The sequence below is a fragment of the Chenopodium album genome, chromosome 25 (genome assembly GCF_948465745.1).
Source record: "Chenopodium album chromosome 25, dcCheAlbu1.1, whole genome shotgun sequence".
NCBI classification, from domain to species: Eukaryota; Viridiplantae; Streptophyta; class Magnoliopsida; order Caryophyllales; family Amaranthaceae; genus Chenopodium; species Chenopodium album.
In genome coordinates, this window is record NC_137858.1 from 28,263,018 (window position 1) to 28,335,106 (window position 72,089).

General features: G+C 36.1%; 3 protein-coding genes across 3 annotated transcripts; 1 reads left to right on the plus strand and 2 right to left on the minus strand.

Annotated features, from left to right (window-relative positions):
* The first annotated feature begins 25,367 nt into the window (after positions 1 to 25,367).
* LOC145615289 (uncharacterized) lies at positions 25,368 to 27,594 on the plus strand. The gene is made up of 3 exons (XM_081670353.1): positions 25,368 to 26,278; positions 26,350 to 26,461; positions 26,668 to 27,594. Exons 1-3 carry the CDS (start codon positions 25,811 to 25,813, stop codon positions 27,162 to 27,164), a joined length of 1,077 nt encoding a protein of 358 aa, XP_081526479.1. The 5' UTR covers positions 25,368 to 25,810; the 3' UTR covers positions 27,165 to 27,594.
* A 1,551-nt stretch (positions 27,595 to 29,145) lies between these two features.
* Positions 29,146 to 30,361, minus strand: LOC145613922 (uncharacterized). The gene is made up of 2 exons (XM_081668957.1): positions 29,698 to 30,361; positions 29,146 to 29,207 (listed from the first exon to the last, which is right to left on the minus strand). The coding sequence occupies exons 1-2, from the start codon at positions 30,359 to 30,361 to the stop codon at positions 29,146 to 29,148; spliced, it is 726 nt and encodes a 241-aa protein (XP_081525083.1).
* Positions 30,362 to 31,537: 1,176 nt separating this feature from the next.
* LOC145614840 (kinesin-like protein KIN-7N) lies at positions 31,538 to 38,000 on the minus strand. The gene is made up of 18 exons (XM_081669901.1): positions 37,658 to 38,000; positions 37,471 to 37,560; positions 37,049 to 37,167; positions 36,745 to 36,858; positions 36,588 to 36,669; positions 36,427 to 36,494; positions 36,279 to 36,344; positions 36,036 to 36,178; positions 35,863 to 35,965; positions 35,694 to 35,774; positions 35,096 to 35,164; positions 34,957 to 35,016; positions 34,707 to 34,862; positions 34,308 to 34,607; positions 33,554 to 33,640; positions 33,151 to 33,309; positions 32,787 to 33,056; positions 31,538 to 32,274 (listed from the first exon to the last, which is right to left on the minus strand). The coding sequence occupies exons 1-18, from the start codon at positions 37,800 to 37,802 to the stop codon at positions 31,837 to 31,839; spliced, it is 2,550 nt and encodes an 849-aa protein (XP_081526027.1). The 5' UTR covers positions 37,803 to 38,000; the 3' UTR covers positions 31,538 to 31,836.
* Positions 38,001 to 72,089: the final 34,089 nt, after the last annotated feature.

The following is a 72,089-nucleotide window of genomic DNA, read 5'->3' on the forward strand; positions in this document are numbered from 1 at the left end:
GTTTCCTCAAGAGTGAAGAACAACCTTGTGTATACAAGAAGTCTAGTGAGAGTAGCTTGGTTTTCTTAGTCTTATATGTAGATGACATGCATACTACTCATAACAAATGATATACTAATGCTTGAGTCAGTCAAGGAATGGTTAAAGAGTTGTTTCTCTATGAAAGAGTTAGGAGATGCCGAGTACATATTGGGAATTAAGATCGATCCATCGAGATAGCTCTCGAAGGATGATTGGACTAAGTCACGAGACTTGTATTGATAAGATCCATAATATGCTCGAAATACAAGACTCTAAGAGAGGATTCCTTCCCATGTCTCATGGTATTACGCTTAGTAAAACTCAGTGCCCTCAAAAGCCAGAAGAGTTACAACATATGGCTAATGTACCTTACGCTTTGGCAAAAGGGCCCATTATGTATGCCATGATACGTACAAGGCTAGATGTTTCATATGCCTTGAGCATGTTTAGCAGTCTCAATCAAGGCACATTTTCTGTTCGAATGCAGAAGAAGTGAGCTAGAAGAGATCAAAGCAAAGCACTGTTGCAGACTCTACGACAGAATCTAAGTATTTGGTTACGTTGGAAGCAGCTAAGGAAAAAGTTTTGATTAAGAAATTCCTCACTAAGCTAGACATTGTACCAAGTGCTGAGGAGGGAATTTAGTTATTTTATGACAGCAATGGTGCCATTACTCAATCAAAGGAGCCAAGGTCACATTACAAGTCCAAACATGTAAAGAGAAAGTATCATCTCATTCGAGAGATCGTTGGCAAGCGGGATGTCAAGACTTGCAAAGTTCATATGGATGAGAATATCACTTATCCGCTTACTAAACCTCTCCCACATCCTAAGCATAAGAGTCACACTAGGTAGGGCTACTAGATTGAAGCAAGCTATATAATTTAAGTTGTATTTGTTTTGAGAAAACTTATTATATTTGTAATACATTAACTTGCAAAATTATAATTAATTAGAATTTTTTATTTCTCATATTTAATTATGGTTTGATATTATATAAATTGTCCAAAATAATTATGAATTGTTAGGATCGTTGAATACGTTAATTATTTGGTGAATGAAACCCCATAGGTGAACTAAATACATAATTTTTTTTAAGTTCCTAGTTTGAAATCATTTTATTGGACAAAAATGTTTTCAATCAATGGAATAACATGTAAGGTTGATTGATAGCGTATTTTTAGAGGCTAAAGGGGCATAGAGATGGTTAGTCAATCACATGGATATGCATGTGTAGGGAATTTTTTAATGACCCAACTTTGAGCCCGATTGTGATCATGCACCCAAGCATGGTGGGGTCTAAATGGAGGAAGCTAGAGCAAAAGAATTGCCAACAAGTTTTAGAAACTTGTAAACCGTTCACATGATGAATGTTACACCCTTTCACGATCACAGAGATCGCTAACTCTATAGTGGTATGGAACCATGATTGGATATTCGGGGATAAAGGTACGAATCTAACCTAAAATAGATTGAACTCGCCCTAAAGTAGGCCTCTACTTTATTCTTCTCATATTCATGTGCGCTTTCCGGTCAACATACAATCATTAAGTTAGCCCTTAACCTGTTTAATCTATGTTGGTTGATTATTAATGCACAAATAAATCTATTATTAGCGATCATTTGAATTAAAATCATATTAACCTAAATCAAATTATTAATTATCTTATTAAGCGTGATTTCAAGTACAAATTCCCTTTAAACCTGCAGAAAAGGCATGATCACGCAATAACAATAATATATATTAAGCAACATAATAATAATATATTGACACAACAAATCATCATCATAATAATAATCTCATCAAAGAATAATAATAATATTAGCAAGACTCTAGGCATGATACTAACATGGTTAAAAACAAATTCTAGCATGTCACTAAATGATAAAAATCAAAGCTTTAGCCCTAACATGATACTAACATGATATAAGAAATAGGAGGCAATTTAGACATGATACTAGAAAGCAATAATGAACATCCTAAACATGATACTAGGAATTAACAAAATGTAAACATGCTTTTTAAAGAAATAGAGCAATTAATTTACTTACTTTGTTGCCTTGTACCTCTTTCTAATAATATAATACTCACGTTAGTAAACTTCAATGAAATATTAATTCCAACAATTAATTTAAATAATTGAAACATGAATTTGGGACCAAACCCTCAGAAATTATCAACCTTTCACGTCGAGGGCAAAGGCAATTAACTTCAAGCTTTGCTAGGTGTGTCTAAGTCTCGTGATGGACGAATTGTATATATGGAAAAGGATAGGCTATGAAATCAAGAGAGATAAAGCAAGAATAAGCTTTAGCTTAGAGAGAGAAGAGAGAGATGATGATTGTTGGTTAATTGAAAACAAGGAATATCGACCCTAATTATAGAGAAAAATCGTCCGTAAACCATAAAAAAAGATTCAGAATTTGACTTATAGTAAGACTCGGTCCATCGCGACGCGATTGCTCTATCGCACAGCGACAAGCCTATCGCAACGCGATGGACCTGTCGCAAGGCGATAGTAGTTGTACGATAGAAATCTTACAGAGTCCTTCTAATTGAATTTGGCTAAGTAGAGTTCGTACTTATCTTTTATTAAATCAGATTTAATCCTTTAAAAACACTTGTTTTATTCCAAATAAAATTCTTTATCTTTTCAAAATCAATTATAATTATAATTATCAATCCTAATCCCTTTAGAACATAAAATAACCTTCTAGGTAATTCTAGAAGATTAAGACAAATTCAAATGACATTAGGAATATTTACTAAAATTAATGGCCCTCCACGTAATCATTGGGCCGTACATAAAATCCGTTTTGGGCCCACTTTAGTGTTCAAGCCGCATCCAACTACATAGTTATTGGACCCATACTATGGACCAAACTAAACTGGGATGGACGTTTTTCATAAATAGGGTACAAAAATAAAGATTTCAAAATGCAAAAAGAACTATTTTTTATTAAAAAAATTTAGAAAGTAGAAGAATTCACGAGACTCTTTCACATTTCACCTTGTTCGATAATGAATTAAGCGAAAGGTATTCATCACTAGGTTTGGTTTTTGGGGAGACACAATCAGATGTCTACATCATAGATGATGCATGATCGAACTATTGACCTACTTTGAAGTTCAAGTATAGAACTTCCGGATATATTAGCGGGCTCCTTTGACATGAGTGGAACACTATTTTCATTCAATGATTGTTTTAACTATGGGACATCAAAACGTCATCCCGTAAAAGGGGACTATAAAGGGTGTTTGCTTGTCACTTCAAAAGTTGAGTATGAGCTTTGGTTGCCACAAGATTGGATTAAGTCTTCCTATATATATATAGGTAATGTGTTATGGTCTCTTCAAGAGAGAGATAATTGAGAAAATGCATGGTCGTGCTTAAATAAATTACATAATAATCATTTGGTTTACAATTCTTACTCAGATTTTCAGAAATGATTTGTAGATTAATATGATCTCAGTAAGTGATGTAATCATATTATCAAATCAACACATATTGACTTAAGGAATTTGAATATTGCACACTTGTCTCAGGCAAGTGGGAGGATTGAGCGTTTTATGTCTTCGTCAAGTAAAATTACTAGATATATAATGGATCAAATTATAAAGATAAGTTCATTCTTTTGGGTCGTCGTTATATCATAACTAGAGGTACTAGGGATGATAATGAGACTGAGCTATTCGTGAACTATTCGAGCTCGATTCGGTCAAAGATCGATTCGTGGTGGCTCGAATTCGGTTTGAGTTCGGCTCAAGACCTTAATGAGCCAAGCTGAGTTGTGCCAAGCTCGGCTTGAAAAGTTCATGAAAAAGCTCGATTATTTTTTTCCATATAAAAAATCCATGTATATAAGTATAAATATATTATCAATAGATATTACACAATGATAAGTTAGTATTTTAATTATTACAAAAAATAACTCGTTGTAAAATGAAAAATTTAATAATGAACAATAAAGAAGACAAGTACACAAGGGATAAGGATAAATCGAGTTGTTCGTGAACAGTTTGAGTTTGACTCGGTCAACTCTTAGTCAATGCTCGGCACGGTAAAAGCGCAACTCATATAGGTTTGAACTCGGTTCTAGTTCGAACAAATTTAAACGATCACGAGCCGAGCAAACCATAATTTGGGCTTGGTTTGCCCGATTAGCACCCGTAAGAGGTACTAACAATCTTTGGGCTAGTAAAATAGACCAAACCCAATTGCACAAATAGTATAAGGCCACACAAAGGGCCTAGATTGAACATAAGAGGAAGAGGCCCATGATGGGCCTCATTCCTCTAGGTGGTCAACCATGAGGAGACTTTTTAGTGGGTTTCGGCTTTGAGTCCGATTCTCATTATGATATGATTAAAAATAGAATAGGTGATGATGAGTGTCATTTATGGCACTCATTTAGCTTCTTTTAGGATGAAATTTATGCCATTTTATAGCTATTTTCTTTAGTTTTCCTTAGTTTTGTTCTTTATTTCTTTAGTTTGTGCTTTCCTTAGTTAGTTTTCTTTTATTGTGCATTTCTTTGTTTATTTGGTCTTTTTCTCTTTTATTTGTTTGTTTTCGTGTATTTTTAGGTTATGATCATGTTCCAAGTATTCCCGAGCCCTCCTCTCATTATTCTCATCAATTTGGATGCCTCATGATCGTCTTTTGGAGCTCAAGTTTGAAGGAATGCAAGGGTCAAGTATTTGAGATCGGTGCTCGCATGCGGTGGGGGCATCATCTTTGGGATGAACCCACCAAAAGTACCATTTCAAGACAGCCTACCTTAGTGTTCATCATCATCACCAAGACGAGCGCACGAGGATAAGCTAGGACGAAGAAGAGAGAGGGTGCCCTGCTACCTGGTGCGTGCACGCACCAGGGAGGTGCGGCCGCGCACCTGGGTGACGCGGGCGCGCCTAGTGCGGGTGCGGGCGCGCCTTCCAAGGCCCCTCCTCCGTAGCCATTTTCCCGCGGCCGCACTCCTTTCTAGCTTGTTGCGACCACGCAATCTGGGGTTTCTTTTGTTAGAGAGAGAAACTTGAGATTTGATGATTGAAGATAGCTACATTTGGTTTGATTTTGATCAAGTTTTTAAGAATTCCTTTCACTTTAATTCAATCTTTTGTTTAATTTCAGTTGTTTTTTTTATAGTTCAAGTTTATTGATTGTTTGATTTGTTTGGTTTGACTTCAATTTATGAATATGAATTTGTTGGTTAGATTAGCTTTAGTTTTGATGTTCTTAATGGATTGTGAGTAGTTGAATTGCTAGGGTAATGGTGAAGCATGTAAGAGTAATGGATTTAAGTTAATTTGGGAAAATTGATTGTGTTGATGATGTGATTAAATTGGTTAATCGATTTTGTGCATGTGTGTGCTTGATTTAGGCTTGATCACCCTAGTTATTCACACTAGATTGCATTGCAAGTTCGCATTGATACGGACAATTGATTTGTGGCTTGCATTTACACGATTCAGGTGTCTTGTGATTTTTCCTAGCTAGAGTTTATCGTAAATGACGCTAGTTAGACCTCTAGGAGAATAGCTTGATATGCTCTTTTTGTTGCAAAATTGATCTTCCCTCACATTGCTTGACTTAGTCAATTGACCTCCCAATTAATTGAATCCGTTATGACTACATGTGGATCCCGAACCCTAGTACCTTATACATTTGATTTCATCTCATTTATTAGTAGTTTTTGTCCTAGTATTCACACCCCATCACTAGATTTTAGAATAGCTTGACCTTTGACAATAGATAGTCTCCCACTATTCCTTTGGGTTCGACCCTCAACTTACCATTATACTTGTGTAGGGGTGTGTTGAGTGTTTACAAATTTTGTTTGGCCTTGAGTAGGTGTTAGCCTCAACGACCTAGCTTCGACCCACGTCAGGTGCCTAGGGTTGAACACACAATATTTAGTGATCTTTTATCAAACCCTAATTAGCAAACACAAACCCTAACCTCTCTCTCCCCTTGCGACAATTTGCGTGCACGGTGGTGGCGGTGGTGGTGTTCGTTGTGGTGGCTGGTTGTCCATAAAGATAGTGATCATGGTGCATTCCTCTATCATCCGATCAATATGGCATTGGTGGACGACTCATTCCAATCTTGTGGACTAAGTAGAGGACCAACGTTTGAGGCTCTATTCTCTCCCTAATTGTCAGTCGTCAATCACAATGTGGAAATCACACTTCAAAGGTATAATTATGTGCTTCTTGTGTGTTATGCATGTGATCCTGTTTTAGGTGCGTGTAAATAACATTCATGATATGCCTCTTAGAGTACGTAAATCCGATCCCTGCACTTTGGAGTATCCCAGTGAATGTCCTAACCATTATTTGGTTATAGACAGTGACGATGGAAAAACTAGGTCGTTGGATTAATCCTCCCTAAGCCAAACAAAATTTATAAACACTCAACTAACCTAAATACAAGTATAGAGGTATGTCAAGGGTCGAACCGAAAAGAACTGTAATGTCTAAGTGCTTTCAATTATATGCCTAAGCTAGGTCGAAAACGAAGCGTAAAAGGTGACACTAACAACTACTAAGACGAAGAAACCAAACATATAAAGTGCTAGGGATTAGGTTCCGCAAATAATAGCAATGAATATAGCAAATTGGAATAGGCTAGTAGACTAAGTCAAGCAATGTAAGGGAAAATCAATCATGCAACCAAAAGAGCATATCAAGCTATTCTCCTAGAGGTCTAACTAGCGTCAACTACGATACACCTCAATCGTGTAAATGCAAGCCACAAATCAATGGTCCGTATCAATGTGAACTTACAATGCAATCTAGTGCAACAATCAAAGTTAGCTACTCTTTAATCAATCACACACATGCACATGATCAATTAACCAAGTTTAATCACATCATCCACTCCATCAATTATCCCCAAATTATATCAATCCATTACATCATATAAGTTTCACCATATCCCTAACCAAACAACTACTCTAACAACATCATCAATTCAACAAACAACTAAAGAAATCAACAATCTAAGAAGAACAATTACACTAATCAAATATCAATCATCAAATTCCAATCAAAATCAAACAATCCAAACATGAATATTAAACAAAGCAATAAAATGAGATTGAGTTAGAAATCCTCATTGATTGATTTGATGATCTTCAATACAATTGTCACCTTGAATCTTCAATCACTCAAATCAACATTGAAATTCCTCACTTTCTCTCTCTAAAATCTACTCCTAAAACTAACCCTAAAACTTGAGAGAGAAGCTCTCAATTAATCTTGGAAAAATATGATCTAAAATTGGATTCTAATCTAATTGTTTCTCTCTCTACCCAAAAATGGGTATTTATCAATACAAGGTTAAATTAAAATAAAATAAAAGAGAAAAGAAAAATAAAAGGAAAGGAAAGGAAAAGAAAATAAAATAAAATAAAATAAAACAATAAAAGAAAGGTAAAATTGGTAAAAACCACCTTTTATGTTCAACTTTTTTGAAAAAACCACCTTTTATGTTTTTTTTTAATTAAACCACCCTTTAAGTATCTAAATTTTTAATTGCACCACCCTTATTTCAAATTATGACGAAAAAATTAACTAAAACGTCAAAGGTGCCCACAACTTGTGATTTTCGCTTCTAAATCATGTATTTTTTTTCACCTCCAAAAACATTTGACCCTCCCCTTTATATATATGCATGACTAAATTGAGTAAAGCTCTAAAAAACCAAACTTAATTTTGCTACAAAAATTAAATTGTAGTATTTGTTTATTCTCAAAACCTAAATTGAGCTAATTGAAGTGGATGGTTGAGATGGAAGGGAAAGATTTGCTATGGTTGATGATTTGGAAGTGGATGGTTGAGATACAATATGTTAGATTTGAAATTGGGGTGGTGCAATAAAAAATTTAGGTACTTAAAAGGTGGTTTAGTTAAAAAAAAAAAAAAAAAAAACTTAAAAGGTGGTTTTTTCAAAAAAAAAAGTCGGACAAAAAAGGTGGTTTATACCAATTTTACCTGAAAGAAAAGGAAAGGAAAAAGAAAACTAAAATTAAAAAGAAAATAAAATAAAAGAAATAAAAAAGAAAACAGAGTCAGCACGAATTTGCTGCTCTTTGAGGAAGGGAAATATCCCCTGCTTCGCACATCAAACTCCAAATCGCATCATCACTTGATTAACGGCCAAGACTTGAACTTCCTTGCCACGCACCTCCTTGCCGCGATTAAAGGATGCGCGCCCGCGTCTGGTAAGGTTCGAATTGAGTGCATTTGCGGTGGCCGAAACAGGAAAGATGCTGCCGTGGTTGCGCGCTGCGAGGGTGGCTGCAAGTGTTGCGGGGCTGGAAACGGAGGTAGCAGGTGGCGCAATTGGTGAGTAATGGCTGATTTGTGTGGTTGTTGGTGGAGGAAATTGGTGGCTGGTTTAATTTGGTGATTATTGCGGGAGCAGGGAAGCTTCGATTGCGGTTGTTAGGTGGTGCTAATTAGTGGCGGAATTAGAGAGCTGCAGTGGCAGTTATGGCGGGCTGAAATTGGGTGATGCCGAGGCTGCTAGGAGTTGTAGTTGTTGTTGTTGGCGAATTGGGGAAATAAGGGAGGTTGCGTGAATGGTGGCTGAGTAGGGGCAGCAGTTACGGTGGTGGTTTGCTGGAGGAGGTCTGGTCAGGGGGGCAGCAGCTATGTGTGAGGTGGAGGTCGGTGTTTGCTGGCAGAAATGGTGGTGTGATGGTGACTGTTTGGTGGCAGGCTTGGTGTTGTGAGAGTTGTTGCTGCTGTTGTGTGGATTGGGGAAGCTAGGGAGGTTGTTTGAGGTTAAGTAGTCGGTGGGCGCGAGCATCCCCATCGTAGCATGACCTTGATGAACACTAAAGGGTGCAGTAGCAAAGCACCAAATTGGTGGGTTCAAGGCAATCCGGCTTGCGAGAGCAACTTGAGGGTGCAAGGACTTGAATTTGGAACAACTACCTACAAAACACAAATGAACCGAGGAGCAAATAAAGCAAAATAAAACTAAAACCAACAAATAAAAGTAAAAGAAATAAAATGAAAATGAAAATAATAAAAGAAGGAAAATATAATAAAATGAAAATAAAATAAAGGAAAGAAAATGAAATGAAAATGAAAATGAAATAAAATAAAGTAAAATAAAATAAAATAAAACTAAATCTATAAAATCTAAAATAAAGAGAAAGCAACTAAAATAACAAAAATAGAAGAAATAAAGGAGAAAATACTAGAAAACCATAGAAATGCACAAAAACCGTAAAATAAGAGAAGAAAGGTAAAACAGAGAGAGAAAGCATAAAACTAAGCATTTATTGAGCAAGAAAGCTATGAAAAGAGGATAAGAAAGACCTAAATGCTCGTCAAATGGGTGTCATTTATGTCACCCATCAGACAGGTATTCAAAGTGTGAACATATATAAAACTACAAGAATAGGAAGAGAAACATAAATCAATAGGGTGAGAGGTTATTCATCTTGGAAGACCTAGAAGGGCATGTTGTCCCTAGAGCTTTTTCAATATGGGCAAATGCTGATCCTTTGAGATATCACATCTTACCTAAACCGATGTCGATGACAGGGCACACGCTTCTTGGTGTTCAAGGACTAGGACAAGGGAGTTAGGGATGTCCATCCCCTCTCTTTTAATAGGTTATTGATGAATATGATGATTTTTTATTTCATAAGGTATTATAAGGGCAAGGTATCCCATGGAATAGTAGATCGCAATATAATTATGCATGTCAATGTTGGGACGATTCAAATAACTTTAACAATAAGATCAATTGGGAGTTAGAGGAGCCTAACGATGATGAGTTTGAGGCATTCATTGTAGATCCTATTTTGCAGAGGGCATTAGCCAAAAGTAAAGATGATATGGGTATTATTGGCTTCTAAATAAATATATTGTGTGTGTGTGTGTCACTTTTTATGTGATAACACATCTATGTTCTAATATGTTAAGGTAGATGTTTTGAAAATAAATTATACCCATCATCCTCAACCTCAACATTTTCTCTTCTCTCCCCAACACCATCACTGCCACCATTGCATTTCTCACAACTTCGCCAGCACTCTCTCTACTCTTCCCACGCACATTTGTGTAAAAAATGTTAATGTTGAGGTTTCAGTTTTAAACCCAACCTACCCTCTTCAACCTCAAACATTCTCTCTCTTCTCCCCACCAACACTATCCAATCTCTAGCTCCTCCATCACCACCACTGCATGTTATACAGCCTTTACGCCGCCACCTCCACCACCAGCACTCTTTCTCTTCTTCCCTCCATCATGGCTACCACCCTCTCTCTTCTCCCACTGCACGACAAACACCATAACCACATGCTCAAGAATTTCATGTGTTTTGTATCAACTTTTGAACAATTATAATCGAGAATTCAAGTTGTGAAGCTTAATCAAAGGTAAACCAAGCTTGACAGTTTAATATGTGAAATCAAAATTTTTTTTTTCATCCAAATCAATCAAATTGGGCAAATTATATAGAGTTTGAAATTTCAAGGAATTTTAATTTATTTAAGAAACAAAACAACAATTCAGCAATTTTATGTTACATTAAAAATCAAGAATAAATTGATTTCGAATCAATTCGTTGTAAAAATCAAATTTCAATTCGTGTTCAAAATGAACGAATTATGCTCAAGAAAATTTAAGTATGTTTTAAAAATTGTTACATATGTTCTAAAATATGTTGCATATGTTCTAAAAAATATTGCATATGTTCTAAAATATGTTGCATATGTTCTAAAAAATATTGCATATATTCATATTTTTTTTTTGAGTTCAAGGTCTTAAAATTTGAGTATCGTGTTCCAATTAAATTTATATTCAGTAAAGCTAAGTTTATTCTGTTAAGAAATATTACATATGTTAAGAATCGTTGAGTCTAGGTTCTATATTTTTAGGCATTTTGTTCTAAAAGCTATGCTATAAAAGGTTAAGTATGATGTTCTAAAAGATGTTGCATATGTTCTAAAAAGTTCTTCTAATGTTCTAAATTTTAAAGTGTACTCACATAAGTATAGTATTCTCACATATATATATTTTGAGCATTCACTATTCAGAATACGTACTTATTTTATGAGATGTTGTTCTTACTTTTATATATGTTAATTATATATAATAAGAAGTAACTTTGAATGATTTCTATATTTCTTAATGTAGCGTTTAAAGAAACTCAATAAATCTATAATGTAGCTAATTTAGTTACAATTTGCCTAGTTTCAAACACCATCAATCACGCAAATCAGGTAGGCATTTGTTATACCTAAATTTTTTTAAAAAAATAAATAAACAAAATAAAAATAAAAATTCTTACTTTATGTTGATATTGGTCATAGACCAACGAATAGTTAACACAATCCAATGATGAGAAGTGCAATTGAGTACTAAGGCCCAAATTTCAAGTCCAAAAGATAGGCTGGTTTACAGCAAATGAAGTATTTTGAATTCAAGGATGACTAGAGCCAAGAGCCATAACCGTTTGGCGGTTATTTAAGAAATTGGGATAAAGTGGAATACATTTGCCTATAAGTAAAGAATGAAGTCCAAGTAATAATCATCAGCAAATCAATCAACAAAAGTATTTCATTTTCTTTAAATTAAAGCTTTCTACTTAGCTTTCTTAGATTTCCCTTGGCTTAGTAGCTGTTAGGATATAAGGGTGTGATTGTGTTCCCAAAGTATACTTAAATAGCCGTCATAAGAAAGATTTAATTTTAGGTAAAATTCAATAAATTATCCTAGAAGAACCAAACTACCGAGATATAGCTCGGCAGCTAGCTCACGCCTGCCGCAAGTCATCATAGGGCCGAGCTATAGCTCACTCGCATAGAGTCATAGCTCGCCCGCTCGTTGCAATTTTCCAGCTTTGTCCGGTTTTCGTAAAACGGCCATAACTTTCTCGTTTCTTATCGGAATTGGGCATATGACCTATCGTTGGAAAGCTCATAAACCAAGATATCTGCATTCAAAGTTAACCCTACTAGATTTCGAGTCACAATTTTGACAAATCTCCGCCTTGACTTTAATCGACCAAACAAGGTAACTCCACCTTGAACCAAAAAACCAAGAAGTAATGCTCATAAGATAGTATAAAAACCTCCACCTTAAACGAAACTCAATAAGCCTACTCACATTAGGCTATCATCGTACCAAACAGACATCTTCCATAATTTGTAATAAGTCGGTGCGTCTCCGAACATAAAATTCCATACATAAAACCATCACATGGCCTAGATTACGATTGCTTATCAAATGTCTCAACGCCAAGCATGCTTATCAAAATTGACCAAACTCTCTTGTAACACTTCTTCATCTCAAAACCAAACTAAAAACATGAGTAATTGACAAGGGGAAAACTAGGTCGTTGGACTAATCCTCCCTAAGCCAAACAAAATTTATAAACACTCAACTAACCTAAATACAAGTATAGAGGTAAGTCAAGGGTCGAACCCAAAGGAACGGTAATGTCTAAGTGCTTTCAATTATGTGCCTAAGCTAGGTCGAAGATGAAGGGTAAAAGGTGACACTAACAACTACTAAGACGAAGAAACCAAACAAATAAAGTGCTAGGGATAACGATCCGCAAATAATAGCAATGAACATAGCAAATTGGAATTGGAAAGTCGACTAAGTCAAGCAATGTGAGGGAAAATCAATCATGCAACCAAAAGAGCATATCAAGCCCTTTTCCTAGAGGTCTAACTAGCATCAACTACGATAAACTCTAGCTAGGAAACATCACAAGACACATCAACCGTGTAAATGCAAGCCACAAATCAATGGTCTGTATCAATGTGAACTTCCAATGTAATCTAGTGCAACAATCAAAATTAGCTACTCTTTAATTAATCACACACATGCACATGATCAATCAACCAAGTTTAGTCACATCATCAACTCCATCAATTATCCCCAATATACATTAATCCATTGCATCATACAAGCTTCACCAAATCCCTAACCAAACAACTACTCTAACAACATCATCAAATCAACAAACAACTAAAGAAATCAACAATCTAAGAAGAACAATTACACTAATCAAATATCAATCATCAAATCATCAAATTCCAATCAAAATCAAGCAATCCAAACATGAATACTAAACAAAACAATAAATGAGATAGAGTTTAGAAATGCTCATTGATAATAGAGAAGATCTCCAATACAAGCCACCATTGAATCTTCAATCTCTCAATCACCATTGAAATTCCTCACTTTCTCTCTCTAAAATCTACTCCTAAAACTAACCCCTAAATCTAAAGAGAGAAGCTCTCAACTAAGCTAAGAATATGATCTAATTCTCCTTCTAAAACTTACCCAAAAATCAGGTTTACAAAGGTATAAATAGAGGTGTAAAAACATCAAAAACCGAGCAAAAACAACCCGCGGCGGCGCGCCTGCGCAGCCGGGGAGGTGCGCCCGCACCACCATGTGGTGCGCGGCCGCACCTAGCTGGGTTTCTTCGATTTCTCAAGGCTTAGAGCATTTGCGATGGGTGCATGACTTATGATGGTGATGAATGAAGGGGTTTATAGGTACTACACAGCGGAAATAATCATGAATCATATTCATAAAGCACCTAAACCAAGGATCATTGCATAACACATAAAGAACACATAATTGTACCTTTGAAGCGTGATTCCACGTGCGATCGAGCAAGAACATGGGGACATAAAGAACCTCAAGCGTGATTCCTCTACTTGGTCCACGAGCACAGATTAAGACCTCCATTAATGCTAGTTAGTCGCAATTGAACCCTTCAATTGACCTTCTACGGAGAGGAGAGACATACTAACCAAGAACCACCACGATAACCACCACACGCGCCACCAAGGGGTGGCCGGCCGTACGGACGTGGGGGGAGGATGAGGGCCGTGAGTTGGAGAGAGGATTAGGGTTTTGGGATTGGTTGCCTTGATGTTAAAATTCACAGTGTGTGAATTATGACTTCTTACATCCAACCCTAGGCATGGATCTTATATATATATATCTCATCTCTAAATAAGAGCCCATGTCAAAAGCCCAAAACCTAATTCCAATCTAACTATGCTAGCCCAATCCAATTCATGATTAGTTAATTGCTCATGAGGCCCATTAATGGGCCTCTTACTTGCTTAACCCAATACCCTTGTTGTGTGACCAATATAGGATCCATTCTAAAGGGCTTTGGACTATTTGACTAGTGGAAAGATCATCTCTCATAGTCTAGCAACAGAGGATGACGCCCCAAAAGAACGAACTTATTATCTCCATAATAGTGATCCTTGATATATCTAGTAATTGCACTTATCGAAGACATAACTCCTTCAATGAACACTAGAAGTGCCAGTATCTAAGGCTTCATATTGGTGGGCACACCACCCCTTTGATGGTAGCACCGCATGCGAGCGCAAGAGAAGAGCCAAGACTTGGAACTTCCACTTTTTTGCATCTTGAGCTTCCCGAATGCCATGAACTTGATCCAAAAGCTTCCTCCACCTTAGTGGATCATCAAAATCAAGACCCAAACCTCGTTAAATATATCTCAGAAAAATCGAGCAAATAAAGGAGAAAAGGCTAGAAAACCAACAAAATCCACAAAAACTACAAAATAAGAGAGGAAAGGTAAAACTAAGCAACAAAGCATAAAACTAAGCATTTATTAAGCATGAAAAGCATGAAAAGAGGATAAAAAGGACCTAAATGCTCATCAAATGGGTGCCATTTATGACACCCATCAGCAATTTAGAAAAATAAAATTGCATCAATAATTTTTAACTTGCAATTGTACTTAATCACAAAAGTACCAAGATTGCTACTTTATTACAAACGAAAATCAAAAGCAATATATCTTAGACTCCATACCAAGAATTCACATACTTTCTCTTTTTACCAAGAGATCTCAAAGGGGCACTTATCATGAAGAGATCGTAGAAACCGCAACCCCAAACTTCTAACCCTAAAGTGCATAATCATCATAGGGCCTAGCTATAGCTCACTCGCATAGAGCTATAGCTCACCCGCTCGTTGCAATTTTTCAACTTCGTCTGGTTTTCGTAAAACAGCCATTACTTTCTTGTTTCTTATTGGAATTGAGTGTATGACCTATCGTTGGAAATCTCTTGAACCAAGCTATCACCTTCAATTTGAATCACCTCAAAATCACTTTTAGATTGAGAGATATGTGCATTCAAAGTCAGCTCTACTAGCATTCGAGTCTCAATTTTAACAGTAGCCAAGCAATAGTTTAGTTTACATAGTATGTATTGAAGATCCAACCCTCCCTTCCAATTATTGTATGAGCGTGGAATTAGTCTTTTCTTCAACTTGTCATATGTTCATCATCTACTCGTTTCTTTAGCAATCTAACTTGTCTAAACTTCTATAAGGATATAACTTCTTACTATTTTTGTTGTGTTACGTTAGCAAGGTTATCAATCTTGAAACCAATAACAATAAGGGCAGCCTCTTAATCATCTAGAAAAATATTGATTATTTGACTTGTTGGTAAAGAACAATATTTATTTACCTCTATAGTTATGTTATAGGAAATAGCTAATTGTTTATGTAAGTCCTTTCCTTCAAATTATATCTTTCTCTTTTTAATAAGTCAAATATAACTTTTTACTAAAGACATAAATTTTTTAAAAAGTTATACGAAAGTCTAATTCTTAATGCCTTTGTTTGAGTCTTTCACATATTTGTTGTTTTTGTGAACTAAAGTGTTTTTTACAAAAATTTCAAATGTTTGTCATCATAAAAGAGAAGGAATTTGTTAGGTTTCTTAGTTTTTTAGTAATATCAAACAACTTTTCTGATTACTATTTGTTTGGGTATTCTCAATTGTTTTCCATGTGTAATAAAGTTAGTCAATGTACTTCTCGATTGACAGCCATTTTGAATTTCGTTCAAGAAAAGAAGAATTATAATGAGTTGATCAAGGGAAGCGTCAAGAACGGAAGAACAAGAATATTTCTAGAATTCAATAAGTTTTTATTTTAGTTAGGCTTCTTATTGTAAGTGTGTATGAGTAGCTAACTAGATTGTCGAAATGTTTCTTATTAAGGAGTAAAGTGTTGTGGGACTCAGGAGCAACTGACCAAGTACCTAGAGTACTACCAGTTTAGGAAATAGAACAAAAGGTTTGTTTAATGAACTTGGTCCACTAGTTAGTGAATGTTTAGTATTTATGAAGATTGAGGATTATGTCCATGATATATTTTTAGCACGAGAATATTTTCCAACTAAGAGGAGCATGTGTTTCTAATATTTAGGAGATAAAATATTTTCCATGTATATGGAAATATAATAATGTAGATGTTTTCTATTATGCGAATGATAGATGCTTTGTAGAAAGTATCTTCACTTAAGCTAAATGGTAGAAGGAAAGATTAGTCGTTGGACAATCACCCTAAGCCAAACAATATTTCTACCTAAACTAACCTAAGTCTAGGGCAAGTAAAGGATCGTATCCACAGAAAATGGGTACGGACACCAAGGGTATGAACTGGTTGCAATGTAGTTCGGTCACAAATTGGGGGTTTTGATTAGATAACTACTATGAAGACAAACAATAGGGGGTAATGGGAATCGACACCAACCAAACCAATGGATCCAAACAATAGGCAAGCATGAACACAAAGTGGATGATAGAAAGGGCACTCAACATTGCCTTCTTTCAAAGCCACAACACTAAGCATTCCTGAACTAAACTCAACTAACAAGATAGGCCAACCAAGTCTTAACAATGGGAAGTAGACTACTAACTCGGGTTTGTCTTTCGATCGGCCCAAGTAAGCATTATGGCACAAGTAATTGGGATTTCTCACCTAATTATTGCAACTAAGACTAATACATCATCCAAACAAGGAACCGTAATCAAGAGGAATTTGGCATAATCATATAAGAAAAGGCTCACAACTAAACCTCATCTTTCATTGCAAGCATAGAAGTGAGTACATGAGCAATAAGTGGCCATCCAATTACACATGAAATTAACCAATTCTTTAACAATCAATCATCATCCCAAAATTAACATGCAAGCACAGATATCAATCAAGTCATGGCTTGGTTGGGTCTTCATCCAACCCCTAGCTAATTAACTACTCACTAAACATGGTGAAAACATTCTAACAACAATAGCTAAGTTCAACATTAATCTACCAAGTTGAACAGAATAGTAAAAACAAGGTAGATTGAACATGCAACAACAATTAAACAAGAATAAGGAGGAAATTAACAATTCAAAGCAATCAAAAAATGAAAATAAAGAACAAAAGATAGAGGAAAGAGATTACTAACGAAGCTTCAAAGTTGAGGAAAATGATGAATTCAAGGGACCAAACTTCAATTAATTCTTACAATGATTGAGCTTTGAGGAAAACTAAACTCATTAAAGAGGGTTTTAGAGAAACTTCGCCCAACATTGATAACGTGTTGATTATTAGATGAGCCTAGACTATTGTATATAATTTTTTTTCTTGGTTTTATTTTAGGGTTATTATTATGAAAAAAATGGAAAGCACATCTTTTCCCCAACTTGAAAATGAACCATTTTGGGTGTATATATTGATAGGCTAGAGGCCTTCCTAAGCTACCTTGGTAGTGATCTTTGGGAGGATTGTGAGATCATTGAGTGGGGATTAAATGAGCAAATTATTAAATTATGGTCTACGTTGAAAATATGTTTAATGGTGAATTTCGGGCGTTATCAATTGATGATGCTTGGGATTTTTATCTGTGGTTCGCTAGGGATACTTATGATCGGGATTCTCATGTTTCCAATTTTAATGCATATTGTCATGATTCTTCTAACGAGAGCATGAACTCCTTTGATATGATTAGTGTACCCAAAAATGAACCTATAATGAATGATTTCAACATCCCTCTCTCAATAACTCATTGTATTGATGTGCATCCAAATGATGATAAAGTGCATGTTCTTTCTCATGTTGAATCCGATTTTTGCATGAATTCTAAAGGTGTACCATATACTTACCATGATGAATCTATTGAAATTGATTGTGGTATCCCTCTTCATGATAAATTTCTAAGTTCTTTGCAATTTGAATCTTCGGAATTGTTATGTAAGCTTCGCTTTTTTATTACATTCCTTGATTCCCAAGAAGAACTTGAGATTGACTCCATTTTAGACTCATTTGAGGATATGTATCAAAAATTCGTTGAAGCTGAAACGAAAATGCATAAATTTTTGAATGAGTTCATCAAAGATGCTTCATGTAGAAGGGATGAATTTGAGCCTCAATTTTTGCCTATGATATATGATCTCGAGGAATTGAGCATTGGAGATTTTTCACACACTTCTTTTCCCTTGAGTGATTGCTTAGATTATAGTGAGGTTGAGATATCTCCCTATATGTTTATTGAAATTCAATGATAAAGGAATCTTTGGTCAAAGAAGCATGTATTGTGAAGAATAGTGATGTGAGTGAAGTCTTAATTCAACCTCTTGATTTAACCTTTTGTTCTCATGTCTCAATTTTTAAAAATCTTGTTTTACTTCCATTCCTACACCCCTTCCATATTTTCTCAAAACCTCAACTCTTAATGAGCCTCTCATTTCCCATGATTTCCATGTACCCCAATTGGTGATTGTTGAGAATAGATGTGGTATTACTAACAAAAAGGAGTATGTGGAGGAGAGTATGCCTTCTTGTATTTCTTTTTCATTTTCTTCTTTTTCTTCTTCTAAGTGTTTTTCTTATATTCTTGTTTTTCCTTCTTGTTCATCTTCTTGGCATACTTATTCTTACTTGTATAAAAGTGCACTATGAAGGGTGCATGTCAATCGTTTTTCAATTGCATATTTGTTATCATATGAAATGTGTGCTAGTGCATTTGACAAACTTTTGTGATCATTGACATATTATTTACTAGTACAAGTCAAGCTTAATGACTTTAAATAAGCCCTTCTCGAGAGGTCACCTGTGCTTTGGTAGTATTTTCTCATTTTATTTCCTTTTTATCATTGCATGGAGATTGTTCAAAAAAACTGCCCAAGGATGAGACTCAAATGATCGATGATGCTTATATGTTTTACTTGCGTGACTCTTGAGCGATGAATACTAGTTCTTTTAGAAGGGTGTATGCAAGAGTTAGGGTCATTTAGAGGTTTATTAATCTTGATTGCATTAGTGTATATGAAATGAAAACCGATGAATGATCAGTTGCACATCTAGCATAGGATATTGTCTAAATTTGCCCAAAGTAGTATATGTTTGATTTGAATTGCGGTCCCTTGTGCCCTTCATGTGCATCCTTTCCTCCCCGAAATGAAACTGTATTAGGGAATTGGTTCTACTTTTATCATGTGTAAATGTGTAATAAGTGGCATAATAAGCCACATGTTTTGAATAAAGAAAAAGCCGCTCATAGTTAAAAGAGGCGAGGGCAATGAAAATAGAAAAAAAAAAAAGAAAAAAAAGAAGAGCATAGAAAAAAAAGGGAGAACAAAAACTCCCCCCCAATAAATTCTCAATTTTATTTTTTATTATCTCTTCTATAGAGATCAACTCGTGGATGCCTCCTACACCTTGTTTACATAGTTATCTTTTGTGAAAGACCCGAGTTAGAGTGTAGTTAAAGGGTCTTGGGTGTGCATTTTGGGAGGTGGACTAGCATTTAGTGATTTCATAACTGAAAGAGGGCTTGTTACAACTTTGGAATATCTAGATGTGTTCTAATGAACTAGTAAAGGGTCAAAGGAAGTATCCTAGTACAACCTTGCTTAGTTTTCTTCTTTACCCCCAACTCATGTGTAAATTCGTATGATTGGTAATCCTTGAAAATTGCTCACTTGTCTTGTTTGTGATTCAAATCCCGATATGTTGACTTGAGTGATAAAAAAACATTGAAATTTGTGTAACCATTGATGGTATGTTGTGGTTTTTGCGTGATTTGTGGGTTAAACTCAATGGAAACCCTCACGAGATCAAAACTCGTCCTGTAAGGCGACTTGTGGGTTTAAATGGCTTCTCACTTGTGCTAAAAGTGATTCGTATTTGCCATGAGTGCGATTTTTTTTTTTCATTCTCTTCATCCCTTGTTGCCTTAGATTTATTTGGTTTGAACCATGCGAGTTATTTCCTCTCTTAATTTGGTTTGTTATGTCTAATTCTAATTTGCTCGAGATGAGCAAAAGCCTGGCTTGGGGGCGCCATTTCGACAAGAGGGATATTTGGTCGTTGGGCAAACACCCTAGAATCAAACTACCTTACTAACCACTAACCTAAGCATTATGATAAGTAAGGATCATTCTTCCATAGGGACTAAGGGGAACCGCCGACAAGAGTTAATTATAATAAGCTAGACCGAATCAGGGATTGAAAGTTTATGGACTAACTAGTTTAGACTAAAAGAAATGACAAGGGAAAGAAGTGCTAGGGATAAATGGAGTTCAACACCAACCAAACCAAATAATCAATAACAAGGATAAATCATGAACATACATAGGCGATAGAATGGGAACTCAATGTTGCCTTCTTTCAAAGCCACAACAATAAGTATTTCCTAGATCAAACAACTAACATGATAAGAAATAAAGTCTCAATGATAGGAAGTGGAAATCTAACTCGAGTTTGTCTTTCGATCGGTCCGAAAAAGCTTAAGGCACAAATTAGTAGGGTTTCTCACATAAATTATCACCCTAAAACATCATATTCAATAAAACAAAGTATTCATAGTCATGAAAGAGGCATAATCCAATTGCACAAGAAATGACTCACTACCAAACCCCATCTTTCAATGTGAGTAAGGGAATAAACACATGAGCATAAAGTGGTCACCAAAATACACATGCAATAATTAATTAAAGCACAAACAACTATCAATCCAAAGCAGAACATGAATAAATCCAAGTCAATCAACCATGTCTTGGTTGAATTTTCACCCAACCCCTAACTAAAAACTACTCACAAATCATTAGAAAAACATTCTAACATTGATAAGGATTAAGAGAAAATTAAGATTCACAACAGCATATAAAAACAGAAAATTAAGAAGAGAAAAGAGTAAGAGATTACTACTTGAAGCTTCAAAGTTAAGGAGAAATGTTGAAATTGAGAGAACAAAGTTTGAAATTAGCTTCTACAATGCTTGAGTTTGAGAGATTCTAAGCTAAAATAACTAATTAATTAAAGATCTACATTGTTAATTAAGAGAAAGAGCCTAAAAGGACTAAGGGAGAAGAAGATCTCCCCTACATATGACGCCAAAGGGGTATTATATAACCCCCCAAGTAAAAGGACGAAGAAAATGAGTGAACAACCCGTCTACAGGTTGGCACGGACGTGCCAAAGGTTGCACGGATGTGCAGACCTATTAAAATACGAGCAATTGAACTTGATTGGACGGACGTGCAGCCCTTTTCTAGCGAAACAACTTCTTTTCGAAAGGTCATAAATTCTTCATTACTCATTGGAATAAGGCATGTGACCAGTCGTTGGAAAGCTCTTGAGATGAACTTTAATCTCCAATTTTAATCACTTAAAATGTTAAATACAACAAAAGTTATGGTTATTTGAAGTTGACCTTAGTGCAAAAATCCTTCCAAAACCTTTCCAAATACTCTTATTTCACTCTTGGACTCTTTTCCTTGTTTCTTTAATTCTTCCAAAGCTCCCTTATTTCCTACTCTTGCCTTCAACTTCTTTTCTTATTTGTCCAAAAACGTCAAAGTGCCTTCTTTATTCCTAAATATGCACCGAAATACTAGAAACCTCGTGAAGCATAAGATACTCAAAAAATGCATAGAAATAGAGTAATTAGTGAAATAAGACAATGATTTCTCACAATTCTAAGGCTCAAAATCACTCTAAAAGCATACAAAATTGCAAGCTATCACTAAAATATTCTAAGTAATGGAATAATTTATCACACAAGCACTATATAATACACAAAAACAACTCCAGTTTTGAGCTCAAAGCTTTTCACGCATATTTTGAGAGACTATTTGTAAAGATTAAAGCACTCATGCAAAAAGCTCGTTAGTTTTCCAATGTTTGTAAACACATTCTTTTATGATGAGTTACATTGTCTCTTACCATAACTTTGTAATAAGAAAGGATTATCAACAGAGTATGTGTGTTAATGATTGAATCACTCAGGGGAAGTGATTAGTAGCATATGTGAATTCAAGTGCAAGTGACACCTTTAGTTAGGTGTGGGGATTGTTTAGCTTGAGAAGATAAACAATTGTTACATCTTTTAACTCTAAGTTGATTAAAAAGAATAATTAAGGTGAGGAGGACGTAGACTATTACTTTATTTGTTTTATTATATTTTCGATGTGCATGAACTAATCTTTGTTGGTTCCCCTTTAATTCGAGAAAATTTTATAAGTTCACTAATTACTACTGTACTTAATTCAACTCCCCCCACCCCTCCTTCTTGAGTATCAGCTATGCTTTCAACATTCAATAATTAAGGCTAGATAAGCTTTGCATGATGCTGAAGTCAAAGAGAAACAGTTCATTACTCATTCTATCTAAGGAATGAGTGGGGTTGAAATTTTATTTTTTAACATTCAAATTTATTGTCAATTAGTTATTGATTGAAAATTGAAAAATCCTAGTCATCATGTTAATTTTGACATCAATTTGTTGTTCAGATTGAGACGATTTCAATTCAAGTAAAAACTATGTTTTCCTCAAATACAAGACAATCAGAAACGCCATTTTCGGTTGAAAAAAAATTCCAATATATATTTTGTCAAAACTCGAAACTAAATGGTAGAGACATTTCAATTGAACCTTGCAAGTTGCAAAGATGGGTCTAGGTAGAGTAGTTTTTTTTTCTTTTTTTTTTCAAATAGTCTAGGTAAAGTAGTTGAATAACGAACTAACCGCGCAACATTAATTAGTTTTGTTCTGTTTTGGCAAATTGGCTAAGTGTTCTCTCGTGCATGAATAGTCTTTTTCATCACGTCCAACCAGAGTACAATCCATTTTATCATTTAGCAATTAGCAATAAAACACTGCGTATTTCTTAAAAAAGGATTATGGCAACATCCCTGGTTTCATGGATTTGTGTCCTTTTTTGTTGAAGTGGATGTTACTAGTAAATTATAAAGCTTTCACACAAAAGTAATTGCAATTCTCTTCGAAGAAGTCAAGTATATATACTTGTATATTTTGGAATTTAATTATAAACAACTATAATTAATTGACATCTCATTTGTTGCCACTTTGTTGATTTATTGGCAAACCAATTGGCCTCACTTATATAACTAACTAGGTTAGAACCCGTGCGATGCATGATTTATATAAAACTTATTTTTAATTTGTATATTTTAAAAATAAATGGCTATTACATATGAATATAAATAAGAATTACGTATATTTTGCAATTTTAATACTTTTTATTTTCATCAAAATTATGATATAATATCTGTTCAACGTCGTCAAATTAATAATTCAATGTAGGAGGTCATTTATTATTGTGCTATTTAAAATTGTTGTAAATTCCTACGATAAATTGGTAGCTTTTAGTTGTAAGTAGAAGCTTCTAAAATTTAAATTTCCAAAATGTTAAATATGGTAGCTCTACAAAAAAAAATGATGACATCGTCATTGCATTTTGACGTGAAATTTTTTATTAAGAGAGCGACATGTGGCAATGATGATGTCAGCATTTTCTGTTTTAATAATAGTTAATAGATTTATCGTTCCCTCTAAAAAAAATAAAAATAAATTAATTAATTAAATTAAATAGGGACCCTTCACCATGTGGCATAAAAATCTATCATCCGAAAATTTGTTCAAATATTGCCTTTTCAACTTTATGTAAATTTCTTTATGAAGCTTTAGTTTATCGGATCTCCTTTACTTTATCCTTTTGTTGCAATAAGTAATCTTCAACAATAGCAATAATACATTTAGACATTTATTGGGTACGTTGATGAGTGCAAATTAAAAAAAGTGTAGATTTAGAGTTTGTGTCCTTTGTTTATACACGGTGCCGTGCTTAATGCAATTATTTTGTGATCCTAAAATTATATGTTTGGGTGTACTTTATCTATAATGCATGCTTAATTTAATAATTAACATAGTTTTAGGTATGTGTTAAAGATTGAGATGGGATTTTAGTTAATTATTTGTCCTTCGAGACTTTGTATGCACCCAAAACAAAAATGCACATTAATCGAAATTTGTTAAAAAATGCTACCTCCCTTTTTTCTATCTTTTGCAATTTTGGAATATATTGTACGAATATCTTATAAATAATACCTTTTAAGTTGCAAAAAATATGAAACGGATCGGAGGTAATAGATAAATACGTCGTAGTAGTATATAATTCAGAACTTTGTTATACGAAATCTTGTTCATTTTTCTCAATTTTAATTATAACTATTAAATTTTTAATTTTCTTTTTTTTTTTTTTTTTTTTTTGGAATAAATTTTTAGAGACGTTGCAATTACAATATCTTATTTGAAATTGGGCAAGATTTTGAATTATTAGACAATATAATGGAAACAAAGATGTGTTGTATTATTATTCGATAGTTAATTGTAATAAATAATTATTATTGGTCTAGTGGTAAGGTGCAATGGACATAAACAAAAGCATTAAGGTACTAAAATCATCTATAAACGACGGTTCATTGTAACAAAAAAAACCACTCTAAAATGAGGTGAATTGGGCACTGGGATCTCAGTAATACTCCCATAGTTTTATATTGTTCTTTCCATTTTGATCAATTTTATCTCACAAAACTATTTCAAATAAGAAGAGCAATATGAAACATATGGAGTAACAAATTGTGAATATTTTTCCATATTGCTATTGTCATATCGAAGATTCGTGTTGGTTTATCTTCTTAGACGCCAAGTAAGTTTATCGTTCTTCCAAAGAAATAGATGATAAATAGATTGGTTTTTTCCTAGGGTAGCTAAGTAATGTTTCTTTCTTTCAAAAATTAAACCCACGCAACATTAGATTTTATACTGCCTTGTCATGTTTTTTAGGGTGGTAAAATGATAAAGATATAGAACTCATCCTAAGAAAAATTTAAATGACAACTAAACTAGAGTCCAATGGAGTACCATATCCAAACAACACAAAGAAGCTAAAAAAAAAAAAAAAAACAAATTAAAATGCTAACAGATAAAAGCATTCAATTGTACCCATCATATATAAGCATGGTTTAATCCTATCCTTCTCTTTCGGACAATAACGTTTTCATAGGGACCATATAGTAGCATAATTATTTATTAAAATTAAAAATATTAACAAGCAACTTAAATAATTCTCCTCATTTCCTCAAAAGAAGAAGGAAAAAAAAAAAACCTAAATAATTAATTAATACTATGGAGTATATGACAGGATGGAAAAGGAAGTATATAGAGACATCATAATTATTCAAATTTTTAAAATAATATTAAAATAATGTTAGGAATGAAAGATAGAAAAATCATGAATTTCATCAACCCTTTTTGCTTGGAGCCAACTTTAATTATTTTTTCTGTTTGCTGGCATTTAAATTCACCTTCATATATATAAACCTGCATACTATGTTAACTCAAGTTTTCCCTTTTTAAAAAAATTCTCTAACATATATTTATATCTAAATTTTATATTTTTGTATTTGTTTTTCTTGTTGTCAAGTCCCTTAACAGATAGATATGTTTTAGCAACCCCAATCAAATAATCAATGCATTGTTCTGCTGTATAATCTGAAAAATAATAATAATAATAAAAAATAAAAAAATCTTCTATTGAAAGTTCTTTTGTATTAACAACAAAAATCTCTCCTTAAACTTCTTTGATTTAACAAATTTGATTTTGATGGCTATAGCTTCAACCAAAGAAGAGGCTCCGAGGCGATTATCAGAGCTTCTTAACGAGCAGCAAGAACCGTTCGTGCTAGAGATATACCTACGTGAAAGAGGGTATCGTATAAGAAAAAGCTTGGAGTTAGAGGGTGGATATACTGGTTGTTGTTCTACTTCCTCGAACCATAATGTTAAAAACAGCTCAAGCAAAGAGAATTTGAAAAAGAGCTCGACTTATCATGTACCAAGGAAGAGTAGCTCTATTTCAAGCATTGCTAGGAGTCTTGTTAATAAACTCGTTTCGAAGAAGGGGAGGAAGACGAGAACAACGAAAGAGAATGAAGTCGAGCCTGGTAATAAATATTCTTCTACTAGTGGTTCAACTACGTTGTCAAATTATACATGGTTTGAGGGCGGTACAGATGGAGATAGTATCAGTATATCATCTCCAGCCAAGAAGGAGACTACTCGTAATGATAAGGTAAATTTTCGAGTACTATTCTGTGTATGTTATTGCTGTGAGGTCGGAAACTGATTTTTATCTTCTGGCAGTCAGCATCAGATAGATTAATGATTGAATGGAGAATCGTCGAAGATGACAAGCAATGTAGTCCGGATTCAGTCCTTGATGAACTCGATTTTGAGGCTATCCCTGTTTATAATGGTAAGTTTGTTTTATCATAAACATTAAGGTTTTACAAAGTCTACAGCTTTTATGTATCAAAATTTGTGTGTAGTGCTAAATTGATTGTTCAGTCTCATACTCTTATATTTGGCACTCTGTACTTACAATTCGAATTCAAATACTTCGTCAAAATTGAAAAATCATAATGATATATGGTATTGATAATGTTTGTGGGGTTGAAACAGCGAAAAATCCGCTAGAGAGAACACCAGTAGAATCAAGAATAAGGTTTCAGAGAAATGTTTCAGAGGATGCAATTGTCTCGGCCTCGCTTTGGGAACTGCTGGTGCAGTTCAGAAACAAGCCAAAGCAACAAGGGAGGAGAAAACCATTCCCCGAGTACATGAACTCTAAGAAAGCCTTACAACAAAATCGACAACTGATGTTCGACTGCGTGAGGGAGGCGGTCGAAAGTGGGAAGCAACAGAACAACAGCAACAGAGAAAATGGACTAAAAATGGGACCTGAAGAGATTGGGAAGTTCATTTGTAGAAACTTGAAAGAATGGGGGAAACTGTCTGCTGATAAAACAAACATCAAACAGGTACTTAAACTGGACTTATTAGGAGATGATGAATGGGGTGGCTTTGAAGTATGGAAGAGAGAAATTGTTGCTGAAATTGGAAATTGTATCTTTGATGATATTACAGAACAGATTATCAGTGACATGATTGATCACTAATGAGTATTAGCGTATGTTACACGGGTACATGTACAAGTGTTTGATTCCGTTGATTTCTGTAAATTTTCATGTGTCAAAGTCTCCTATATGCACATATCGAACTATCAATGACCCAACACGATGCCCAAAGAAGTACGAAAATAATTTGAGTTTTTTTTTTTTTTTTTTAATTGGGGGGGTATTACTTGTATATAATTAGTAATATTTGACAGCACTAGTAATAGGAAAGAATAATTTTAGTTTGGAATGTATGTTGGGAAAAAGAAGATTAGTATGTGGATGTTGATGTCATTAACTCAACCACCAACAATAATTAAAGTGATGCAGACATATTTCTGTATATATTTAGAGTTTTTAGACCATCTTTGTCGTTCCTCAATCCTCATTGACATGATTAATGGTCTTGGGTCACATTGCAATTTAATTAGAATAACACATCGCCCAAAAAAAAAAAAAAAAAAAAAAAATGCAATTTCAGCTACAAATCATCAAGACAATAAATATTGTTAAGTCTGAATTTGTTTTCATTAACTAAAAAAATTGTTACATATAGGGTATATGTGGTGTGGTCTTTGTACACATAGCTGATGACAAAAGTCATTATATAGTTGTTTGTTGCTACTGACTAATTACCTAATTCAATATAAACCTAGTTTGAGAGGCATACACATACACATTACAAGGGACATAATTAGGGACATATCTTAAATTATTTGACATAATTTGTTGCAAAATATCATATGCTCAAATTCCTAGCATTTTGTGTATTTTGTGTTAAATTAAAGAAGAACCATAAAGATATGAACTTCATACACTAATTGCCAAAATTAATAAAATCAAGGTTATCAATCTTGACTTTACACAAATGCTGAAAAGATTGAGGGAAATCTCAAACATGCATTACAATATATAATCACCAAAATGGTAGGGTAGAGAGTTAATTCTCATTTATATTTCAAAAGAAGAAAAAAAAAATCTTACAAAATGAGTCTTTGGCATATTCGATAAAATATAGTTGTGAAGGTAGTTGTTAGCTGTGTACAAGCTTTTAGCTATGAAGATTAATAATGTAGGTATGAGTGTTTGATAAAGTAGCGGTTGACTAGTTGTTACATACTTCCTCTGTTCTTTTTTACTTGACCCGCTTTGACTTTTACACTATTACCACTCCTCTTTTGACCGTATTCTGTGAAATACATGTAAATAAATTTATTCATGTTAGATCTTGTTAGAACCGTCTCAACAAGTACTATCACAACATATAACTTTTATAATTGTTACGTATAGAAAAATAAAGTTATCGATGGTTAAAGGTGTGCATCGGCAAGTGTGATACAAGAAACATGTCAAGTAAAAAGTAGTACAAAATCAACATTTTTTAAAAAATACTATAGATTAAATTTTCAACAGCTACTTCTAACTTCAGAAGCTAATATTTTTAACTTTTGATAAAAGCTACCTCCACTACTAAAAGCTACCCCACCTACTACATTGCCAAACACTACTCCCTCTGTCCCTAAATTACATTCCTATTTGTAAAATTACACGGGAATTAAGGAAGAAAGAATAAGACAAATAATAATGATAAAATATTTCAATGGGAAATAAAAAAACATTAAATGATGTCTTTGAATAAAACAAAGATAGATTATGATTAATGATGTCATCTCATCAATCCTTTGCAAAAAGAAGGACCAGTAACATGCTTCTAATTGAAAATAAAGAACCAATCATATTCATTAGGTTAGTTATGGGAAGTACAAACTTGAGAAAAACAATGTAGAGAGAAAATAAGAGTGAGATTAGGATCGTAAGAGTGAGAAAGCATTAAATATACAACAGAAAAAGAGAGTTGATTTGGGATATTTGGAAAAAAAAACTTATTAAAAATGGAAAGGAGGAATGTAATTTTGGAATACCCAAAATAGAAACCAGGAATGTAATTTAGGGACAAAAGGAGTAATAATTTTTATTAAGTAGGTCAAACCACTAAAAGCCACTCAAGAGCTAACGTTAAACACGCCCTAACAAAGTCCTGATTGACTATGAATAGATCGAATAGAACTTGAAAAACACAAACTTTCATATGTGGCTGGCCACACCATGTGGCTAGCCTAAAATTTATTTTTTCTTTTTTTTTTTAATATTTTCTCTCTCTCTTCTCATACCTCTCGGTTCCCTCACCAACGCCCCAACTCAACTACCTCAACATCTTCCTCGTCGTCCTCTGGGAGCATGTGCCCCTCTAGGGTTTGTAACCTAAAATTCCGTGGCGTGATTGGCTGCGCAATCAGAGAGTGCCACGTGTCACCTGGGGGCGTCGTTTTGCGGCTTTCACTGTCATTTCTCGGGATTTGGGCCTGATGTAATAAGGTCCTTTTCTCTTTGCTGATTTTAGGTGCCCCTTTAGGGCATTTGACACGCGTCATCTTCTCATAGGGACACGTGTCGCCCTTTAAATGGGACACGTGTCGCCCTTTAAATGGGCCACGTGTCACTACGGGATTGGACCACGTATTTGGGTTATTTTTACCTAAACACTTCTCATCATGTAAGAGTTGTTTGTTTGCATCATACAATGGTTTCCCTATCATGCCCATAAATATAGCCTTCACCTTAAACCTTCTAGACTGTTGTGCTTTGTATGGATTATTTTCTGTTGGAAGAAGATAGAATGTCCTTGTTTCTGGGTTTACAAAAAACCAATACTCATTAATGTGTATCCATTGTTGCATGTCAACAAATAAAGGGTCCCCTTCAGCAGGTTTTGGGGTAATGTGACTAAGAACCCATTTCAGTCTTGCTATTTTATGGTTATCAGTTAGTGTTGGTATGTTTGTGTTTGTGTGTGTTCTTAGTCTACCCCTTTTCCTTAACCTGTTAATAGCAGACTTGGAAACATGAAGTGCTGCAGCATATTCTCTTTCAGTTTGTCTCTTGTACAAAGGCACTAATGTTAAGAATTCATCAATGTACTCTTTTTGTTTTCTATCAACAGTATCTAATTTTTTGGTCCTAACATCTACAACATTTCCTTCTAACATGTGTTGCTTAATTACCAGAAACCATCTTCTTGTTGTTGATCTATGCACATGATGCTTTCTGGCCAAACTGGATAAATATCCTCTTGGCAAAGAGTCCCCCTCCATATTAAGCATAATCGCATCAACAAGTTGGCGCTTTTCTTCTACTGTCATTTCTCTGCTTTGTCTGCCATACAAATGTAGTGGACCATGTTGTTCACCATCATCATCTGCATCATAATCAGCTTCTTCTGAGTTGCTACTGTCTTCTTCAGTTTCTTTATCAAAGTAGGCTTCATCTGTCAAATGCTGTCATGCAGCCATTGTTTGCTCCTCATTGTGCAGTTGATTTTCATTAAAAAAAAAAAAGGGTTCTTCAAAGAATTAAAAAAGAGTTCTTCAAAGAACTCTACCATGAGTCCCTTACCTTTATTTTTCAGGCTGTCTGAAGGTGATGAAGTGGTGGCTGGAATTTTTTGAATGGTCTTCAATGGAGCCTAGAAGAACTGAACATAGATGCTGCTTTTGATTAACTTAGCACTGTGAATTTAGGCTAATTTCAAACTAATTGTAGGATTGTGTAATTTGTAGGGATTGCGTTTTGTAAAAACTAAATTATTCACCCTAAACCCCCCCCCCAACCCCTCCCTCATCTGTCTTTTGGTTGATAAACAAACAGTAAAGTGGTTTGGAAACTCCTCTATTTATATGGGGATTTGATTTGAATGGTATGCAATACAGGTTTTGGGGTATTTGGGAAATTTTTTGAAATCGGCTTGAAATTTTGAGAGGGAAATTCGTGGGAAAGGAAAAAAAAAAGGGGGGGGGGGGGGGGACTCCCTCCTAAAGTTGGCTAAAAAAAAGGGAGGGAATTCCCACCCATGTGAAAAGTCAGAATTATTTGGGTGGGAAAAGTCCACCTCACCAAATTTTCCCACTACTTTTACTTTATTAAAAAAAGATCCCACATGATTTTCCTCTCATTTTACTCCCTTAAATCCTTAATTACTTAATCTACACATGCTTAAAGCCCTTTAAAAGTTTTGCCTAGGTTTGCATAAAGTTATCCTTTGTTGCAACTAAAATGAACCGGGTTAAATAAAAATAAATAAAAAAAACTTTTGTAAGAGAGTTTTTTTTTGGTTTTCTTTTTTGGTTTTTTTTTTTTTTTACTTGACAATTATCTTTCGAATGGGATTAGAAAAATCCACCAAAGTCATTATTGGAACGATTGTGATCACATTCATATCTAGTAATCTTCTCAATTAAGGATCAATTTGGTTTCGCCAGCAACACCAAGGGCTTCTCATCATGTCAGAGAAATCTCATCTGAGTTCAAAAGCAGGCTAACTTAGATAAATAAAGCATGCATTAACTACGTGTTAAATGCAATGGAACTAAAAACTAATTGACCAATACAATTGAAGGCGCCGAAGCCTTACATCAAAGCTCAAAATTTTCATTGAGCCTAGTCTTAATACACCCAAGGAGACACACAACTCATAATTTACACAGCTGACAATTCCATCAAATCTCACAATTAAATTCATGACAGATTAACTTAGAATGGCTGCAGGTTGTATAAACTAAGTCCATCCATTGTCAAAATATGCAAGCTCATGACAAATATGGGGCAGATACTAATAATTCTAAAACCCGAAAGAGCAGCTTTCCATAACTGGGTTCTGAGACTTATGATCCTCAAGCCTAGATTTACAATCAGTGTGAAAGGATGCCATTGATCTTTGGCGAGAGACAAATGCCACTCTAAACTGTTCGATCCCTTGTTTGAGATTATTTCTTTTTTGTACCTCAGACTTGTATCTCTCCAACAACATATCTCTCTCTTCTGATACTAACCTTAGATTTTGGCTGGATTTAAAAACTTTATCAAGCAAGGTTTCCCTATCTTGCTGCAGAACCTGTAATTCTCTCTCAAGGTCAAGGTACCTTGAATTTGACTCTTCCAGAACCTGTTTAGATTGATCATGATCCTTTTCAAGGCTTATGTATTTGTCTCTGTATGTGTTGATTTCTTTGCTCAATTTCTCCTTCCAATAAGCGAAATCCTCCCCGAAGTCAACACCCTTTACCAAAGAAAAAGAATATAAAACTAATTCAGAGATCCTCCTAATAGTTAATCAAACAATAAGACACCATGCTTTCTAGAGTAATCTCATCTTTCCCACCAACAGCAACCTACTGAGTACTGACTTTCAATATTATCATGTGATTCCCACCAGTTGGTTCTGTCATGCATAAAATCTTTCCTAGGTGAAACTCATTATAATATCAACAACATATGAGTATCAAATTAGTTTTGCCACATGATTTGATAATTTTGACATAAAACAGTTCAGAACTATGGAAGTGGCTTTTCTTTCATTTATCCCTATAACTTTGTGATTTAGTAATAAACGTGAGATAAATTTGACAATAGAGTAATGAATAAATCAGTTTGTAGAGAGGATAATACAGGCATAAAGTTAGATGTTTAGATCAAAAGTCTGGAAAGAAATATAGTGTAGCCTAATGTCAAGGTGAGGAGTAGCACAAAAAATAATGAGTGAAATCTGGACAATATTAGCCTAGAAACTACCTTATAATCAGAACCGCATTGTCTGGTTGTCGATTCTTTCTCCGTTGTAGTTTGTGCATCTGATGATGCCAACAATGCAACAGAATTGTTCAATCTATCACAAAGAATTTTACACTGCTCTTGCAGTATAGAGGTATCCGTGCTGAAAGTTTGATGACCATCTACAGACATTCTGCAGTGAGTTTCCAAAGTTGAAAAAAGATTTGTGCCAATCTCAGTCATGATGGTTAGCAAGATATTTGCAAAAGATTTTTCATCGTCAACAGCACGCTGCATAAATCCAACTGGTACAATTAGACTTAAGCCAGATGGAGTCACTTCACTTATAAATTTGTATATGTAGAGCATTGTGATATCAGTATACCTGCATAACAGATAAGACATCCTTATATATGTCTTTACATGTTGTCACAGAGTCAGACAGCATTTGAGGAACTTCTCTTGTCAATTTGGCCTCCTCCCGAAGTTCAATGATCTCTTTGGTTAAATTATTATTCAACAAGACCTGATCTCTATAATTTTTCTGCAAATACATCATACATGAAGATATGAATCTAAAAAAGAATATAAATCTTTACGAATATGTATATAAGTTTAGTTTCTAAATGTAATTCAGATTCACAAACCAAAGAGCAACTAATTGTAGAAAAGTGGATACATATAATAACTTCAAACAATGATTTGCAGCAGATACATTATAATGCAAGTAATATGTAGGCACTAAGTGTGGTTTATGTGAGCAACAAGGATAAATTTCACCAACTAACCTCAAGTTCGTCTTTCTCTTTAGTTGCAATTTCCATTTGCTTTCTGAGGTTCTGAATCTCGTGCTCATAACGACCTTTTGAGTAAGCCTGATAAAGATAACTTTAACTTTGTTATATGTATCTTACAAAGCAAAATTCTTTTAAGGTAAACGTATCTTACAAAGCAATTAACTGCAAGAGATCCCAAACTGTCGATACCAACTCAATTTACATGAACCTTAGTTTCACTCTATCGCTATCTCTCTCTTCACTGTTAGAGTCAAGTGTACTGGAGCAGACACATTTTATTTATATTTGTAAAATGAGAAGGAATGAGAATTACTGCCAAGTTCTGACAACAAAATGAGAAACAAAATTCTTGATCTTCATTCTTCACACATTCTCACATCTTAAGTTACTTTACAATTTCTTATAACTACTACCCTTTCTAGTTTCTACCCTTATTATTTATACTCCCTGTATTAGATTTTTATTAACCCACCTTCATTTTAAGTGTTTATTATATGTATCTCACAAAATATACCACATTCCCACCCTCTCTCTACATAATTTTTTTTATTATTTTTTACCAGCTTACCTTTCTACTTTATCCACCTTTACATCTACTCAACTCTCTTATAAACAAAAGTTTACAATAAATAGATACGTCAAAAAGAAGTTACAATTATTGGATTCTAGGATTTATTGGGATAGGACATTAGGGATGTTAGAAACTACTCAAAATACACAACTAAGCTTCAAGAATGAATCTTACAGGACTAATGCCATCAGATGACAGGGACCGAACTTTAATTGCAGGAGTCATACAAATTGTATCAAGATCAGCTACATATCCTTTATTCATCTTCATCCACGCATCTTCGTCTGCCACATCGTTGAATGCATCAGGAAGGGGACTTGAATCAGAATCAGATACTGTTGCATAATTTGATCGTCGAACAACAAAAGATTTGGGAGCTTCTTTAAAGCCAGGGGTGCTGAAAGCTTCTTCTTGCCGCATATGTTGGCTATTAATGCTCCTCTCCCCCATTCCTTGACCTGAGAAACCTTGATGCTACAATATGCAAAGAAAAACAAACCTCAGATGGATAAGACAAGACTATCATTGGCCATTTAAAAGATGGTTTGGTAATTCTATTGTCTCAAAGCACACCTGAGAATTGCTCTTTCTCTCACTGTCTGAAAAGTTCACCATATTACTGAGGTTGTTAATTTTAATTTGTTGTTCTTTGATGTGCAGATCCCTTAGTCTTTGAAGTTTTCTCTCCTCTTCAAGCTCCATGGCAAGCTTTTCATGTTCTAGTTCATACTAATAAGAGAATGATCAGTGAATACCTCAACTTTATTGTTTTAGCAAAGGGATAGAACAAGTACAAGAGACTACTCAACAAGAGATACTGCACCTTAAGCAAGTCATTCCGCAATTTCAAGATTTCTTGTTCCATAACTACAGCTTGAGATCCCTAAACAAGAGAATATCAATTAGGTATACTTTAATGAGCCACGAGCCCAAGAAAGTCAAGGTTAGCAAATAAACTATACCTGAAGTTTTTGCCGTAGTTCCTCTATTTCCAAAGTTTGACGCTTCAACAAGGCCGCATCAGTCAAGATCTAATACAAAAATTATTGATCAGCAGGCCATAATCAAATGTATACATGAATGTTAAGTAATAGATCCTTTATTTTCATCCAAAAGAATGGTTCCAAAACAAAACATTGAAAAAAATGAAAATTTAGCTATTATACACTAATAAACGGAGTAAAACAATTGGATTCGTTAACAGCAGGTGAAAGTGCTATGAATAATTATTAGAAACGACTCAAATTATCTGTAATGTAAGAAGAAATATGCATATGTTCTTTATACTGTCAGAAGCAGTGCATTAACATTTGTAAGTTAGTACAGGCCCCTACACCAAATAATTTCTAGGTATCTAGGGAAAAAACCTGATGATTATATGTATAAAACTCCAAATGAATACAGATTCACTTCTGTCTCAAAATACTTAGTTCATCAGCAAGTTCAACTCTTTATTTAAGTTAACGCAGCAGTCAACACGTATCTTTAAATGTTGAGTGGGACCAAATATGTTCATCAATGGTGTCAATGAACAAAAGACCGAGCAAGAGTGTAACAAACCTCATTCACTTGAGCACAATTAGTAACACGTTTAGCTCTGTTAGCAAACTGAAGAGTGCCTTTAGTTTCTTCAACATGAACCTAACCATTTAGTAAGACATCAAAGTCAAACACTTCAAAATAATCTTAATGCACTAATTCAAATCAACTGTTCTTAAAGCGACCAAACCTCTTCAGGAGCTACTGTGCAGATAATTGAAGTTTTAGCATTGCCACCAAGTGAAAATTGGAGTATGCGAGTCAGCTTACTGTCACGATAAGGAATATGTCCCCTGCCAAACCCATAAATCTGTGTCAATGACTTGACCATTGAGAACAAATTAATGCTAGTGAGTTACAAACCTTTGTTTAGCTCCTTCACTTAGCTTGTTGATGACATTGCCAAGAACCATCAGGCTCTTGTTAATGTGTTTTCCTTCCTTTAATCTTACTCCATCAGCACCAGTTTTCGCAATTCTCTCTGATCCCGCCAGATCCACCAAATTCTAAATTTAATTGAACAAAAGAAGGATATTAAAACCCATAACACTAAAAAAGGAAAGTGATATATGAAGTATATATAAATGATAGAAAGAAATAACAAACCAAAGCAGAAACACGGATAGCATCTGAACTAGAACCGTCCATCTCCTTAGTCTTACTTTCTATGACCTGTTAATGAAACCACAAACAGTTACAAAAGCTCGTAAATTACTTTTAAAGCTCAAATCAGATTACGGCATTGAGAAACTACCATTCTGAAGATTGTGTGTGACCTGCTACTTCGTACATTCATATTTGTTTCACCAAAATGTCTATTGACTGCATCATTCAATTCAGAGATCAAGCATTAGAATTTTTGTCACAATTCACTAAATACAACTCGAGTGCATATTGCAGCAAGGCTAGACAAACCTTCTCCTGCTTCGAGAAGCTTGTGCACTTGCTCAGCATCGCTCACAATTTCTTCTCTAAGGCCAGCAACAAAAACGCCACGCTACAAACAAATCACAATTAGTGAACCTTCCTCTCTCGAAACTGAAAATGAATTAGCATAGGCTACTAAATTTACCTCCAAACTTTCATGGATCTGCAGCTTCTGGTTGTTTACCATCAAAAGGTCATTGATTTCTTCATTATATATTTCCATGTATGACACACGAATCAAAAACTCCCTCTCATCATGCTGAAAACAACAGAAATCTTGCGGCTTAGATACTCAACTACAAAATTATCGCGGTACTATGACTACACGGAATAATCACTTTTGGTTCATGTAGCCGACCCCACTTATGGGGTTAAGGCTTTGATTGATTGATAGATATGAAGTTTATGCCGTAATGAGGATCAACCAAGGCAAAGACCAGAAATTTCACCTTTGTTATCATGTCAAAAACATCCTTGACAGCCCGGTGAATGATCCCGGGATCGTTTTCGGAACCATTCATAGTGAATGTCTTTCCACTACTAGTCTGCCCATATGCAAAAACAGTGCCTACAAAACATACAAATTATCAGAAACAACTAACTATCCTACATAACATAATAATTATTAATCAACAACAAAAATTACAATCATACTTCCAACAGAAAACTGCAATAATTATAATTGAAATTAACAAAATTAAATCATCCTTTTATAATCAATCAATTTTCAACAAAAAAAAAATTGATTTTCATAACTGAAATCAACCGAAAAACAACAATCAGCCTTTATAATCAATTTTACAAATTACGGAAAATCATCGATTTAATGCTCGAAAATTGCTACAATTAGCATTTAAAAAAAAAAAAATACCGTTAAATCCTTCAACGGCGGCATTAATAATATCCTTAGTAAGAAGCTCATAAATCCTAGAATTTGGGCAAGATTGATCAAAAACATGATCTGTAAAAATAAACAAGAAAAAATAAAGAAATATTCAAATCAAGAATTAATTAATTAATTAAAAAATAGGAAGTAATCGTGAAACAAAATTTCAAACCGAAGGTAAAGGCAACGCCGGAAATGGGAGTGCCGGAAGACTTGTGAAGAGAAATGCGATTATTGTCGACATTCCAGAAGGTTCCATTAAAGGATTCTTGGGTTACTGGAGGTCTCACTCTTACTGCAACACAAATCTTCTCCATTTTTTCTTCCTATAAAATTTTGGTCAATGTTTTTTTTGTTTTTTTTTTTTTTTTGGGTGGAATGGGGTGAGTGTTTTTGAATTGAAATGAGAGAGGGATTTCCAAGGGCGGGCTTTGGTAGGTACTTTTATGTTTTGAATTAGATTAAGTTACAGAAATGCCCCTGTGAAACTTAATAGTCATTAGACAAATCTTCCTTTTCTCTTCTTGCCTTCTTGTGCCAATGGAATACTCGTAATGAGTCAATATTGTTGATGATATTATGTTTTCTAGCTCTCTTTTTTCTTCTGTTTTTTGGTCTTTTGTTAAGCGTGATGGAAATTTTGTTGTTCACCACTTAGCTAGGTTAGTGCCTATAGATCGTGAACAATGTTGGGTAAACCACGCTCCAAGAGAGGTACGCTCCACTTGAGGTTTCGTCTTATGTACTTGTTGACAATCTTACTATGATATAAATATGTACTAACTGTCTTTTTTTAAAAAAAGTATGTACTTCATAATTTCATATTGAATATTTCAAAAAGTTGTAGATGAGGTATTGATCGTTTGCAAAATTGCAAATAGAGTACTAAAACATGTAATTAGGTTATAATCGGTTAAAAAAATATAAAATAAATCAAATATTGTATACTACCTCTATTAACTTTTAATTGCAACTTTGGAATATTTTATATCTCACAAATAATACCCTAAATTTGCAACTAAAAGTTAACAGAGATACTCCCTTCGTTTTTTTTTAAGTGTTACAGTTTGACCGTCACATAGTTTTAGGCAATTTAATTGAGTTAAATAAAATAAGAGATAAGTGGAGTAGTTGGAGTATTAAGAATTTGTAAAAGATAGTGAGGTTAATAGTTTATTGAAAAGTAATGAATGTGAGAGGAAACATATAGTAATAAAAAAAAATAGTCATGGGTTTGGGTGGGAGTCGTGGGACCATGAGAGGACCATGAGAGAGTTATACTATTTTAATGTAGTTTTTTGCCAAAAAAGGAAGTGTAACCAGTGGCGGACCCAGCCTTGGTCCTGCTGGGTCACGTGACCTAGCAGAAAAAAAAAAATCATTTTTTGTTTTTAAATGGCACCTATTGGAAAATCCATAACCCTTTATAAAAGCCAAATTGGGGTGGGGAGTTTTTACTTTTAGGATTTTCCTTATGAACAATGCTAGGACGGATTTGCCCCTGCCACAATTTTTTTTTTGTTCTGCTGCAATAGTGCTCTTCCTTTTTTGCCCTCTTGCTTTCTTGCTGCTTCTTTCTTTACAAAAAAGTAACACTTTTTGGTGTGCTGGCAGGTGATGGAGATACACGTGTGGTGACAAGTTGAAGAGGTGGTAGATTGAAGATGTTTACACGTGGGTTTATGGAGACAATCAAGTTTAGCTTAGGATTAGTGCATAGAGAAAGCTACTGATTTCTTGATATCTTTTGTGTACTTCTGATTTTGGTTTTGCTTGTAATCTTGAATCAAATTGCATATTAATATTGGGTTTGATGTTGGGTTTGATTGTCAATGTATAAAATGATTTACACATTGTAGGATTGCTAATGATTACCATGATTACCTGCTAATCAAATCAAATCTATTCAAATCTGTTATAGTATTGCTAATGATTTAAATACATGTTTTTCTGCTATTGTATTAAATCTTCATCTCAATATTATCTCATTATGGTTGTTTTGATGCATAACTATATAATATTGCTTGTGCTTGTCAAATGTATAATTTAAATAGTTTGATTAGCATGGTCTTGTTGATTTATTATCAGTCGGGAATTTCTGATTGTATGTCATTTAACATTGCTGTTAGAGAATTGCTTAACATTGCTATTATAGAATTGCTAATGATTTTGTTAGAATTTTGGCTTGGTACTAATTAATATTTTTGTGTTATATATGTACTACTGATGAATTTGTATTATGTATGTCTTTGGTTTCAAAAAAAACTTCCATTGTGAAAGGGGTGTGGATAATAAGTAATGTAGCCTATTATATTGTGGTTATTTGGATATTAGCTGGATAATAAGATGAGGTGCAGAAAGAAATTATTGTTGGGAGTTCCAAGTAAGGTGCAGTTGCTTATCCAGTGGTTATTCGGCTATAATCTGGATATTAAGGTGGGTTGCATCTCCCAAGCTATTATTTAGTGGATTTTCAGGTGTCTTCGCATGCTACTTGACCTTGTACTTGAAGGTTTTATGCTTTGGTGTTGCCATGTATAAAAGCCACTTATGTTATGGTGACTAATTACCAACCCAGAGGCAAGAAAAAGGGGAAAAAAAAACTGGGGATGAAAGGAAAATATAAGAATTTGGTAAGAACATATTAGATTATTTTCGCTTATTATGCTATATAGTGTTCGCCAATTTGACTTAAATTGCACGGCATTGTACATAAACAATATTGTATTACCTCTTGATATGCTGCCCTGATATTACATTAAAATTGGGCTCAAATTATTGACTTTCAAAGAACAGATTCATTGATAACCAAAGCTTGTACTGATTGGACTTGCAATATGGACTTTTGATTATTGTTGTTTATGAATTTAAGGGGTTTATGGATGGACAAATTTATATCTGGTTTTGATGCTTCCATTTGTTATTATATCAGATGATGATTTGATCATTGCTTAGATTAGCATTATTTTGATGAGTGCTTAGTCAAGGAAATCAAAATCTTTGATTTTTTGAATTAAAAATTTGATCATTGCTGAGATTAGCATTATTTTGATGAGTGCTTAGTCAAGGAAATCAAAATTTTTGATCTTTTGAATTAATAATATTGTTATAGTGCATATTTTGTTGGTTTGATTATGCTGGTTGTTTTTTTAGTTTGTTTACTCCTTTTTTTTTGGGGGGGGCTGGTTATGTGGGATGCTTTGTAAATAATTTTTTTGGGTTAATTATTGTTTTTGTTTTTTATTTTTTTAAATTTTTGTTTGATTCTATTTTTTTGGGTGCTGATTATGGTCATTACTTTGTTTTGCTTTGTTGTAATTTATTGTTTCGCGTATATTCTGAATTGTTTAGAGGATATTTGGTTAATTTGTTCTTTGTTGTTTTTGGTTGTTTATGTAGGTACCCAGCATCTAAGGTTGCAGTTTTTGGTGCTTCAGAACCTGCTGTATGTGTTTACGCTTTCTTATTTGTGTTGCTATTTAGATTAATCTGAATACGATGTGATTGTGTTAGAGTATATGTTGATTTGTTTTATGGTTTTTGTCTTTTATGTTCTTATTATAGTGCTATGGAATCTTAGTTTGATTGTGGTTAGTTGGTATGCATGTATGGTTACCATAAGGATTATTTGTTAAGGGTGTGGTCAGATTTATATAGTGAAGCTATGTGTATACATTAGGACATTTCTAAGGGTTATAAGTTGCTTAGGTGATGTTTTGTGGTCGCTTAGCTTCTGATGGTATACATTGATCATGGCTACAGGTTATGGGGACAGAGCCATTGAAAGTTGCCATTTCTTTTCAATGCTTGTTGAATCAGGTTATTGATTTCCTAAAGCTAGCACCACCTGTTTATCGTTTAACTGGTGAATCTGGGAATGCTGTTGAGCTTTCTCTTGTGACTGATTGTATTCTCTCCCCCTATACGTTTGAGGGTGGCTCTGCTCTGACCTTGGATGCTTCCCGTGAAAATGCTGCTGAACAAGCTGTTCGTTTTTTACGAGCAGACTATGGGTTGCTGATTCATGATTTAACTGCAGAAGCTATGTATAGGCTTGATTTATGTGCTTTTCTTTTTGAGATGAAGCGCATTGCATTGAACTCGCTGAAAAAGCCTTCGCCAAAGGGTGTGGCTAAGTGGCCTGTCCCGCCAACAAAGCATACTGGAAATAAGTGCATATGCATTGACTACATAGATGTGCTGCGTATTTTGGTTGTTGCAACTAAATCAAGGGTTTCTGGTGTGGAAGTTGCTGAACTTTCTGCAGGAAAGTGGGTGTCTTGGCTGACGGTGTATTTTGGTGGCAATGTTGATTTGGAATGTGTTTATAGTGCTTTGTCCAGTAGTTGCAAGGAAGCAAAGCAAGATGCTGCTAAGCGGGCTGTTAAGGTCTTGCGTATTCGCTACAATGTTGACATAGTTGATCTTAACTATGGAAAGGGGGTTTACTCTGGTATTAAGTGTGCATTGGCTAGGGAGAGTTATATGTCAGTGAGGGAACGTGCACTTGGAAAGCAAGGAGAGTTGCATTTAGCTCCTTATATTGGTGGAAGTGACTGCCTCACGCCTCGGTCAGGCTATCATAGGATCCCAACTCCTGCCTTGCCTCCAGCAGCCCCTTCCAAGCCAAAGGCTTCTCCTTCATTTGGCCAGCATGCTGCTGCACGCTCTGTTCCGATACTTGATGGCTTGTTTGTTCCAGTTCCAGATGACTTGGAAACTGTGTTTAAGCGTAGGATGATTTAGATTAGCTTGGATTGGAACATGTAGTTTAGCTGGGAATATGTAGTACTTAATCTAAGAGTCTGTGTTAGGTTGGCATAATGTGTTGGTTTTTTGTCTAGAAATTGTACTGCTAAGTCATCCCAGCTTGCTTTTGCCTTTCTTTGTAGTGTTAGCTAATGGGATGTAATCTTATGGTTTAAGACAGTGTCTTTGTATGCAATGCAGTGTTGCTTTAACTGAATGGAAGTATCTATGTTGGTTCTCTTTTTTGTATAACTTGCTGCACTCTTTTATTATTATCATGTTATGCATATTTGTTGCTGTTCTTTTATTTATGCATTCTTATTTTTTTTGAATTTTGCAAGCCTTGCAGAAGACAGACAAACATTAAATTGTTTCGATTCAAGTTGTTGACTCAGTTTATCATTTCATGGGTATGATTTTGGCCTTAATCTAGCATTTTTTGAAAAAAAACATAGATTACATAAGACTTTTCTGTAGGAATTAAAATAGTCTTGTATCTTATTATTTCTAAAATGCTTAAAAAATATATGACAGAAAAGGCTAAAAATTATGGGACTTATGTAAGGCAACGTGCTAGCAAACGTTCACTTGCAATTGATGCTCTTTCAGGACTAAATGGAATCAGGTTGGGCTGAGTTATTAAGTTTGTAGCTTTATATGTGAAATGGTTCAAGACTAAATTACAGTTACATGCTTGTTACTGTTATTGTTAGAGATGGTAAGGTGGTTGATAACAGTGCAAAGAAGGCACGCATGAACAATGGCAAGAAAAAGATAAATGCCAATACAGCTCCTAAGCAGTCTAATTCAAGGAAGTCCAGTGAGATTTTTGATCTTTTATTGTTTTTGCTTAAATGTTATCTATTTAGTCCTTGCTAATCTATAATTTACAATGTTATAGAGGGAGTAATCAATGGGGATAATCAGGTAGCTGACAATATTATGGAGAAAGTGTGTACTAATACTAAGAAGAAGAAAAAAACAGTTTCAGAACAGGAACTTAAACAATCTTCTCAAAGGAAAGCAAGTAAGTATATTTGTTTGATTGTGTAAGTTTATAGATGAGATTTGTATTGTGGTTTTTGTTTGACAGAGTCAGGTTTTTAATAATAGAAGGAGCAATTGTTGCTGTTACTTACTTAGAGCCAATAAATGGGTTAATGTTAATGGACTCTGTAAGGTTGTCATGTTTTCCATTAACTGTTAACATTAGCTAATAGAATTTACATGTTTTTTGTCTTATCGTTGTGTTTCTATTTGTGACATTAGTGAGGTTGGAGAGAGCAGTGCGCAGGGTGCACTTAGAAATCATGCTAAACTAGGACAGCCTAAGGAAGCCAAAAAGAAAACACCTGCTCCAAAAAAGAAGAGTATGCATATTAGTTCATTGTTTATTTGATTAATATATACCATTTGAATTAGGTAGTTGTTGATTTTTAAATATTGCTTCCAGAAGACCCACTTGCTGCAATTGGCCAGCCACTTCCAACAGCTCCGTTACAGATGGAGGCTCCTCGTGTCTGTCTTAAATGCGGAGCTAGGAAATTTCAGTATGAATGGCTCCATTTTTGTTGCGGGAATGGAAGAATTAAGATTGCTTCAAACGATTTTCCTCCTGAACTTCATCGACTCTTTACATCTCAAGACGAGGATGCATTGCACTTTAGGCAATATGTTCGCATGTACAATAATTTGTTTGCATTTTTTTCACTTGGAGGTGATTATAATACAAAGACTGAAAAGGGAATTTATGTGTTTTTGCTGCATGGTTAGATTTATCACAATTTGCCTGACTTACTTCCTGGAAATGAAAAGCTTAAGTACTTGCAGCTTTACTTCTATGATGCACAGTTTGAGGCTGTGAATAGATCAAAAGTTTTCCCTGAGGTTAGGAGAGACATAGTAGACATACTTATGCACGTTACAAGTATAAATCCGTATGCTCGATTCTTCAGGTAATTGCGAGATCTTACTGTTACCCATAGTACACAGATTGCCATTAATCAAAGCACGGTGTTAGACCAGCGCGTGTATAATGCACCTTCCACTGATGAGGTTGCTGCTATATGGCCAGATAGCATGTCTTCGAGCGATTATAGTGGTCCGCATATTATTGTATCAGGGAAGTCTACTAGGAAGCATCGAATATTTCATTATTATGGATGCTATGACCCATTGCAGTACCCTCTGCTCTTCCCATATGGTGACTGTGGCTGGACTCAAGGTTTGCGAAAAACCTATACAAGTACACAAAAGAAGGCTTTAATGGATGTTAGTCCTGTTTCTTCATGTGTTGTTCATACAGAAGATAGTTTATTGGACGAAGAGGCTAAACGTAGGTTTCAGTTGCACATTGTTAATTTAATTCATTTAGCTCTCATATGTGCATTGATTTATAACTTAACTGATGTGGCAACTTTTTGGGCATACAGGTTCAGCAGACTGTTCAGGCACTTCTAACAGGCATATTTCTACTAGAGAATATTATGCTTATAAGTTGCAGATCAGGCCAGGGAACATGCTTCTTCTTGGAGGTCGTTGTTTCCAACAGTACATTGTTGATATGTATGTGAAGATTGAAAATACTAGGCTTGATTTTTTTAGAAGGAATCAACAAACAATCAGAGCAGATTTGTATCAAGGTATTCTAGACACTGTTGATGATGGGGAAAAAAGTGCAAACAATATTGGCCGGCGAGTTATTTTGCCACCTTCTTTCATTGGTGGGCCCCGTGATATGAAAAAACGCTATTTAAATGCTATGGCACTTGTTCAGCGGTTTGGCAAGCCTGATCTTTTTGTTACTATGACATGTAATGCTAACTGGCCAGAGATAAGAGCTGAACTTGCTGGCACTGAGACTGCAGCTGATCGTCCAGATGTTGTTGCTCGTGTATTCAGAAGTAAATTAATTGCTTTGAAAAAGCAAATCACTGAAGAGCAAGTTTTTGGGAAGGTTGTTGCTATGGTGTATGTTGTAGAGTTCCAAAAAAGAGGTCTCCCACATGCTCATTTTCTTATTATCTTAGATCATGGGTACAAGCTTACTGGTCCTGCAGATTATGATAAATTTGTTAGTGCAGAAATACCTTCTACTGATTCTCCTCAGTTGCGCAAAATTATACTCAAGCACATGATGCATGGCCCTTGTGGTAGCTTAAATCCAAAGTGTGGGTGCATGAAAAAGAGAGTTAAGGATGAATTTGCTTGTAAATATAGTTATCCAAAGTCATATGTAGAAGAAACTACTACTAATGAGGATGGTTATCCACTATATAGAAGGCGGAACACAGGAGAACATGTTAGGATTCGTGGTGCTAATCTTGATAATCGTTGGGTCATCCCATATAATCCTTACTTATGTTTATTATTTGATAGCCATTTAAATGTTGAGGTGTGCTCTACTATTCAAGCAGTGAAATATTTGTATAAGTATGTCTATAAGGGCCATGACCGTGTTTCTTTTAATGTTGCTGGAGAAGGCAATGAAGGTGTAGATGAGATTGAAAATTTTCAGGCTGGTAGATGGGTTTCTCCATGTGAAGCAACTTGGAGAATATTTGGGTTTGATTTGTTTGAGATGACCCCTTCAGTCATGTTGTTACCAGTTCACATGCCAAATATGCAGACTGTTTACATGAGGGCTCATGAACAGCTTGATTCAGTTATTGGAAATGAAAAGAGGTGCAAAACTGCTTTGACTGAATTTTTTAGCAAAAATACATCTCTACCTGGAGGTACAGGCCTTACATATACTGAAATGATTACAGAATACAGATGGGATAGCAGCAATAAGGAGTGGATTAAGAGGAGTTATAAAAAGAATAATGTAGGTCGGATGGCTTTTGTTGTTCCTTCAGAAGGTGAGCGTTTCTTCTTGCGCTTGTTGCTGGGTAAAGTTAAAAGCCCTCTTTCATTTGACCATCTAAAAACTGTTGGTGGAGTTTTGTACTCAACATTTCAAGAAGCTGCTATTAAGCTGGGATTGTTTCAAGAGGACAGTGCCACCACTGCATGTTTGGAGGAGGCAGCAGAAGCTCAAATGCCTTCAGCGATGAGGCAACTCTTTGCAACCTTGTTAATATTCTGCCAGCCAAGTAATCCAAATGCACTTTGGTTGCGCTTCTATAGTTCGTTATCTGAAGACTTCAAGCATAAATATCCAGACTGCCCATCTAAAGTAAAGAGTTTGACTGTGAAAGAGTTAGAGAGCAGCTTAGAAGCCATGGGGAAAACATTGGAATATTTTGAATTAGGCCACTTAGTAGAGGAAGAGCAAGATGGGATGCGTGTAACAAGAGATATTGCAGATGCGTTAGAAGCACCTATTCCTCCAGAGTGTCTTGATTGTCGAGACAAATTAAATGCAGCTCAAGCAGCTGCATTTAACAGTATTATGTGTTATATTCAAGATGGCAAACCAGGGTGTTTCTTTGTGGATGGTCCTGGTGGAACTGGGAAAACTTTCTTATATAATGCTTTATATGCTGAGGTCCGTTTGGTAGGAAAAATAGTTTTTCCAACAGCTACATCAGGTATTGCAGCATCTAATATTCCTTCTGGCAGAACAGCACACTCAAGATTTAAGATACCATTAGATTCTGAAATATCACTTGCTTGTGATGTTCCTAAGCAAGGAAGCTTGGCTGCTTTGATAAAAGAGGCTGTTCTTATTATTTGGGATGAGGCTTCAATGGCACGGCGAGAAAACATTGAATCATTAGATCTATTGCTTCGGGATCTTTGTTATCCTGATCAGCCTTTTGGTGGAAAGGTAATTGTTTTTGGAGGGGATTTTAGGCAAGTGTTGCCTATTCTGCCTCGCCGTACACAAAAAGAAGCTGTTGGTGTAAGTATTCTCAGTTCCTACATTTGGCCTATTTTGACAAAATTCCGATTAACAGAGAATATAAGAGCTAGAGAAGATCCAGTGTATTCAGCTTTTTTGCTTGCTCTTGGAAATGGACAATTACAGCCAGTTGAAAGTGCTTATGTGCAGATTCCACAACACATTATTAGGTATTATGCTATGAATGATGATCCTGTTTCTAAGTTGGCTGCTGCAATTTTTCCTGAGATTTCTGTTCCTGGGTTTGATAGCAACATTTTTAATGAACGTGCAATTCTTACACCAATGAATGAGGATGTTGATGCCATCAATGAATATATGATTAAATTGTTTCCAGGCACATCTACTATGTATGAAAGCTATGATTCAATACTTGATGACAGTTGTACACTGTATCCTACTGAATTTCTTAACACACTTTGTCCGGGAGGAATTAGTCCTCATCAGCTTGAACTGAAGATAGTAAGCCCTGTTATTTTGCTGCGCAATTTAGCGCCTTCTAAGGGCATGTGTAATGGCACTCGTCTTATTTGTAGACGCTTTCTTCCTAATTCAATTATTTGTGAAATAGTAGTGGGTCATTATAAAGGGACTTTATATTTTGTGCCACGGGTTAACTTAAGACCCTCATCTTCTTGTAAGTATCCTTTTCAGTTTGAACGCAAGCAATTCCCCCTGAAGTTAAGTTTTGCTATGACAATAAACAAGTCTCAAGGGCAAACATTAAGCCAAGTGCTGATATACTTGCCACAACCTTGCTTTTCTCATGGTCAATTATATGTGGCCCTTTCTCGTGCCAAGAAATCTGATAATGTAACTGTCTATACACCCCAACCACCAGCAACTTGTACTGAAAGCAGTGTCAAGAATATCGTATCATATGATGTACTACGATTGGCTAATATTATTACATGTGAAGTTTGGTAAGTTAACTTATTTTTAATCATGATATCTTGTTTACATTGACTAATTTAGCCATTTTAGAATTGTAATTTTTAGCTTTATATATTGACTTGATCTTACTTCTTGAATTTGCAGACATTATGTAGGTTTATTTGTGAGCATGGTTTACTTGGTGAGCCTATTGCATTGCATAAGTTTGCTTATAACATTTGAGCTTATTTTAGAAATATACGACTTCTTTTGGTTACATATGTGGTTGTAACTTTTGCCAAATTAATTATGATTTTGCTTATGCTTTGTATGTTGTTTATATTTGACTTTTTATATATTATATATTTATATTTACTTATTTTGTATTGTTGCAGTGTAAATTTATATTTAAATATCACTAAATATTATATGCTTGGCTTTTCAAATTTAGATTTTTGAAATGGCAATAGACTATATGCAATGAATAATAAATATAATAGTTTAGTATTAACATTATAGGTACAAAATATTTTAATAAGGTTTTATGGCAGAAAAGTCTAAATCAGATTAATCAAATGTCTCACTAAAGTATATTCAAGTTGACATTGCTTGTAATATTGGAGAACCTGAAAATGCAGCTCATTATTATCCAGGTAAAATAAACCTTTGCTTATTTCCAGTGGATATTACACAGGGTTACTTTTCTAACCTTATTAATTCATCAATTCTATATAAAGATTCCTTCTCTTGTCAAAACATGAACATTCTTCTCTTTTAGAGCTATGTTTTTTTGCAGATTATTCTCTCTGAGTTCTGCTGCTAAGGTTAGTTCATTAATGGTTTTATACCATGATTTCTATACTATTCAATTCTGGTTTGTTTGTATTTATTGTTATTTTCTGCTATAATAAATTCCTTACTATATCTCAGTATGTTTAGCTGTTATTGTTCTTTTACTTTTTAAATAGCATATCTTTGGTTAGTCTTTCACAGAATAGCATGGCTTATTAATTGAGTTTTAGAATAAAACCCTGATTTGATATCTTGCTATAATGCATTTAAGTTGACCATGTTATATTGTTGAGATTGTTAGGCTTGTTATGGTAGTAAATATAGTGGTCCTGTATGCTTGACATTTTTTTGTATTTATTAGCCATTTTATTTGAACTAATTTGATGTCATTTTCATATACTTTACTCATATGTGAAGCATCATCATTTTCATATACTTTAGTCACACAAGCTGCTGTAGATCTACACTTGCTGCTTGCTTTCTGTTGTTAGTTGTTTATATAATCAGGCTTCAGGATATGTAGTCTAATCATGATGGTTTGCTATTTTCATACATATACATCTGAATTACTTGATGTAGTTGTGTTTGGTTGATGCTGTTTGTTTCTTCATGCTGTGTTTAGTTCTTTTTCCTTGTTGATTGCTTAAGCACATGTAATAGCTGTTAAGATTTTTATTAGTGTTTAAGTAAGGGTGGTTGTGTATTATAACTCTAATGCATGTTTTCATACTTTAATTTTCTATTTATGTTTCTGCATTATATTTGCATGCATGCAAGCATTCTTTTAATGCTTGTCTTATAATAAACTGCATAACTTCCATCACGGACAACTATTGACTAGCACTTTTGTATCTTAACTTAATAACAGATGAAGCCTCAATATGTTCCTCTGGATAAGTTAACTCCTAAAAACAAAAGGTACAAGATTAAGGTTAAGGTTAAGGAAAAGTCCCCAGCAAAGTATCCAGAAAATAAAAAAGCTTATCAAAAACTTGTTTTTGAGGATGATCAGGTATATTGTTGGCATTATATAATCCTTATATTACGTGTTTGTATTAAATATGATCTGATGTGTTTTTTCGGTGCACATACAGGGTAACAGGATCAGGGGAACTCTATTTGATGATGAAATTGAGAATTTTGAAGGTATATTAGAACATGAGAGAGAATATGTGATAGCAGATGCACCAATCAGAAACACCAATCCAATGTACCGCCATAAAGAAGGTGAATATTACTTGTCATTTGGAGGCTCGACTGCAATTCAGCCTCTTAACCTTAATGCTGGTCCTATCTTGCCAAACTACACTCCTATAGCTGAAGTGCCACCAACCAGCAGTGAAGATGATCGCTTTGGTACTTTCTGTTCTGTGATTTGTATTGTTTTTTATTTTATGACATGTTTTCTGATTTTATTGGCTTTCTAATAATTGATGCAGATATTCTTGGAGTTGTGGTTTATTTGGAAGACACGCGAAGGAAGAAAACTAACAGCGGCTATGAATTTGATGCGCGTGATGTTGTAGTTTTTGATGATAGTATTCTGAAGTAAGTTTGCATTGATGCATGTAGATAATAAATAAGATTGCTACCTTTCATATTCTTGTTCATTAATTTGTTATACTTACAGGCTTGGAGATGGACTTGTGATTTCTTTGTATGGTGAGCTTGCAACTAAAGAATGTGCAAAACTGACTGCTTGGTGTGAATCTTTTATTATTGTCAGCTTTCGACATTTGCAACCAGCTCAACACACTGGTGACAATCTATAATTTCTGTTTTAATTCTAATTCATTACTGAATAATCTATTCTAACTTTAATCTATTAATGTAGGATTCTCATTGGCTTCATCTATGTCAACAACAATTGATATCAACCCCACTGGTCCAGAAGTTGATGCACTCAAGGCTTGGTGAATAATTGTGCATTATGAAATAGAACAATCATTTACTGCAGTATTTGTTAACCTATATATATTTTATGTGCAACAGGATTTCAGAGAATGAAGATCGCATTTCTGATCATATGGGTCATCAACTAACTCTTAGGGAAGGTGGCAGCTCTAATGTTATAATGACTATTAAAGATCTTAATAACAAAAAGGTAACCATAAAATACCTTGCTGATTTAAGTTTTTATATATTACATAAATTACTCTCATATGTGTATGTTTGCTTGCAGTCAACTACAACCACAGCATATGAGCGCCACTGGCTCCAAGTTACCATTCCAAATGCTAAGAAAGAGGATGTGAATGCTCACATTGGATGTAATGGATGTGGAAAGCACTGCTCTAATGTTGAAACTTTCAAGTTTTACTATGATGTATGCAAAGCTCAATGCATTGCAGAAAAGAGGTATATGCTTTCAGGCAAAGAAAAAATTAATTATTCATTTGTTTTATTCTTAACAATATTTAACAGAGTGAGTGTTAGCTTCACTGCAGCTGATGACACTGGTAGTATTCGTTTAACTGCGTATGGAAAGCAGTGTGAGACATTGCTAGGTCTGAAAGACACAGAGCTTATACAGAAAAAGGTAGAAAGCACTAATTTGCACTAGAACTTCTTGCTGTCAAGTTGCATTTTAAGCTTCAATTTGACTGTAATTTATATATATATTAACCATCATGTTGATATTGTATAAACAGATAACAGACTGGCCTGAATTCGAAGAGATAGCTACTCAATTAAAAGAGAAGCCTTTTAAGCTAGAAGTAGGACCTACTGGTGCAATCAAGAGAATTGGCTACTTGAAATGGGTCGTGAAGTCTGTTGTGCATGAGTAAGTGTTAGCTAATTCGCTTTTTGGCTTCTGGAAGGAACATGTTTTTTAAAAAGGGACTTCTTTGTTATTTTGAATGCGTTCCTGCTGGACACCTTTTGAGACATTTCTATGCTAAGCAGCCATATCATAAGCCTAAGTGTTTCGACGTTGTTATGTACTTTTGAACTATTTTAGATTTGCTTAAGTGCTGTCTTTTGAACCTTACTAAGTAGCTGCAGCTTGCTTATATGTACCTTGGCTTATTATTGCTGTATTTGCTTCCATGCATTATGAATGATTACTGTCATTATTGATTGTATCTAAGTTTGCATTTCTGTTTGGATAATTACTTTATGGCCAAGCTCCAATAACAATAAATGGTTTAAACAAATAATAAACAAATAGCCTGCTCTGCTAGGCTTTGAAAAGGAGAGGCAAAAAATAACACATAGTTACATGCCATCTTGTGAACCTGATCATCTGATTCTTATAAGTAAAGCAATTATATTTGACAAGTACTAATTCCCAATTCATAAATAGTCAGTAGCATTAGTAGCAAATCACTTTATTTTTCATTGATAATATTTTCTAAACAAGATCATACTAAGATACATATCAACTTTTAACATAAAGAACACTAGGCAAATTATTTAGGAAAGCTTGATAACCTTTTTAACCGCGTAGGCGATACATTACATACTAAAGAGAACTATGGCTAATAAAAGTACCCCCACCTTAATATGGGCCATCATGTGAGGCATCACTCCCACCTGAGAATGATGGGCTAGAATGGTGATGAATTTCAGATCCAGGAATGAGAAGTTGAGCATTAAAGGTGCTGGTTTCTCCCTGAGTTTTTTGTGTTGCTTCATTTTCAGCAACATTAATAGAACTCCTTTTCTTAGAACTAGGCTGCTTATCTTCAGGTTCACCAAAACAAAGTGCAGCAATAATGGCTTCTAGCTCTCCTACCTTCTGTTCAAGATACCTAACGCGTTCTTCCACCATTTCCAGACTGATTTGCTTGGCTGCCTGGCATTGACCCCTACCATCAGACTTCTCTTTACCTTTGCTTGCCATAGAAACAAGGTGAATTCTAGCACAGATAAGTAGAATTTTAAATAATGAATGCTTGTGGAGTATGAGGATTATAGCACTTTACTCTGCTATTATATAGAGTAAGTGAGCTACAGCTTCTTACCCTGAGATTATTTAAAAGGTGCTTTGAATAGCTCTGCAATTGGTTCAATATTACAAGCCTCTTCCAAATATTTAATGGATAATAGATTGTACTCTTCAAGTGCATAACTTATATTGCTATGTAGTCTATTGTACACATGTAACATTTCATTGTCACACTTATTTAGCTATGTTACTTTAATTTAATGAAATAAGCAAATTAATACATAACATTAAGCCACATTGTCAACTTCAAATGAAAATAAAAATTGCCTGCCAACTCTAAAACAGCATAATATGTCATACAGACACTTAAAATTACTAATACAGAGATCTAAGTTGAATTATGATAATCATACTATTCTTATTTTGCTCTTAAAGCTTAAACATTTGTGTTTCCTTTCATGGTTCAAACTAGGACTAGCTCTACATCAAACACAGGAGGATTTCCTTTTCGATAAATAATCAATGCACCTTCTTCATTGTGAACATTATATCGAGCAGCAAATTCCTTAACACCACTGATTATTTCACATTTAGTAATGAGCCCACCCTTCTTTGTAGCTTTCAAGTTAGCATCAATCTGTTCATCGAAATTCTGTAGGACTACCTTAGTTGATTCATCAAATTCACTCAACCAATTGTTTGCAAACTCAACAGGGACATTCTGCAATCAGTAAAATGGCAACAGATAAGATAATTTTGTCAAGGAAAAAAACTAAAACAGACAATAAACATTTCAGTATAAGTACTACTTATAGTAAATTAAAGAAACATACAATTGCTCCTTTTTTAAGATAAGCAGCAGTAAAGATAAATTTAAAATGTGGCTCAGGACAGCTCCGTGCAAGATCATCGATCCATTCATTTGTCTCGATCATTTTTGCAGATTTGCCATGGTAAGCAGGTGTGCGGCCACGTCTCTTGCTAGACCCACCTTTGCTACTGTCACTTGCAAGTCCTGATGCTTTCTTACTTCCTTGTGGTCTAACAATCTGTATGATAAAAGAACTTTCCCCTATATATGTAAATTTTAGCCCATCTCCATTATTTATCCTATTTTCTTCAACAAATTCTGCCCAACCATCTGTTAATACAATCATCCAGCCATTTTCATCCTCTTCATGTGTCATGGTAGTTTCCCAAACCCTACCATACTTTTGCAGTTGCAAATCAACTCCTTTAGGGCCATCATTTAGTACATTCTTAAAATCATCAGGAATGCGCTATAGATGAACACACAATTTCAATATGCCATTTCAATGTGTAAGTAATAAGCACATAAAAGTAAACCAACAAAGTTATTTGAAAAGATTACAAAAAATAACTACATCTATTAACAAACACAATAGCAATGTTAAGCCATTAATTATAAATACCATACCAGCTTATCTCTGTGATGATCCTCATAGCACATAGTAAATGTCATTGCAAAATTTGCCATTGAAATTTTTTCACAAGACACTAAAATACATGTATATTATTAGCTTGTAGCCCTAATTTAGGAGTTGATTTATGCAATATCAGATACTGCAATATATATAGCAAAACCAATGCAGCAAATTGATTGCATATTAATGGCAATTAAATATTATTAAACCAAAAAGGGACTTGAACAGGCCTGATTTACAAAAACTGAATCAGAGCTTAATTTCAAGTTTCCTTTCTAATAGTCATTCTTGCAATAATTATAGGTCAAGCACATTCAAAGACTCATAATGTTATACATAATGCCAAAAAATTGTTATTTTCTTTATACATCAGTGTAGCTTTTCAATGTAACAGATATCTGTTTGCTGATTTATGTATACATACTTCAGATAACAACATATGACACTACTTGCATACATTGAATTACAGCATATATAATAAGCAAAACTTTAATTTGATAGTAATATAATATAAACCTTATATAAATTTGGATAGGTTATTCAAGTGTGTAACAATAATATAAATCTTAAACCTTATATACAAACCTTACACTTAAAGAATTGCACATAACTTTAATATGTTGGGAGTTATCTAAACAACCTTTTTTCCAAGGTAATATCCAATGTGTATTGTAATGCTTTCATGCATAATCAAGACTATTGTGTGACATGATAGGACAACCAGCTTTGCTAGGATAGTAGTGTATACAGCTGTTAGATAGTTGCCATGCTGTAATTTACCCATTAGACAATGAGCTGCTGTAACTGAACTTTATATTTATATAAGAATGCTATTTATGTAAGGAAGACATATTATTTTCCTTAAACTCTTTTTTTCAAATGGCAGAAAAACATGTATCTTTAGTTTGTAAGAATGCTTCTACTTGCAACAAACGCAAGACAGAGCTTCAAGAACTTTTACATAAAGAAGTTCATTTAGAGGGTCAATTATCAGATGCAAAGATCACTTGCTTGAATGTTAAGAAAAGTATTGTAAATCTAGAGATGCAATTGCATGAGGTAAAAAAAAAGATTTCTGAAATGAGAATGACTGAAATAATGAAGAAGATTAAGCAAGATATTCAGAGTGATTATGATAATTCTGCATCATTGGTTGAACCAAGTCAAACTCCAATTTGCACAACAGAAGTGACTGAAGGAGCTAATCTAGCTACAACTGATGCATTTCAAGCAACAGCCATGCACGGCGAAGATTCAGCATTGTGTCAAGATAAGAATCCAGGATATGATGAAAAAGTAAGCATTGATTATTGGTTTTGGTAACAATTCAAATTAGTACAGAGTAAGTATGTGATAAGAAATGATCAATTATGTAACCTTATGTTGTAATGAGTATTTTATTAGAAAACCATGTAATGAACTATAAGTTCAGTACCTTTAAATTATTGTTACATTTTGGCAGTTAGTTATATTATGATTGTAATCAATTATTATTGTACTGTCATTAGCCACATTTCTATCCATTAGCTCTTTTCTTAATTGCAGAATAGGCTGCTACATATATTATTTGGAATATCATTCTAAGAATAAAAACAAGGAATTCATATAAAATTTTCAAAATATTATATATTGAGCCCTTGAAATGTGCTGATATCTTCAAGTATTAGGACATGTGTTTTGACTAATGTTGACTGATTTATAATTTAGTTAAACTACCAACATTTCAACATGATTTAGTACATTAGACTACTAAAAGGAGACTCTTATTATGCAAAAGTCATTATCAAATTGAAACTTCAATGAGTTTCTATTTGTATTTCATACATAAATAAATAAATGTCACTAAGGAAGTTGGAAGTTTAAAAAATCATGTTCTTTTGCAAACAATCTGGTTTGACAAAATTGAGTGCAAATTAGACATTCGAATTTACCTTCGTTTATGTACATACATGGCATGTTATTATGTGATAATTTCATTCTAATTATTTCGATTCTCTCAACAAAATAGATTTTTTTAGCATAATATAAATGGACATAGTAAGTTAGCAATCTAATGAGCCTAATTACACTTAATCTAAAATGCTACCAACATTACATGCCTTTTTTTATCTAATTATTTAATTTAGACAAGCCAGCACCAAACACTAAACTAACTTAAACAAGAACAAACAAAAAATAGCTCAATCAAAATGCATCAACTATTTAGAACATAGTAATTCATTAGCAAATTCTAACCAAAATATTCATACATCTTAAAAGACTAAACACCCTAACCAAAAGATTTATAAGTAAAAAGAGACCAATTCATAAAGCAACATTGCATTTTTGATAATATAATTGTAATTGGCTAAAAGGTCTCTAATTTGCTAACTACTTAAATTAAGATAAATTGATTACAAACTTCAATCAGAATCAAAGCCATATGCATCATCATCAGTTCCAAAACCCTCAGGAGAGTGATAGTGGTAGGGAACGCCAAGATCCTCTTCTGATTGAAGATCCCAAGGATCCTCTTCACTCTCTTCATTCTGCTGCTGCTCACTTTCTTCCTCTGTGTCTTCTTCCTCATCGTCATCTTGACCTCCCTGCTGCGGCTCTTGTTGCCCCTGTTGCATCACATTAACATTGTTTCCACCAACTGCATTCTGTTCTTGAACTTGCTCGGCCTGCACAACCACTGTTGAAGATATGACCTGTTTCTCTACTAATTCTTCATCACTAATATCCATATCTGCTTCCCCACCTTCCACGCCATCACAATTACCCTCAATTTGCTTACTACACTCACCCTTACTCTTAGATGACATTCCTATGAACTCTTCAATTTTCCTCACCTTAGATGGTTTCTCATCGGAATCGCTACCAATTTCAATAGGACAGTCAAAAGAACTCCCGATTTTAGAAATCTTACCTTTGTTTCTATTTTGTCGGGCAACTTCATCGCACTTAGCGATATCGATGTCTTTCATCTCCTTTGTGAGCATATCAAGCTTCTTTGTTGCTTTTAAGCGCACTTCATCATAAGCCAAATACTTCCCATTGAGTTTATCTTTCATTTTCACGAGGAAATTTCGATACCAATCATCAAATATATTATCATCATCACGTTCAGCCATGGAGAATAGTGAATTTGCAGTGGAGAGTGGAGAAATGAAAGAAGTGCAGCTGAAGGGAAATGAAAAGGTGTTTGTGTTGCAAAAAAAATGTGGATTTGATGTATTTATTTGCAAATCCAACCGTCAATTTTATGGTGTCTTTTCGAGTGTATTTCATAGCATGCAAAAAAGCAAGAATTGTATTGCTTCACCCAATGCACGTAAACAAAGAATGCCTTTACAATTGACAAAAATAAATGTCCTATTCTTGGTATACAAAAAAAATTACATGAACATTTTCTAAAAATATAAATTATATTTCTTTAGTATTTATGTAATGTCAAATAGATTAAATTACGATCAAGTTTCTAAAATGATAAATGTTAAATGAAAGAGAAGAAATATTAAAGAGTTCTGAGCAATTAGAAAAAGTGGAAAAAGGATAAAGAGGGTAAAAAGGAAGAGAAATGTTTAGCAAGAACAAAAAAAAAAAAAAAAAAATGGCAGAGGCAAATCCGAACTAGCAATTTTTATAAGGAAAATGCTAAAAGTAAAACTTCCTCACCCAATATTCGACTTAATATATCCTTATTATAATGTTTTTTTGTAAATGCTTTCCTTCCTTTTTTGCCGTCTTTAATTTATGTTTGCTTTTTTATTTGCTTAATAATTACAATATAAATGTCCTTTTATGGATAATTAATTCTTTTCAACTAATTTCAACTCTTTCTTCTAATTTCCTAACAATGTAGCTTAGCATTGTTTTAGTTCATTTATCATCTCATTCTTACTAAGTAAATATCTTGCAACTATTAGTATAGGAAATCATTTATTAAAAAAAAACATAAAAGCCTTACATAAAGGCATGTAATATGTTGATGTATTAGATCTAATCTAACCTTCTTAGCTAAATTGGATGTATATTGGTTTATTCATGGGCTTACCTAAAAGTGTTATAATTAGGCCTATAGTATTATATATGCATATAACAAAGTTGTTGGGCTATAGCCATTCTTTTACTAAACACATTCATGAGTAGCATAACATCATGAACAAATAAAAATGATACAATTTTTTATACGTCTATAATTTATATATATTATCAATGAATAATATTATTAGTTTACGTCAATCCAATTTCATGATACTTTATATAATAATGCAGCAATTTATAACATACAATTTTAAACAACATAGGCTAATTAACTTACATATATATCATACTAATAATTTATATCATGTACGTTTAACAAAAAATGAAACTAATTATCTAATTTATACATTTTGCTTAAGGTTTTCGTTATAATCATTACAATTTGGTGCGCGCGCATCGCGCGCGGTGCATTCGCACTAGTAAGATATAAGCATTATTTTTGGTTATAACTTAACAATACAATTTGTAGCATAGTGGTTGGAGGGATTGAGACAAAGCCCAATTAGCAAGTGGCCCAGCCACACAGGTCTTGAGTTCGAGCCTTATTACTTACAATTTTTGTATTCCTTTTATCTTTTTGTTTTTGTTTTTTGTTTTTTTTTTCCTTCCTATGTTATGGTTATGTGATTTATTGATTTTCATGTGATTATTTGAATTTTTTCCTTCTTTTTTCATTTAATTCATTGTAGTAGCATTAGCTAGAAACAGAATTTATTTTTTGGTTTTCCTTTTGAAATGATTATAAACTTATGACTATTTGATTATCATGTGATTAATTTGATTATCCTTCAATGTTGTTATGTTTTGTGTTGTTAAGACATTACATTAAGTGGTTTTTCTAATTTGTGTTGTATATATTATGTTTGTATAATTAAATTGGGTATTGTGACTTAATTGGGTATAATATTCTAAAAACCACTTGGGTATAGAATAGACAAGTTGCAAAAAGATTGAATTAATCTATTTTTGACAATATTGGATTTTGTAATTAAATTGAAATTGTGACTTAATTTTCATAAAAAAAAAATATATATATATGATATAACAAGTTTTTTTAGTCCCAAGCATCCTCCTCCTCCACAAAATCATCGTCTATCACAAAATCCATCCACCTCCGGCATGCGGTCGATGAGTGATGATCGATATAGGTGACAGTGACCCAGAACCTTAAAAATCCTGGATCCGCCACTGAGTGTAACACTTATTAAAACACGGTCGAATTTAGTAAGTGTAACACTTATTAAAACACGTAGGGAGTAATATTTTATAAGATATTCTGAACTCTTCGTATCTCTCCTTCAATTAAGTGTACTCGTGCTCCCCTCCATATCCATAAGTAAACCCATAAATCACATATAAATATATAATATCAAATCAATCTGAGATAGAAAATTGTCCTCTAAGTACTAGTAGTACGTCCAAGACATAGCATGGAATGAATAGCAACCCAATGTTTCATTTTCATTTTACCCGAATTAGGCTCCCTAATTGATCCATTAACGAATCCAAACTAGCCTGAGTCTACTCATGACCAAACGACATATAGCTAGCCTTAGCCCAATCATCATAGCTAAGACCTCGTAATTTTATAGGTGTAACAACCAATGGCGGATCCAGGATTTAGGTAATTGGGGTACAAAATTAAGTTTAATAAAAAAATTTACAATATACAAAGTAATATGTGGAGTGTAATAATTTTTTCTTAACCAGATGGCATCCCAAGTGAGTTATTTCAGAAATTCTGGAAGGAAATGGGTCAGGAAGTAATGGAAAACATCCAAAGTTTTTTCGCGCAAAAGAAGATTTTGAAGGAATGGAACCATACTTTTATAGCACTAATCCCTAAAGTGTCTCGACCCTCCGCGGTGGGGGACTTCAGACCGATTAGCCTATGCAATGTGGTGTATAAATTAATATCGAAATGTCTCACACTACGGCTGAGAAGAGTGTTGGATAGTGTTATTGGCCCATTTCAAAATGCCTTTGTTCCGAGACGAATAATGGGGGATGCCAGCCTAATAGCCCATGAGCTCCTAACCCACATCAAGCGCAAGAAGCATGGCAAGCAACCACTGGCAACGGTGAAAATTGACATGAATAAAGCGTCTGACAGGATCCGATGGGATTTTCTGGAGCAAGCCCTCATAGGTATGGGATTTCCGACGCAGTGGGTCCAGTGGATAATGGAGTGTGTCTCAACGGTCTCCTACAAAGTCCTCTTGAATGGTGAACCCTCCCGGGCAATCAAGCCGAAATGTGGTCTGCGCCAAGGTGATCCATTGTCTCCTTACCTCTTCATAATCTGTATGGAAGTCCTGTCCCATTTGATCAAAGATCTCGAAGATTCAAGGAGCATCAAAGGCGTCAGAATAGCTCGTAGAGCAAGGCCAATCTCTCACCTCTTTTTTGCAAATGAAGCTCTTTTCTTCCTCCAAGCAGATATTGAAGGGTGCCGACATTTCCAGCAAACAATGGAGCTGTTTTGCAGGGCCTCCGGAGAGATAGTAAACCTGAAGAAATCCTCAATAATCTTCAGCCCGAACATATCCCTTGAGGAGAGAAATGCCATAAAGAATGCGCTCTTGATTCCTGAAAAAGAGGATGCGGGGATTTATTTGGGTAGCCCAGTCACATTTACTTCAGCAAAGACGAAGGACTTCTGGTTCATGATAGACAAGGTAAATGCTAAAATCTCTTCGTGGACGTCCAAATCCCTGTCTCAAGCAGGTCGGCTGGTGCTTATCCAAGGTATCCTTTCAGCTCTGTTCACTCATGTCTTTTCGGTCTTCCTGGTCCCGAAGAAAGTTACAGACACTCTGGACTCCCTCTTTAAGAAATTCTTCTGGGCCTCCAAGGGTAAGGAACGGGCTATACATTGGAAAAATAATTCCTGCTGGAGCTTCCCTGAGGGAAAGGAGGATTGGGTATAAGGAACATGGGTTTCCTCAATAGGGCACTTCTGTATAAGTATGCCTGGAGATGTCAAAACAATCAGTCTAGCCTCCTCGGCTCGATCTACAAGGCAAAATATGGACAACTTCCTCTGGAAGCAGCTGAGAAAGGAGTAGAGAAGGGTAGCTGGTCATGGGGATACAAAGGAATTGTTAGAGTTTCATCACAGATGAAGAAGCACACCATCTGGAGGCTAGGCAATGGCTACCACATTAACTGCTTTGAGGATGCGTGGGTAAGAGGGAGGAGACCATCTCTGAGGTGCGATGTTAGGGAATGTGACAAGGAAAATATCATCACGGTTCAGAATCTCCAATATCCCACTACAAAGACATGGAATGTGGGACTGGTATGGAAGCTGTTTACATTTGATGATGCTCAGGAAATCCTTAGTTCACATATTCCCTCAGACTTTGTTGAGGACAAGCGGATGTGGGGTCTTCACCCAGCTGGGAAATACACAGTGAAATCTGGGTACAACTCTCTCCTAGCAGAGAGTCCTCGACATTCTTGCCTAGAAAGCCAGTCATCTTTCTGGAAGAAGTTCTGGGCAATTCCCTCCATTCCTAAAATCAAGCTGTTCATTTGGAAACTATGCAACAATGCTCTACCGGATAAGTCAAATTTGAGAAAAAGAGGGGTAAGACTTGACCCCGTCTGCATATTCTGTGAGAAGGACATGGAAAATCAGGAACACCTCTTTAGGGACTGTGAGTGGTCCTCTAGGATGTGGGCTGCATCATCATTGGGTCTCAATACTAGGGCGAACACAGCAATACCCTTGTGGCGGTGGATACAGGATTGGGTTCTCATTCTAATAAAGGAAGATAGACCGGCTTGTGCGAGGATCAATTCTCTATTTGCAGGGCTTTGGACGATCTGGACTTACAGGAATAAAATCATCTATAGACAAGCGAGCCGAGAGCCGAGCAGCCTCATGGAGATGATGAAATCTTGGGAGAGTATCTGTAGGGAGGCGGTAGCTCATAGACTGTGAAGCAACAGATCAAAGAAAGAAAGCTGCCACAAGACACCCATTGTAGTTGATCTTGGTAAGGGGCCTGTGGGGACTGTCCAAGCTGTTATTCATGTGGATGGTGCCTGGAAAAAAGCCAAAGCAGGGATGAGCATGCCTCGATGTGGGATTGGCTAGATCTGTAGGTATCCAGTACAGGGATGTGTACTGGAGACTAGAGAATTGGCTGTCCTATGTGAGTCGGCCTTGCATACGGAGCTTAAGGGCCTTCTGGACGTGATGGAATGGTGTCATGAACACTTTATCAGGGAAATTCATATCAAGTCAGATTGCCAGGTAGCTATCAACCTCCTCCGGAATCCATCGTTAGGGCCAGTTCATCTGCAGCATCTGGTTCAGGAAATCTGTAATAAGGGTAGTTTATTTGATTTCTGTAATATTACCTATGTGTCTAGACAGGTTATCAGGGATGCTCATGACTTAGCTATTAAAGTTAGGAATAGGGCTACCTAATGACCTTAGGTCTTGCTTAGTGCTTGTCAAAAAAAAAAAAAAAAAAAAAAACCATTTTACTCTAGTATTAGTATTTGCGTGTACTATACACCCTTTCTTCCAACAACAAGGCTTAAATTGAGTGATGAAATATCTTTTTAAAAAGAGATTGTATAAGAAACTTGTTATTTCTCTTTGATCAAAAGTAATATCACCTAAGAGACCTGTTACTGCAACAACAAGTCTCTTTGTTCAAAAGCACTACTGTGGAATATATATATCATCCAAGAGACCGCCTGAGACCAGTCTTAAAATAGGCGGTCTCTTAGAATTTAATACTTGTACAAAAGAGGCGCGCCGTTGTTGCGGTGGACTACTGATAACAGTAACTAAGAGACCGCCTATTAGATATAGGCGGTCTCTTTTTGTATCAGCTTTTTTTTTTTTTTTTTTGAAATGGGGGTACAGTTGTAACTCTATGTACCCCCTAGATCTGCCACTAGTAATAACCACATCAGGATGATCACGCGAGGCAAGATAATGCTCAAAGTCAACCATTGATTGTGGTGGCGGTGGTTTCTAAGGTGGAGTTGATGTAGCAACTTCTCAAATGTTCATCATAATTTATGAAAGAGATGGTGTCCTTTGAACAAGTGTATTATTCTGATAAAAGGTCCGGAATTATTAGAAAGCTAATTATTCGGTGAGGTCAAGTGATCATAATGCCGAGGCCGCTTCCGAACAGTAATATTAATGTATAATTAATATTACAGCTTAATCCTTGACTGAACCCTTCGGGTCACACCCCAAGCAACAAACGAATCGACACGACGAATTAATTCGGAAGGAATTAATGAGTCGCTCAAGTAATTAATATTTGGACGTCAGAAATTGAGCTAGGAGCGTCGGAAGTCGAGTGGAAAAATTATAAAAGACGAGACATGAAAATTACTAATAATCAACAAAATTACAAAATACCCCTAGAATCGAAATGCCCCGAGCAAACTGAGTGCTAGGGCATATGGCCTAGCACGGTGGCTAGCAAGCGCACCAAACCGAGCCTAGGCTGGCTGGTGTGTGCTAGCGCACCATGGCTAGCAAGGCTGGCCGCAGCACAACAGACACGCATGGGCATACTTGCTAGCAGCCATGCCGCAGCAGCTAGCGACAGCATGGCGTGCTTGCTAGCACCAGGCCTCGATTAACAGCCCGCACATATGTGCATGGCTTGCTAGTCCGAGTGAGCAGTAGGAGCTACATCCCACACTTGGGGTGCCTTGGTGCCCAAGTGGGGCTGCCACATGGCGCGCGTGGATTGCAAGGTAGAGGGATTATGTGGCCTGTTGTGAGGAGAACTTGGGGAGCAAGTTTGGTCCCCCCCTTCCCAAGTGTTCCTTACCTAACCCTCCCTCTAAGTGTGACACTTGTTGATTAATTAGATGATGTTTATTTTCTTTTGTTTTTGATTTAAAAATAAAAGGAGAATAATAAACTCTCTCACATTGATGGAAGCGAAATTCTCACTCGTGATTTTCCTATAAATACCCAAGTTGGGGTATGGGAATAATCACTTGAGTAAGGTGTTGAAAAAGGCATCTCCATTGAGAAAACCTTTGAACACACATAATTACTCGAGTAAGTTTGGTCGGGCCTTGCTAACCTCTAGGCAATAGACCTCGTCAGAGGGTGTTGCCGGTGGATACCGTAGGAGGTTTCCGCTAAACGCGAAACTCAAGCTTTCCGAAGTAAGAGCTCGAGGTACAAGCGAAGCACGCTACGAGGGTATCTTCTTTTCTTAATCTATTTTGTTAATTATGTTTGTTATGCCTTTTTTATTATATTTATTGTGAGTGTGATCTTGGCTCGGGCTTTCTTCCGCAATGAGTCGGACTCATCAAACCCCAACTGCGGTATTCAGGGCCGGCTAAGGGCCTGTGCAACCAGCCCCTTAGCACAGGGCCTCAACAATTTGAGGGCCCAATTTGATTGGGAGCCCATACATGTATTAAAAAAAAAACATTAGTTTAGCCATCTTCTGCGTCCCGAGTCCCGACTCCCAAATGTTCAGTTTGAATTTCCTCCAATCAATAACTATATACTAAAAGACACACCAGCAATGACACGTGTCATCTTCTGGTGTGTCCTTAGTATATTTTTTTTTTAAAAAAAAAAAACTTTTGAAAAAAATGATAGAGAATATATGCAAAATATTTTTTCCAAAATTTAATCGTAAAATAATATATTTACAAACTTAGATATCTAATCATATATATCTTTCTATTTCTATTTAAGTATATGCAAAAGATTTTTTTCCAAAATTTAATCGTAAAATAATATATTTACAAACTTAGATATCTAATCATAAATATCTTTCTATTTCTATTTAAGTAATTACTTTTAATGTATATAATTATTTTTTATAGTAAAAAAAATCATGAATATAATCTTTCAACCTAACATAATTAGCGAATGAATTTTTTTTTTAAATGTGAAATAAAAAATATAAAAAAGAAAGTTTGAACTAAAAATATAATATGTAGTCATAAAAAATAAAAAAATAATCATCATCAATAACTATATACTAAAATACACACCAGCAATGACACATGTCATCTTCTGGTGTGTCCTTAGTATATTTTTTTTTTTTTTAAAAAAAAAACTTTTGAAAAAAATGATAGAGAATATATGCAAAATATTTTTTTCCAAAATTTAGTCGTAAAATAATATATTTACAAACTTAGATATCTAATCATATCTTTCTATTTAAGTAATTGCATTTAATGTATATAATTATGTTTCATAGTAAAAAAAATCATGAATATAATATTTCAACCTAACATAATTAGCGAATGAATTTTTTTTTAAATGTGAAATAAAAAATATAAAAAAGAAAGTTTGAACCAAAAATATAATATGTAGTCATAAAAAATAAAAAAAAAATAGTAGTGTTTCAGGGTTTTTTGTGATTCCCTCGGATACTGGTCACGTTCTGCCGACAATGAGACTCGGACACCTGCAAAACAACGAATATTCCGGTGATCGGAATATTCGCCTCCGATGATCAAGTTAGTGATCGGAAACCGGAAAAGGCTAGAGAGAGAAAGTAGAGAGAAGTTGGAGCTTTTAGTGCTCTATGTTTATGTTATGTATAAAATCCACCCCTCCCATCATAAATGATTGGGGTATTTATAGGGGTGGGAACATGTGCCCCTCTAGGGTTTATGCCCTAGAATTTCGTGACATGATTGGCTGCGCAATCAGAGGTGGCCACGTGTCATGGGGGGCGCCGTTTTACGGCTTTCAAAGGTTTCTTGGGATTTGGGCCTGAGGTCATCAGGGCCTTTTTCTCTTTCTGATGTTGTATTTGGGTATTTAAAGATGGCTGACATGTGTCACCCTGACAGGTGGACACGTGTCACATTCTCATAGGGCCACGTGTCGCCTTCTTACTGGGCCACGTGTCACTATGAGATTGGGCAACGTACCTGGGGTATTTTTACCCTAAATATTTGCCCCTCAGAGGGGGTGGCTCGTACACTTACAGGCCGCCTCCTCTGATCTTGCATTCTGGACGTCCTGGTACTCTGGGTTGAGTTTACCTCCCATTTGCCCTGGACGTCCATATACTTTTGATTCAAGGCTCTTTTTGCTACCTGGACGTCCATATATTTTGTTCTGGACGTCCTCGTAGTCTGGAGTGAGCTTGTCTTCTTGCTTATTTGGACGTCCATACTTTGTACTGGACGTTCTTGTACTCTGAGAGAGGCTTAACCCCTGAGTTCTCTTGGACGCCCACATACTTTGGACTAGACGTCCTCATACTCTGGGAGGAGCTTATCTCCTAACTACCCAGAGCGTCCACATCAGTGGAGCTGGACGTTCTGATGCTCTGGGAGGAGCTTATCTCCTTACTACCCAGAGCGGCCACAACAGTGGGTCTGGACGTTCTGATACTCCGGGAGGAGCTTATCTCCTAACTACCCAGAGCAGCCACATATTTTTTGAGATAGATTGGGCTTCCATGATTTCAGACGTACTCTCTGGCTCTTTAATCATGCTGCGTACGCCTGAATTTTTCCTTTTGGACTAAACGTCCGAGAACTGGGCGGACGCATTTTTCTCTTAGATATTCTCAAGTTTTGGAGACTAAGTGTTGAAGGTGTAAAACTCTTGAATTTGTCACTTAACTCATTTCAACTCACTTTGACGTGCCGTCAATTGTCCGTCTGATTTTTTTACAAGTTAACAGAACCCTAACGTCGTTCTGTCCCTTTCTTCGAGTAATTTCTCAAGAAATTACCGTTTGAATGTTTAGGCGGGAAAAATGATTTTACCATTTTTCCCCCATGAGTTCATTCTATAAATATGGGAAGTGAATTCTCATTTTCACACTTTACCCAATTGTGAATTCTAGAGAGAAGTCAGAGCATTCTAGTGAGAGAAAGTAATTTTTCTCTTTTACTTTTACTTGTTTTATTTTTCTTTACTTCAATTCTGGATCCATACTCGGCTTCGTCCGACTCTCCTCATGAGGCCGGCCGTTCGCCTGGGACTAAGGAGTCTAGAGTGGACGGAGAAGAGTTGTCTCCTCCTTGGAGTGAGTCTATGTCTGATGTGTACATACTCACCCCCACTTATTCTTCTCTGTCCCAACAGGCAATGGCAAGGACAATGCGTACGCGTGAGCGTCATGCGGCCAGAAACCCAGACGGCAGTCTGGTTCACCCTAGGGTCCCTTATGACCCTAACAACCTAAGCACTATGGAGGTGGAGACTACCTCCACCACCCAAACAACGACCGCCTCCACTAGCTCTCATCACTTTGCCATGGAGGTCACTTCTTCTTTCGAGGAACGCCTACAAGCTGAAGGCGCCTCGTCCATTCTTGCTCCGGAACTTAGGTTCCCTCACTTCGCCAGTTCAGTCATGGATGGGGCCGAACTGGTAGCCTGCAAAGACCATCCTACCGATCTTGGGGCGGACGCTGCTGGTTCGTCCGTCCCTTCTTCCTCTCAACCTCTGCTTCAACTGGGCGGGGCGGACAGATCTTTGACGAGAATCTCAATCAGGGAACCGTCCGACCTGCCTATTCGCAACGCCCCTACTTCGAGAAACGAGGCGGACGCTGCCAAAGATAAGGGCAAGCGTCCGATGGTTGAGGAGGACGTTCCTTCTTCCATGGGCGTTCCTAGCTCGAGGGGCCGAAGCTCGGCCGAAGCAGCAGATTTGGACAGAGTGCTGTCTTCGGAATTTGGGAGTGCCCTTTCTCACCAAGTGGAAGAAGAAGAAGTTGAAAAAGAGGCCGTGGGTGAGACGGCCGAAGGTGAGGCGGCGGCCGAAGAAACTGTCGCCAATATTGATAACTTCAGGGACCCGTACGCCTGTACAGTTGGAGAGACGGCCCTGAAGTTCTTAAAAAAGGATTTCGAGCAGTACAAGGAGTCCCTCCATTTGGGGGAGGGATTCGAGATACAAGTGCCCAGGAAAGCCATTGCTGTGGCTACCTGGGATGAGGAGAAGCCGCGCAAACGGGCGTTTTGCGTTTACAAGGCCGCCTTGGATGTAGGCCTCCGCTTCCCTCTTCATCCATTCGTCCGGACAGTTCTGGACGAATATGACATCGGTCTTTTTCCAACTGACGCCAAACAGTTGGTTAAATATTTTTGGGTACCTAGTGACGTGCATCTGCAAGGGTTTCACGCCAGACTTTGCGGTCTTCTGTGAGATGCACTCACTTACTCGGCTGGAGAAGGATGTGGATGGTTGGCTCGTCTTGAGTGCGACCAGGGATTACATGGTCGTGGTCGACCGTGTCAGCAAATAGAGGGACTGGAAGCACCGATTCTACCGCATCAAAACCCAAGATGCGGAGTTCAACCTTCGCATGAACAAGTGCCGTCCAGAACCAATTCAGCTCGGACGCGGGGACCATAGACCTGACAAGCTGCCCATCCATCCAAGCCACGAGCACCAGCTTGAGTACTTCAAGGTCAACCGAGTCAAGCGGGGTAACAAAACTGAACGTGTCCCTAGCCATTGGGTTCCTCTTGCCAATTGGCTTAGGGACACTACCTTCATGTCTGCGTACGGCCTGTACCAAAACATGCCCCAAGGTGGACACTTATATAAACTTTTTGTACGCACATAGAGTTGTTAGAAAAATATTCTAACACTTTTGCTTTTTTCTCTTTGCAGCGGAGGCGTACGCTATGCTTGATTCGGCCCAGAAAGGAGAGGTGGAGATGTCCGAGGTGGACTTGGCTCGTTACAAAGCTCGTTTCAAAATGTACGAGCAGCTCAAAGAGGTAAACACTTAGTTTATTTTTTGAGTTTCTCCTTCCTCATTGTGTCCGTTCTGCTATATTGGGAGGAGCCTGCTTCCTGAGTTTGCACGGACGCTTTTCGTCCGTTCAGGCATGCTGGAAGGGAGCTCCTTCCCCAATTCATACGGACGCCAACACATTCTTTGTCTTGTAAAATTTTTCTAACTTTGATTGTGTTTCTTGCAGTCCTCCTCTACTCCGAAGGCTAGGAGGAAGCAGCCGGCCACGTCCACTCCTGATGCGAACGCATCTAAAAGAAGGAAGACAGTTGCTACCTAGACGCCTTCAAAATTCGCGGCCAAGGCAAAGTTGCAGACTGCTACGACGCAGTCTCAAGGAGAACAGCCCCGGCTGACACAAAGCGGGGTCTCCAAGCCCGTGGAACCTGTTGCTGATCAGGTCCACGATGCGTCCGTCCCTTCGGACGGTGGGGATAAGTCAACCCCAGAAAAAATGATCGGCTCCTTCACGATTCCGAGAGTCGAGATAGTCAAAAAATCTGACTGGCTACATGCCAGTCAGTCGGCCAGCGATGCTGATGCTGGTCGTCCAGGAAACGAGGGGGAGGCCTCTTTGCCGCCTCCTCCCATCGCTCACTCTCCTCCAAGCTTCTCCACTGGTTAGCCTGTTTGCTTTATTCTTGTACATTTAGATTTGTACTTGTAAATTTTAACTAACTCTTTTTGAACGGCCGCATACAGATATCTCAGAGGAGTTGCAGATGAGACTGCCCGGCCAGTCGCTAACTGGTGCGGACAGAAAAGCAATGCGCGAGGCCATGGTCCGCGCAGTTCCCCAAGCGCAGCGTGACAAGCTGCGGGGAATAAATGAGGGCTTCCTCGACCCTATGCTCAACTGTAGTGCTGAGGTACTCCTCCTTTTCTCTATACTTTTTTCTTTCCAATACTTAGCCAATTTTTTTATATATTTGACTAAGATTCCTTCTTTTGTCCGCAGCTTTTCCTCCGCCTGAACGCCTTCCTTGACTGGAAGGACAAAGAGAACGAGCGGTTGAAGCAGGCTTGGCTCGAAATTCGGAAGGCCGAGGATGTTGTAACTGGGACGGCCGCCGTCCAAAGGGTGCACTTCGAGACCCAGATAACCGCGCTGGCCGACAAGGCGGCGCGGCAAACTGAAGACCTGGTAAAACTGGGCAAGGCGCTCAACGAGGAGTCCTTGGCCAGGGAGGCCATGAGGGTTGAGAGGGACGAGGCCGTCGTAGAGAAAGAAAAATGGAGGCTGGGCTTCGAGGCGTCTGAGGCCTTGAAGAGTGAGCTGAGGTTGGCCCAAGCCAACCTTAAGTCTGCTTTGGACGAAGCGGACGCGCTGAAGGTCGAGGTGGAGACCTTGAAGAAGTCCATTGCGGACTATGAGGAGCAACTGAAAACTCCTCGGCCACCCAGCGCGGAAGAAATTGTCCGCATTGAGCAGAACGCCGAAGACCGTCTGAAGGCATACTTCTTCGATGCCTTTGATTTGATGGTGGACGAAGGTGAGGCCGCCTATTATGAAGAACGCTTCAAAAAGCGGCTGAACTACGTCTGCCTCAGAGAAGAGGCAAGGAAGGCCGGCCAGCCTCCTCCCGAGCTAATAGTTACTTCCCCCGAGTCTGGAGAGGACGGGGATGAGGAGGAGGAGGCGGACGACGGGGCTGCCAAGGCCAAGGACGCCAAAAATGCGGAGGAACCTGCCAAGGATAATACGGCTAAGTAGAGCTCAGGTCCTCCAGCAGCCGTCTGCTCAGCTTTCAAGCTTTCCTTCTTTCTTTTCAGCTTTACTTAGCTTATTCTGTACTTTTTTTTTGTTTTGTATTTTGAGGCCGCCTGTTTGAGCAGTTTTGTACACATTTCGGCCGCCTTTGCGCGGTCTTATTAATGAAAAATTTGTCCGCCTTTGCGCGGTTCTTTCACCTCTGTTTCATACTTAGCAATTTTTGCAACTCCGTGCTTTTTGAATGCTTTTCGTACGTCTAAATACTATGCCTTTTCATACGCTCCTAGGGGTATGCCCCTTTATTCGGTGTTCGCCTAGTCCATTCTCTAAGTGGTTTGATTAACTTGGTAGTTTTTATACCTTAAAGGGTATGACGACTAGCAAGTTAATCAAATCATAGTAATGATTGCCCTTGGACTAGGTGAAGCACCGAATCAATTTAATTGGCCGTTCGGCTATCATTGTACGAGTAGTCCGTTGAATCTATCGCTCGGACGCACCCTAGAAATCCCAAGTTTTATCTCAACTTAGAGATTCCTTGCTTGGCCGGGCTAAATGCCTAGGTATGCCCTTGCCCTATTTGTAAAGGACACTTGTTTTCTACACAAGTTCGGAATACCCTGCCTCAATCATCCGCCTAGAATTGGGCGGACGCATTGTTCTCTGAATTAAATCAGTTTTTTTTTTTTTTTTTTTTTTTTTTTTTTTTTTTTTTGTGGCCGAATTGCTATATTGGGAGCAACCTTGCTTCCTTTTCACTTCGGCCATTTAGTAAGACTGATGAGCCGTGTTGCTATATTGGAAGCAACTTAGTAATTCATTTTATTCGGCCTTTAATCACAAATAATAATATGCAAATAAATACAAGTAAAACAACAAATAGTTCAACAATGCCTGACTTTTCATTAATTTTGTCAAAAGTACATTGTTGTGGCCGCATGGCTTTAATTACAAGGCTCGGTCAGTAGACCTAACTGTATACACAGCTTTTTGACTAAGTACTTAAAGAAATAAAAACTTAAACATGATATTTCTTCAGATTGTCAGTGTTCCATGTCCGTGGGATCTGACGGCCATCAATTGCCTCAAGGCGATATGTGCCGTCTCGGACTTCTTCCCTGATTCGGTACGGCCCCTCCCAGTTTGGGGTCAACTTGCCGTCCTCATTGGCACGACCAACAGCTTCCATTTTTCTCAACACTAGATCCCCCATTTTGAGCGGCCGCTTAGACACTCGGCGGTTATATGCCCTTGTCATCCTTAAGCAATAAATTTCATGCCTAAGCGCCGCATTGCCCCTAGCTTCTGGAAGAAAGTCTAGGGCGGTCTTCATGGCCTCCCAATTCGCCGATTCATCATAAAGCATTACCCGCAAAGTGGGCTCGTACATTTCAATTGGGAGTACAGCCTCAGCTCCATAAACCAAAAAGAATGGAGTCTCCCCTGTAGAACTCTTCGCTGTTGTCCGTATGGACCATAGCACATTGACCAACTCGTCTGCCCATAGGCCACCTGCCTT

Coding starts and splice junctions, on each gene's coding strand:
- LOC145615289 (XM_081670353.1), top strand. CDS start 25,811: ATGGCTATAGCTTCAACCAAAGAAGAGGCTCCGAGGCGATTATCAGAG. Junction 26,279..26,349: donor AGACTACTCGTAATGATAAG/GTAAATTTTCGA, acceptor ATCTTCTGGCAG/TCAGCATCAGATAGATTAAT. Junction 26,462..26,667: donor GGCTATCCCTGTTTATAATG/GTAAGTTTGTTT, acceptor GGGTTGAAACAG/CGAAAAATCCGCTAGAGAGA.
- LOC145613922 (XM_081668957.1), bottom strand. CDS start 30,361: ATGACAGTAGAAGAAAAGCGCCAACTTGTTGATGCGATTATGCTTAAT. Junction 29,208..29,697: donor ACATGATGAGAAGTGTTTAG/GTAAAAATAACC, acceptor ATCTATTCATAG/TCAATCAGGACTTTGTTAGG.
- LOC145614840 (XM_081669901.1), bottom strand. CDS start 37,802: ATGGAGAAGATTTGTGTTGCAGTAAGAGTGAGACCTCCAGTAACCCAA. Junction 37,561..37,657: donor CGGCGTTGCCTTTACCTTCG/GTTTGAAATTTT, acceptor TTATTTTTACAG/ATCATGTTTTTGATCAATCT. Junction 35,775..35,862: donor GCACAGTAGCTCCTGAAGAG/GTTTGGTCGCTT, acceptor CTAAATGGTTAG/GTTCATGTTGAAGAAACTAA.